The 60,948-nt window shown below is 35.8% G+C and overlaps 2 protein-coding genes across 3 annotated transcripts; one reads left to right on the top strand and one right to left on the bottom strand.

Annotated features, from left to right (window-relative positions):
• Positions 1–3,286: 3,286 nt before the first annotated feature.
• On the bottom strand, positions 3,287–10,255 carry Vps16A (vacuolar protein sorting 16). Its single transcript, XM_081740229.1, has one exon. It carries the CDS (start codon positions 10,055–10,057, stop codon positions 7,562–7,564), a length of 2,496 nt encoding a protein of 831 aa, XP_081596355.1. The 5' UTR covers positions 10,058–10,255; the 3' UTR covers positions 3,287–7,561.
• A 46-nt stretch (positions 10,256–10,301) lies between these two features.
• LOC145671280 (uncharacterized) lies at positions 10,302–58,636 on the top strand. Of its 2 annotated transcripts, none has more exons than XM_081740228.1 (7): positions 10,302–10,492; positions 21,199–21,395; positions 22,988–23,191; positions 26,506–33,587; positions 41,455–41,655; positions 44,681–44,983; positions 54,097–58,636. In XM_081740228.1, exons 1-6 carry the CDS (start codon positions 10,473–10,475, stop codon positions 44,816–44,818), a joined length of 7,842 nt encoding a protein of 2,613 aa, XP_081596354.1. In that variant the 5' UTR covers positions 10,302–10,472; the 3' UTR covers positions 44,819–44,983; positions 54,097–58,636. The 2 variants fall into 2 exon arrangements, with proteins under 2 accessions (XP_081596354.1, XP_081596353.1); XM_081740227.1 differs by having other exon boundaries at positions 10,303–10,492; positions 41,452–41,655.
• The last annotated feature ends 2,312 nt before the right edge of the window (positions 58,637–60,948 follow it).

Raw genomic sequence — 60,948 nt, 5'->3', positions numbered from 1 at the left:
GAATTTCACGGAGTCCAGGTTTTAAAAGCATCCCATATAGTCAATGTTTACAAAAATTCTATTTAGAGATACGTGTTAAGCTTCGTGGTTGTTTACAGGTTTTCTTGGACATGACTGTACAAGTAACTTTCTAACTACAAAATATGAATAAAATTATTTTAATTGCGTAATTATACCATTTTTTAAAAAAAAACAAGAAATCATAAAACTTCGTTAAGAAAAACGAAAGTTTGCGATACATTTATACAAATTATATTTTATTCTGAATAAATACCCAAAAAATCATATCCACAAAGCACTTTATTAACAAATCTTCATAGCATAAAGCAATGATTTAATTTCAGCTCTGATTATTATACATACATAAGATTTTTTCTTCAAATATTATTTACATATAAATCCCACTTGCTCTTATATAATACCATTTTTTTTTCTCTCTTTCGCACGAAAACATTTTTTTTGTACTTCGACTTTCGCATTTTTACACGTGGTGATCAATTATCAGAGATATGCATTAAGGTAGATTAAAAATAAATAAAATAATAATAATAATAAAACATTGATAATTCTATCTTTCCCAATTCAAACTTCAAATTCCTTCTTTAAGCTAACTGCCTGATGCTGATAGCGACATCTACGAACAACAAACAAAAAAATATTTTCAAAAGGTAAATTTTATATTATTTATTAGTGTTGAATTTAGCATTCTTTGCTACTAACCTCCACAGATAACGAAAAAAAAAAAAAAAAAAAAAGAGGGGGGTTGGTTACATACATTTTTGACGCAGGTGTTATTATTTGTCTTTCTTGTTTCTTGATTACGCAGTTATATTTATTGATATACCGTTGCAATTTTGGTAAAAATACTTATCACAATAGCTACCGGTACCAAATTTTTCACATCGGGCAATACAACATTAAGAACTGTTGAATGACCACAAAGCAGCGCTAAACTTTATTTCAATGCTCAAAAATAAAAAAAAATATAGATAAAATGTCAATTTTATTATAAACGTAATTTCGACAGTTATTTATCTTTTAAATATCTCATACACAGCGAAATACATAATAGTCATTGAAGCATACATATATATTGTAATCTCATTTTCAATAATTATCATAGTTTAGTGTTCATTTAATTCGCATCATATACTCATTCGAACAATATACCAGTATCACATGCAAATGTATATTAAAACATTATTTTTCTCATTTGACTACGTATAAGAGCAAATACAGTACATTAATTATTATTTACAGATTGCACAATATACACACATTCATAATTGGTCCCACACAAATATATGTGATAGTTGTACAGTTACATCGTTTTGTCATCATTCAATAATTCTTTTGACTTAACCGTAATTAAGACTTGACAAAAAAATAACATAAAATAAAATAAAGAAATATATACACCATCATACAAGCAAACTGAAAACAAGTACACAATGCGTGTGATTATTTAAAAATGGTGTATTATATTGAAATGTGACAAGTCTACACACATTTAATAGAGATCTTATACTAAGAGAAGGATAAGCAAATTTAACAAAATCTTGAAGGCTGATTCAATAGTTCTGTTTCCATATTTGTCCACCCAAATAACAGCAACAATCCCATGATCTAACATTTATTCTTTAAACTAAACAAACAATATTAAACTGATTATTCTTGTTGAAAACGTGTACGACTGTTTTAATGTGTAAAGCTCAACTCCTATTGTCGTACTGAGCAAAAAACAATGCATATTTTGAGCACACAAAAATGTTAAAGAATTCGGTATTCGAAAGAATTGGTTTCAATTTCAACCTACTATTGGAACAAACCGTGTCTGTAAAACATTTTATATTCAAGGGTTCTTTATATAAACCTGCACTGAAATATTGTATACAAACTTCCTCTATAACGAAATATTCTCCAACACAATACTTAAGTTTAGTACAAGTTGGTTATACATATTTTTCTTTCATTCTTTAAAAGCATATTAAATGGACAGCTCAGAGAATTATCAATCAGCACCACTTTAACGATTATTTGAAACCGGAATAAAAAGAAACAATGACTTGCTTTACCCAAAATATGATGATTTGCAATGGAAAACGCCTTTTTGAACTCCCTACAATAACATAATTATCATAGGAAAAGATAAAAATAAGGCAATGAAATCTTTATTTTAACATCACACGTTTTAAGTCATACGACACAAATAATAAATTCAAATAAACGATCACAAAGGCACTGAAGGAAACCGGGAAATTCACCAACACGATTTTCTTCATAACAAGATTCAATCATTACATTACAAGTGAATGCTTTACTCCTACGGCAGTGTACCTGTCGAAAGTAACACAGAAACCTATAAAATGGCCTCTGATGCTTATTTTCTCCTCTGAACAGCGTAAATATGATACAATTTAAGCATGGATCCTCCAAATCTTATAGTTTATCCTCCAAGGTCTATAGTTTATCTTATTAGAATTGTTACTACGATAATATGATAATTACATGAAAACGTTACGATTTGTTTATAACTTCATTTCAGCAAAATGTTTGCGGCACAAATTTCAACTTCTTACTGCAGTTTCTCAACAATGATAATACTAAATTGTATTAGCAATTACGGTGTAAGCCAAGAGGATATCTTCCTCTTTTAAGTTTTACATTCCACGGTTATTACACCATAAAGTTCACTTGGTGCGAGCTGGGATCGAACCAAGAACCCCATGCACTAAAGGTGAACGCTCTACCACTGAACCACCGCGGCCCCCGAACTACGAGGATAGTTGTTGGTACATCTCAAATGACATAAGAAGCATTCAGAAGCAAGGTAAATACAACTACAAAGTGCAATACTATCTAAAAGGAACGGAAGAACATATCCGAACTACAAGTTGGTAGGCCACACCAATATTAATTGAAACTGCATCTGCTTTACGACGAGCAGAGTATAGAAATCATGTAACAGACATACCTCAACATTACCAGTACCGTTCCTTTCTTAATTACTTCCATCACTACTAGCGATCTTGTTCATGAATCCGAATTTAGAAAGAAGGGGGGAAAAAGAGAAAAGAAAGAAAAAAAAGGTGAACTTTCATTCCTGTCAGTACATGATATGTGCTTCTAGATTTTTAAATATTTAAACGCGAGGAACGTGAGGAACCACACTAGATATCAGTTATGTGCATACAGCTGTCTGATATACTCCTTATGCATTTTACATATGAAAGGCAACTCTTAATTTATAGATCATAATTTTACCATTAGTATATTACTCTTTTGATTTTTACTTTAGTTGTTTCACGTACTTAGGAGCTTTAACAGGAGAAAAACTACCCTCAAGGTAACAATCTGGTAAATAAAATAAATAAGTACATTCTTCCTGTACTACACAATAAAGAATTTTACGTACTATCTAAATTTCTCTGATTTATGTATAATAATAATAATAATAATTTGATCTGGTTATTGTTTCTCTGACCTCAGGTGTTTAGAAAGCCCAATGTCAGCACGCTTATCCTCAAGTCACAACGTACAAAGATACTATATTGTATGTATTAAGTGAATTTTCAGACACAGCTCACAGCCTATTCGTAACTTACATAAAGTAAAAAGAAAGGAAAACGTTAGGGTCGCCATGAAGTCCCAAGGGCTCTGTGTAGAAGTAAAGGTTCTACATTTTCTTGACTTCGGCACTCATGGAGATTATGTAGTCAGCACCACATTCCAGACTCTATCTCCTCCCCAAATTTACTCTAAGCACTCATGAGAGTGGTTGAAACTCATAACTGCATTGGAATAAGGATAAAATGGAGTAATTGACTACCATGATTAGATTTTTTTCCTTTTCTTGCCTGTTATGCTCTTGCGGACTAATAATCATACTCTAAACTACATGTAAGAACCCTGGTTCGATTCCCGGTTATGTCTGTGTTCGAACCCCACGTTAACCGTAAATCCACATCTCATATAGAGTCTCAGTACTAAAAGGAAAACTAAACTCCAATCCACCAAATACACGTAAATAAACACTAAGTACCATAAACCATAATGGACACTGCTTTGCTTGTTTCAATATTTTTATTCCTGATAATTTCGGCGACATATTCACTGTGCCGCAGTCATCAGGGTATTTAAACTAGTATTTTGGATGGTTTCGAAATTTGAGGTAAGGTGGATATAATCGTCGACAGTTTTATTACCAAACAATATCTTTTATATTAGATCCTTAGTGCGCAACCAAAATAAAGTGTAGCAGATTTTATCTCAGATATTTTTCAACTGACTTTTACGCACCTTCTACTTTATAATTACAATATACTACGAATGCTATTCCCACTAGTCCTTCGTCCACTTATATCGTGTCCTTCGATCACTTACGTTTCTGTACGATACTTCTATGTAAGCCCAGATGGGAAGATTATACCAAGCAAGATGTTCGGAAAGTAGTGTGAATCAATCCTGACAGGACTGACTCGGCATAGAATAGGATCTAGTAGCATTCTTTTGTTTCTGCGGCACTAAACCTCGGGGTTCTTTAAACACTGAAGTTAAGAGAAATTTAAGGTTTCTAACAAGTGCAATGGTTTAATATAAATACGTGTTAAAATATTGCTATATTTATTAGCTTATATTACGCATTTTAAGTAACCTAAAATGTATTTACAGAATCGACGTGCTTACACTCGACGATTTTTTGCCTAATACAAATGTTTACTACAAAAATCTTCGTCCTCTTGTACCATATTTAACGAATTTTTACTAGTATTCTTACATTAATAGATGACCTAGAATTTGGGGAAAATTTAGAAGTGGGAATACAGGGACTCTTCGGCCTATATAATGGACTCTTTCTATAGCAGGATAAAACCTGATGTACGAGCATTCTTATTTCTTATATTCCTCCTCTTTCTACTGAATAAGAAACATTATACTTTTATTATTATTATTATTATTATTATTATTATTATTATTATTATTATTATTATTATTATTATTATTATTATACAGGTGGGCCACAAAGTTCCACTAACCCTAACTACATGATAATAACCTCTTTATATTTGCATTTTAGGTCCTATAAGTAAACAATGGCCGATCCGTCCACTTGGGAGTTGTCGGGTGCATGAGGGAAATCAAACAGAAAGACTAGCAGAAATGCGAAGTGATTTTCTGACGCGGTTTCAACGGGATCCTCCTCCGAAACAAACCATTTTGAAATGCGAACATAAACTCTTCTCCACAGGTGATATCAACAAGAAGAAGAAAAGCGGCAGACCATCCTCAAAACGAGAAACATGCAGGTTTGTGCGTAAGCAATCTGTGGAATTGGATATACCCCGGCTAACGATGGAAAAGGATATGATGCAAGATTTATACATCCGGGCATATCGCCCTCATCTATTCAAGAATTATCCAGTAACGACATGGATCGGAAGAAGAATATATGTGCGGCTTTCCCTGAGATGTTCGATACAATACAAAAGGGTGGTAAAGTGACATTTTCAGATGAATGTGTGATCTACTGAAGTTCTCGAGTTTCTTCTTTATATATATATATATATATATATATATATATATATATATATATATATATATATATATATATATATATATATATAAAGATAAATCTACAGTTTTACCAGGAGTTGAAAAATAATCCTTCGCATATGATAACATATATGGACAGTGGCACTTCCTCCTCTCACATAGTGTTGTATATCAACATCGGTATCAAGATATCTTGCGGAACTGCTTTGTTCCCTCCTTCGAAGTGCATGGAACTAAGAAAACAAGTTAGTTCATCAAGATGGAGCATTTGTCCATTATCCCATTACAATACGCATCATCATGATGTATTTTCTGGGCACTGGATTGATCGTGGTTCACTTGTACTGGCAGTGGCACTTGCTTGGCCATCATGAAACCCAGATCTCGACCTCAACACGTGTGACAATACACAGTAGTATTCATAAAGGGATCCGTGGCAAAACAATGTTACTTTATTACTGACGAATTGGAAGATGCTGCGGGACAAGCTTTTTATTCATATTACGCCAGCATTACTCCGAAAATATTGTAGAGAACCTGGCGGAGCATTGTCCTTATCACGAGGATGAGGGTGCACAGAGACGGGGATTGAATTCTTGAATCATAATGATTTATGTTACATAAGAATATCACAAATTCATTGTACATTAACAATAAAAGCTACTCCATGGAACATTTCTTAATTTTGCTTGCGTATGATAGAAATAATGTGACTTTGTTGCTGTCCTGTGGAGACAAAACCTTTAAACTTTAATGTTTCTAGTTTCCTAGGCAGAGTTCTTACAAATAAATAAAATTGAAACAATTCATTCCAAAAGTACGTCTGTATATACGCGAAGGCGTAATATATAAGCAAACAGGGTGACGCATTTGTCGCTATCAACAGATGCTGTACATATTCACTGAACAACAAAATATTTTTCTACTCACAGGTTAAGGATTAAAACAAATGTTTAATCATATTCCTCTTTAAAGTCCTACCCAGCAATTTCATGAATAATTGAACAAACTTCAGTACTTAAATATTACCTATGTTTATGAGTAAAATTCTGTTTAAGAAAACAAAGAAGAAGAAAAAAAAAAAGATTTTTGATGTACCAGTACCCTCGAAAATTCACTACACAGTGTTTCAGAAATCTTATTTAGATAGCTTTATGCACACGTACAATTTCGAAAAAAAAGACGTATATTTTCATATTTTGGAAACCTTTTACGTAAATCTTAGTATTGAAAACATACTAAAGATTCGATTGAACTGTACTTTTTCTATACAAGGGATTAGCCCATAAGTGAGAAATGCACATAGTGAAGATATATCGAACAGGAATCACTTATAGAAAAATTTCCATTGCAAAATCAACAGGAAAAATTGCATAACGAAACTAAATCTGAGTACTGCTAAAGTCACTCTGCTGCTTAGATAATGAAAATATGAAAGCCTTAAGTTTACTAGCATCGGAGATTGGTTCTTCCGCTGTAAAAAAAAATAGAACTACTGCAATTTTATCTCAGACTGCGAAGAATGCGTACTCTAAATTGGAGTTACAAGTTAGTATTACAGTACATCTAATCAGTACCAGGGTGAAGTTGAAAGGCACAAGCGCGTTAACAACGGCGGCCAAGGATATAAAGGAAAATTTGTTTGTTCCATCATTTTCCAGTAAGACGTTAAAAGTAGCACTATTTTAGTAGCGTTTTGCGTAAGAATACCAAAATTCAATGCTAATGTAAACTTGACCCATATAAAGCAGTCAAACCTTATGAACTTACTGAGAGTGACTACGTCCAAAATAACATTCTGATTTCAAGATAATTACGGTATTGAATCAAAGAAAGCAGAATAGCCGATAGTACAAACGATATTTTTTTTTTTTTTTTAAATTAGGTGGGATAGAAATATTAGCTTGAACTGGATTGAAAGTTTCAATACATTTAGGAAGAGAGATACTGAACTATTGAAGAAATAACAAATTTCTGTAACTTCTTCTCTTTCACCTAATTGAACTTGTTACTTTTTAGTGCCGAGTTCCAAAACATAGGAATTAATCTTCTCCACTAAGTTATGATCACTAGAAGCACACTTTGACTGAATATATAACAAGGCTTGAGTATCTTTTTGCTCAAACGCTGCCTGAACTGCTTCTTCATACAGAGCGGCTTTCAAGTAATATTTCACCTTAAGTTCATCTTTCACCTTCGGCATGTACTTTTGCGCTTCGAATTTATTCCCATGTTTCAAACAAACATCAACAAAAGGCTCGTAACCAATAGGAGATTTCTTACTTTTAGAAAACTTATCCAGTTCTTGCCATTCCGCTAACTCTGCCAGAGCCAATATTCTTAGCCACCAATAACGTCTATCTGGAACCTTGTATTCTTGGCGAAGCTTGTCCGCAAGTTTCACTTCCTGAAGGCTGAGAAGGAGATAAACTGTATCATGAAGAGATTTCCCGACAAAATTACGTTGAAACTTGTCCTCAAGTGTTCTTTGGTATTTTAAGAGCTTTAATTGTTCGTCACACAGCTGGTAGCTAAAATCGTTCCTCGCCTGCCTGTAGGCGTCACGTGCCGCTGCCAAAGACGCTTCGCGCGTCGACGTATGATCATAACTCTCTCGGATGAAACATGCCGCTTGAGCATTGAAATCATCCTCCTGCACGTAAATATCCCGCAGCGTTTCACGATTATTATCCCTACAATACTTCATATACAAAGCTTGTGCAACTGGATACTTGCGAATGGTTAGTTGAAAATCACCTAACGGCATGTTATCACGCAAATTAAGTAAGACGCTATGAATCAGATCAGTGTCACCGCTGTCAATTGCCTTTCTCAAAGCTGGCTCGCGCTCTCCTAAGCGCAGTAACAAAGGCACCTGACAAGAAGCTCTCGGTTCGTAATCCATCAGTTTAATTGCTAATTTGGGCCGCCCGCATTCAGCTGCCTTATTAGCAATTTCGCTGTAAGACATCCCTTGTGCATATCCCAGTTTTTCTTTAATATCTCTAGCCACTTGTTCGTTGTCTAATTGAGTTTGTTTTACTTTATAACAAGCCCAATGGGCTAATATACGTGTAGCACCTTCAGCAGGGGGTAACTTCAAATGCTTCGCGATCTCAATCGCTAGATAGTAATGTCGCCGTAGAACAAGCCTATCAAGTAACACTGGGAGACCCAATACTTGAAGCTGTATATAAGTAATAGGAATACCAATTTTATAATCTCTCACTGCGTTCAACACTCGCAAAATTCTACACATTTTTACATAGAAATCTGGATTCATGTTAAAGATAAAACCCTTCCCAAGCTGGGCAGCACGGATTAGCATTTTTTGGGTTGACGGCTCAAATTCGTAACCGGCTGCCTCGATACATTGTTGAACCGCCTGCTGTAATTTGTCTTTTACAAGTCTTATGTACTCATCTGCACGATGACTACGCTTTTGAAACTGTTTCGAAGCTTCAAGAAGATACGAACCCGGATCTGTGCTATTTATTTGGAATATCTGCTGTACAACAGGTGGGACTTTTTGAATCATATCTTGTGTAGTGTTTCCTAACACACGAACTCCGTCTATTTCAGGAACAAGAAACACAGGTGATTCATAGATATAACTAATACAGTTACCCTGTCGTCCGACAACAAGCAACGAATTGTCCCAGCTACCTACGACTGCTTCTGTGCCACACCAGACGAGTTGTGTTGGTCGGCTTGGATATTTAGTATCGACTTCACTGTACCTTTTCCTAATATCTGCAGAACCCATCCAAACATGCCCGGTATCTGTGAAAAGAGCGATGTGCCTGTTGTTTTGTGAAACTGCCATTTCCACTATTGCGTTTATTTTCCCATCGAACTCTGGTGTTAGAGGCTGAGCACGTTCTTCGGAATCTAACAACAGAAACAAGTCCTTTTCTCTTGCAACAAGTACCCTTGTTTGTCGGTCTTCAGAGATTACAGCCCAGCTCGTAGGAGGAGCATTTAAGTCAACCTCAGCAACTCTCCGAACCTTAGCGTCTTTCACATTATTAACTAGAAATATTCTATAAGCAGAGGTTAAGACCGCAATGCCAGTCCCACCGTAACTACTAAATATTTTTGCATCTATTACTTTGGTTGCTTGTGCCTCCTGTCCCATTCCAAAAGTATGTTGATATGTCCCAAATATGTCATAAATCAAGACTGATCCATCATCTCGTACGCACAATAATTCTTCCGAAGAAGACCATCCCATTTGTATAATATTTCCACTGTCCCACATAAATGACGATATCTGATTTCCAGACGCGGAAAATATTGACACAATGGGCTTTCCAGTCCCTTGTATCTTGACGAACTTTTTACGGTCTCTAATGACAGCAATTGGGCCACCATACGGTGCAGCTGCAACAATAACATTGTCTAAGTTAATATTATTTTGCCAACCCATGCAATATATTTCAAATTTTCTAAAATAAGTGTCCTTTCCCAGAAGGCACCAATCAGCTATTAACATTGCAGACATCTTAACAGCCTTGTACTTTTACAGCATACACGAAGCACTTGTACCAAAATTGTACTATTTTCCAATTTTTGTTTATTCACTACCACGAACTAACAATACTCTCATCGTAACACTACAGCTGAGAATATTAAATTGGCAATGTTTATCAAATACTACACAAAATTACAATACGCAGCACTTGCACCCATCACAGCGAGATTCGGATGTCATTTTTTTCACCTTCAAGATGGCACTGCAGCTACGTAACAGCTGACTACTGCAACTCGAAGTAAATATGGAGGAGTTTGAGAAGTGAAAAATTGTTGCTGTAATGAAGCGTTAAGCGTTATCTGTTCGTTTTGCTCTTACTTTTGTACATGTATTGCTTCGACATAAATTATTACAGCCACCTAGGTCTCAGGGACAAAGCTTTGAAATGGGTAAAAACGAGCCAAGGTAAAGTTTAATGTCGATTTTTTCATATTACCAAATTTGAAAACTATCTGTTCAAACGTAAATACAGATTTTTGCTGTCGTATTAACAATATGTGCTAAATTGTTAGTATTAGCATAGAGCAGATGTAGCTAGTGTTGAATACAAAATCACAGATGTGTGGTTCTCTAGCGTACAGTACAGACGTTTATTTTTAATGTTAGAACCTCTAGTAATCAAAACATAATTTACTTTCAGTATGTCTAATTAATACCCTACTGACGTAGTTAAATACCTGATATAATTAAAAATAAGCTAAGTATAATTGCACAATAAGGATACTTTACTCAAGTATTACCATATGCTATTGGTAGTTAATGAGCCTTGCACTTATTGCAGCTGGTAGGCATTATTGGTAGATTTTTCCAGATATTAGATTTAATATCAACTTCTATTGTTTGCGAAAAGAAAAGCTTTATTAAGTTACTTCACTTAAGTTTCTTCTGTACACATTTTACTTTATGTAAACTGTTTCCTTGCCTTTTGGATTTGCATATTTGTTCCAGTATTATTGCTACTGCGCTTATAAAAATAAGCGATAAAAATAGTGCTACTTCCACCATTTCATCAATATTTTGAGACAAAGTTCGTTAGTTGGCATCTTCTGAGGCTTAAGTTTAGAGTTGCCCCTCCAGTCTGAAGTTGCCCTTGGACTTTGTAACATACAAAAAACATGCTTAAAGTATTAAATATTGTTACATTTCACTTAACTTCAGTACTCCATATGTTTCACAAAAATGTAAAAGGTTTATTCATTATTTTTGCGCATCCATTACACCTGTTCGCCATATTCGCCATATTTTACAACTACCATGGTGCTGAAACCTTCCGCAATGCTTCCGCATCCGGCAAATAGTACTAACTTCCACATATCTTTTGTCGTATTAAACATAACTCTTCTGTCGAACTTACATTCCTAAGCATCAAATACAAACTTCAAATTATCATTTCTTACCTCATTTCTCCTGTAAATTTTCCTGATTTTTATAAAAAGCGGAGGGGTAACTCTAAATTTAACCCTCTTCTGAAGTTGGACGTCCGATAGTTTTCTACCAAAATCTTAATAAAAGCTTTTAAAATTTATAATTTTTCAATTTGTACGTTCTTAACTGACTTTAGGCTTCCTTTCGTTACATCGAGAGGTGGGGGAAAGGTTAGGTTACCGTAGGTTATGTTATGATCTAGAACAGAGATACTCCATATCGGTTAGTAGCTAGGTTCTTTTTTCTTTTTTAAGTATTATTTAAGTCACACAGTATTGCTGAGCGAGCGTTAGTGAGTGAAGGCTGGTTAGACCTCCGCAGAGCACGTTTTCAGTCTTCATTAAAGTCTAATTAATATGTTTTTTTTTTTCTTTTCTTTCCACTTACCTTGGAAATGGTCTGCAACTTGTTATTAGGTTCATTAATCCATGACTTCACAAATTTTAAAACTGTTAGTTCACATCCCATGCAACGTTTCTGTATATTAGCCGCCATGTTGATAATATAAATGCTCGTTACTTTTCCACAATACAGCTATTCGGTTACCTTGTGCGAAGTAGTTCCCTCCGCTCGCCGAATAACCCCATGTTTATAACCGCTTATATATAACAAATAAACAGATTTTTCGATAACCTTATATATTATCAAGCACACAAACGATCAAATTATTCAAATCTTCCATGTAAATTTTCAAAATTTTCCTAGAAATGGACGTCCAACTTTGGAACTTAACCCAAAATAAGATTTCAAATGGTTATATGAATAGTGGAACAGTAACTACTTTTCTGAAAGAAAATCGCCAATACATATATATACACAAACTTAGTTAATTCTAAGAAGCGCAATGCGCAAGGTTGTAACTCAGCAATGACATAACCCCTTCGTACCTTCATTTTCATCCATCTGTTTCCAAAAATACAATTCAAATACCACTATTTGAGTATCGAAAGAACCAATTTGAAGTCATGCACGTTACGAGTACAAGAAAAACATTTGAAACTGACTTACAAAATTATAACGTCGACGCTCGACAACCAGTAAAAGAATAAAATACTTATTAATCATATCCGAATACCGAGTAACTTACACAACTACAGACAACATAAACACATCGCTAAAAAACACTACGTCACCAACCCATCACAACGCTTTCAAAACCATAACTTCTCGCAGCCATTACCAACCAGGGTTATGAGAAACTTAGTTTCTTATAACCCAGCTCAATGGGTTTTACTGGGCAAAATAGGGGTTTATTAAATTTTGTACCTATATGTAATGTGACACTCCTACTTCAAATACATTTAAGCATTCATACTCTGTTCTACACATGAAACTATGGATTTCCTTGTAAGGCCACGGTGACTCAGCTTTAGCCTGGGTTCCTAGTTGATCCCAGTTCCCACCGAGGGGCCGCGGAGACTCAGTGGTAGATCGTTCACCTCTGGTGCATGGTGTCCCTGGTTCGATCCCTGTTCGCGCCAAGTGAACTTTGTGGTGGACAAACATCGTGTGCGTGGGTTTTCTCGGAGTTCTCCCGTTTCCTTCCACTTTCTTCATTCCACCATTTCATTCATTTCTCATAATCACCGTCTCCTTTAGCCTAACCAGCATAACCGTGGGACGTAAAACTTAAATATTTCATTTCATTTTTTCAAACACCGTGTGCGTGAGTTTCCTCGGGGTTCTCCCGTTTCCTCCCACTACTCATTCCACCATTGCGTTCATTTCTCATCATAACCGTTCCTTTAGCCTAGCCGGCATAACCCGTCGAACGTAAAACTTAAAGATTTCATTTCCCAGCTCCCACCAAGTGAGCTTTGTGTGAACAAACACAGTGTGCATGGATTTTCTAGGAGTTCTCCCTTTTTTTCCGGCTTTCGACGTGCAATCATTATCATCTATTCATCATTACAGTCAAGCCTCAGTTCATAACTGCTGGAACATTGAACGAAACTTAAAAATATTAATAATAAAAAAATGTTGCACAAGGGAATCCGTGAAACCCTATCCGCATTTCGTGGAACATACTTTGCAACATTGACACTCGCTTATAGTTCGATTTCCAGAAAGAAGGAAGTAGATCATTTTGTAGAGTAACAAAGAGGTGGGTAATTCTATATAAGATAGAAAAGGGATTAAAATCCTCTGTTAAATACAGGATTTAAATCCATGGGTCAGTCTTCCTAATTGAAGATTCCTTTGGTTTCCCTAAAATACATCAGGCAAATACAGGGACAGTACGTCAAGTTCGGGAGCCGGAGATAAGAAAACAATTTTCGTAAATAAATGTTGTTGGTTTTCTTTTAAATGAAAAGTCTGATCTTTTGGAAGAACTAAAATGTTGAAATGAGGAGAATTAGATTCATGGAAAATACTTGAACCTCTTCTCCGCCGTAGGATACTCATAGCAAGGAGAATGTAATAAGAAAACTTCATAAGATATTCTGTTTTTGGGCGTGAATTTTTAATCCCCTTCTCCCTTAGGATGCACCCTCTAATCAAAGTGACATAGTAAAAATAAATAAATGTAAACAAAAACAAGTCAAGATAGGTATAATGTTCCAAAATTCATTTCACACTGTTCAACCGTTTCTCCGTGATGCGATCACAAACAGCAGGCAACATCGCTTTCAATGTGAAGCAGAGTTGTTGGAATTTTCCTCAGGCCAATTCCCCCCCCCCCTTTTTTTTATAGGGGGCTAAAACCCACATAAAGAACACAATAAAGAAAACCTCCAAAAATACGCTTCATAACTTGGTTTGAAGTAAAAACCTTAATTTGATATACCTAGCTTCAGAATTGGCTTAAAATACGTTATTTACCTCCAGAACAGAATACCATTGAAAACAAAAAAGGGTTGGAAAATGAAATGAAATTTTTGAGTTTTACGTTCCACGGTTTTGCCGGTTAGGCTAAAGGAGACGGTGATGATGAGAGATGAATGAAATGGTGGGAGGAAACGGGAGAACCCCGAGAAAACCCACGCACACGGTGTTTGTCCACCACAAAGTTCACTTGGCAGGAGCAGGGTTTGAACCCGAGACTCCAAGCACCAGAGGTGAACGCAAAAAAGGGTTTGGGTATCATGCATAACGATTTGCGCTCGATTAAATTCTCTGTACTAGTGTTCAATTGTAATCTATTGTATAAAAATGAAAGAAAGATTTTGTTTGTGTTCACGTGACGGGGAAACAGTTAAACAGTTTGAATTGAATTTTTAGTTTCACTTATCATGTACCTCGAACTGGGTTTATAATCATATTACTTTTATTAAAATGCGTATTCTATGGGGGGCGAGGAGCGGAGGGTCAAAATCTATACGAAAAATGTAGTATCTCACTATCGTGTCAAGTTAGGAAGATTTAACTTTTTTTTTATATAAACTCCCCATTAAAATTAAATGGGCCCGTGCTCCGGCGTTTCTGATAATTTCAGTCTAAGTGGAGAAGAGGGGCATTTTCTATAATTTGAAAGCGAAATTGTCTGTTGTTTCTGATCGCATCACGGGGAAACGGTTAAGCAGTTTAAAATGCTTTTTTTTTTTTTTTTTTTTTAACATACAGTAGTTAATACCCTAAGCTGAGTTTTTATCATATTATTTTGATTGAAGGGCGCATCCTAGCGGAAGAGGGTAAAGAAGGTTGAAGATTCATGTAAAGAAATGTCACGAGTCCACCAAATTAGAAGATGAAACTTGGTATATAAACTCATTAAAAATAACAGCATTTGTTCCAATGTTTCTGAAAATTTTTGTTTTAAGGGAAGGGGTGACTTTCCATAATTCCTTTATTCACTTTGAAAGCGATGTTATATGTTTGTGATCGCATCACGGGAGTTTATTATTTATTTATTGTGTTACTATGATTAAAGATTGCATCGTAATGGAAGTAGAGGTGGTTTTAAATTTTACCCAAAATAACAGTATCTCGTAAGCAGATCAAGTTAGGAAATAAGGAAACACGTCACTTTATTTATTTATTTATTTATTTCAATTTTAAAGGAATGAAATTTTCTTTACATTTAAATCAACGAAGCCTGTTTGTGGTCGCGTCACGGGGAAATGGTTGAACAGTTTGAAATGAATTTTGGAACATAGTTAATACCTCCTCAACATGGGATTTTATAATGTAACTTTGATTAAAGAACGTATCCCAAGTAGGGTTCAAAATTCATGCCAGAAATAGAATATCTTATGGAGTTTTTATTACTACACTTTCATCGAAATGTGTATCCTAGGGAAAGAAGAGGCTCAAATATTTTCCATGAATCTAATTCTCCCCGTATAAAGAATATGCATTTCAGCTAGTATGGAATAAAAGGTAATGCGACTACATTCCCTTTGTTTCTGTAGTACATACCTGCATATTAATATAAATAGATAATAAAATGTCTTTCTCTATGAGTCAGTTAATTGCAAATATTAGTATGTTTCTCTCGAAGAAGAAACTTACTAAAGCTAAACCTCTATCTTCTCAATACTAACGGCAATCAGATCGTGAAACTCTTTAATTCTTCGTGCGTATCTGGTGTAAAATGAAATGAAATCTTTGAGTTTTACGTCCCACGGTTATGCCGGTTAGGCTAAAGGAGACGGTGATTATGAGAGATGAGTGAAATGGTGGAATGAAGAAAGTGGGAGGAAACGGGAGAACCCCGAGAAAACCCACGAGCACGGTGTTTGTCCACCACAAAGTTCACTTGGCGGGGGCTGGGATCGAACCCGGGACCCCAAGCACCAGAGGTGAACGCTCTACCATTGAGCCACCGCGCCCCCCCCCCCCCCCCCCCCGTATCTGGTGTAGTATATGAAGCACAGTACATATACTGTATGTCACAAAAGCCTTTCAATCGTATAATCTATCGTAAGAAAGCAAATTGGCAACTGAAAATGAGGAAGAAAATCAATTTCCAGCATTTCAGTTCTTAAAAGAGGAGTGTGTGTTTCTTTTAGCAAGACAACAATCTTTAAATAAAACCATTTTTATCTCTAGCTCCTGAACTTGAGGTACTATCTTAGTATTTGTCTGGCGTGTTTTGAGGAAAACTAAAAGAATCTTCAGTCAGGACGCCTGGCTCAAGGATTTGAATCCTGAGTATAAGAGAGAATTTTATTCCTGTTCTGTATTACATAAAATTATACACGTCTTCATTACTCTAGAAAACTGTGTACTTCTTTCTAGAAAACAAAATATAAGCAAGTGTCAATGGTGCAAAATGTGTCCACGAAATGCGGATGGGACTTCATGGATTCCCTGTGCAACACTTTTTTTCTTGCTTTTTTGTTATTTTTAAGTTTAGTTCAATGTCTTATGACAATGCACCGGGACTAAGGGAGACTGTGATGATACGGTGGAGGAAATGGTGGCATGATGAAAGTGGGAGGAAACGGGAGGACCATGAGAAAATCCATGCACACGGTGTTTGTCCACCGCAAAGCGCACTTAGCGGGAGCTTGGATCAAACTAGGAACCCGCGTCACAAATGAGTCACCACGACGCCACAAGGGAATTCCATAGTTTCATGTGTACAATAGAACATGAACTCTTAAATAGTATTTTGAGTAGTAATATGGTTTAAATATACGTACAAAATTTATTAAAACTCAACATTGCCCAATAAAACCAGTCACCAACTTAACTTTATTCAAGAAGTTGTGCAGAGACCAAAACAGATGATAATCTGATGGTGGATGGTAGCTACACGGTGGATGCATTTAAACCTCTCGGCCTGATTCTCTCAATTTCTGACGGGTCGTTAAAGATGTATGCGGTCTAGCATCTTCAGCGCTATGTACGACACCTTTTCTTTAGATCAGTTCCAGTCGTTTCTTTTGAATTGCTACATGCACTCACGCAAATGTCGGCAGTACAAGTCCGAGTCTATAGTTCTGTCCAGCGACACCAGCTCGTAATGTACGATGCCCTTCAAATACCACCAAACATACAGCATAATCTTTGTGGACGTCAGTATGGGCTTTGGCACAAACTGTTGAGCTTCTTCTGACTTCGACCACTATCTTTTTCGTATATTATTGTGTAGGTTATCCACTTTTTATCACTCGTGATCAAACGCTTTAGAAATGGCTTCAGAGAGCACTTATCTCTTGGCGTGGATTCCCTTGTTTGATCCCAGCTCCGCCAAGTAAATTTTGTAGCAGACAAACACCGCGTACGTGGGTTTTCTCGGGGTTCTTCCACTTCGTCATCCCATCATTATCATCCATCTCTTAGTCTCGGTGCATAATCGTGGGACATTAAACTATATTAAAAAAAAAAAAAAAAAAAAAAATGCCTCGAATTCCTTACATTTCAGTAGAGATTCGCAAATACGTAGGAATTCGTTCGAGTAAATGTTTTTGAGTTCGACCATGTCATACCCAAAGATCAAAATTTTTTTAAGCTGGCTTTCTTCAAACGGTCTAATACTGTTTGGTGATTATCTTAGATCATTAGGGATGTCTCGACTGCTTACATACCGGTTTTGCCCGTCTTTTCTCAGAACCAATTTTCCTGTGATAAAAGGATGTTGGACATCGAAATTTTCAGAATGAAAGTGACTAAACCGTTTTTGGGCTTTTGCTTTTTATAATGTATCTTCTCCATAAACAATACAACTGTCTTCATGGACTTGCACAGCATTTTCGCCTTTATCAAAATAAAATTATAAAATATAACGCGGTTCACTCATCTTCACAGCGGAATACTTTACGTCTGATTATAAGGGTTCCAACCAGGGTTGCCTGGTTTAAACCTCGATTTAAGCCAGCTGGTATAAAAAAAAAAAAAAAGGTTTAAACGAAAAATGTTCGTAAAAGTGTAAGTGTTTCTAAAATCTTGATGGACACACATTTGTCGGTTATCACGGATCACTCCCGTACAATATTCGTATTATATTCAGACCTAAATTCCCCATTAATTACTCAAAAAGATTATACTACAAAAGCAACTTTTGTTTTTTTATAAGTTTATGAATGTTTGTTTTGTGATTTTTTTTTATAGTTTGTTATTATTGTTATGTAATTGCAATCAAAGAAAAATTCTAAATATTGTTTCGTTATTTACTATTGATAAAACACATCGAAATGCCGTACCTTTTTTGTGTGTGGAAGGGAGGGGGATCATAAAACCCTACGAGAGACATTTAGTGAAATGAGCAGTATCTTTAGTATCTATTTATGTGTAAATGAGTTTGAGCCAAAGTGGACTCAAATAATTCGTATCTTTATTCACTTTTCTTACTGATATGCAAATTAAGTCGTTGTATTTCTTTAACTTGAACTAATAACAGTCGTTGTTAACTAACTTGGACTAAATTAGTTCTTCTGTACTCTGTAGTACTTTGAAATTGTCCATATGTAATTCTGTATAATAGTTTCACTTGTGCAACTGTTTATCTTTTTGTCCTTCTGAAATTACTATTGACAATTATATTAACAAGTATGTAAAGATCAGTACAACATATTTTTATCAGGAGTCCTTCGTGAGTGAGTCGGCGGACGTATCGCATTTGTAGCCAATTAGTCCTGGTTCCGAGTTCAAATAGAGGACAGTTTCTCTCGGATGTAAGTTGAGAAGCGGTTTGGATTCCGCTTTAAGCTTATGTGACCCTTCCAGCATAACTCGGTTGTTTCATAATAACACCAAGGCGAAACAAACTTATTTCTGACCATATATGATATGAATACACAGAGCAAATTATTTAAACCAAGAAAAAACTGGTTTAAACCCCAAAAAAAGTTTTTTTTTTTTTTTTCAATAAAATCCATGTTTTTTCCCAACCCTCGTTCCAACTAGGGTGGAAAAAAATCATAATTAAAAAAATCATTTTCGTTGATTATTTTTTATTTAAATCAAATCTTTCTCTTACAAGTCGTGAACTTTAGAAAAAACATTAGGGATTAGTATTAAGTGTTTATTACGCCATTTAAATGAAAGTATTGGGGTTGAATTATGAATTAATTCCCAATCAGTAACCTATTTCAATCCCAAACAATGTTTCTTAAGCATTAAGGAAAAAGTACTGCAACGTTTATCAACATGGTACTTTTTTTTTTAAACAAAAGTTACTGATATTTGGCACGGACGTATTTTTAAAAATCGGAACTAGTTTGCGGAACGAAATACATAAATTTCGTCTAAAGTTTAAAATTAAAAAAAAAAAAAAAAAAAAAAAAAAAAAGTTCGGAGAGGGAATCGGACTCCTTTAAATACGCTCCTATTATCTGGAAACAAACAAACAGATGCGTACACACAATAATTTTTGTCTTAAATATCTATGGTAATTTCCCCTTAGAATAGTTAAAAATCCTGTGTTACCAAGAGAAGAAAGCAGGATTCCTCAATTATGCGTTCAAAACGGAATTTTCCCTAATCATCCTCTGCATGACACTCGTTTTCATATTGTGCTATACATACATTTGGGTGTTATTGTATTGTGATTATTATCTTCCATAATCGAAATAACAGAACAGGATCGGGATTTAATTTAATTTCACTTTAAATTAATTTACTTTGGAATTTGATTTAAATCAATGATTTTTATTTAAAAAATCGAGTGATTTTAATCTTGATTCAAATCGTGATTTAAATCAATCCACCTTGATTCCAACACTTCTTGCACATCTACTAACACCCTGATTCCAACACTGCTTTAACTGTCAGTTGTTAAATGGCGTTAGGCCTGGACTACTGTGACTCGTGTACCTTGAGATTTGGGACACTTAACACTATGTCAGGCACAAAAGGTTCAGTAACTTTTAGAAATGACTTTTTGAAAATAAATTTTCGTAATAATAATAAAAACATTTGATTCCAAAATGTGTGGATACCTCTATGTACCTTGGGGTGAGAGAAAACATAGGATAAATCTTGTCGTTTTACAATTTGAAGCCCCGATGAATTTAGAGAAAATCTTTGTCAGTTGTAATAGTTGTTTCTCGTATTCGCGTTTGATGTATGCGTTGCTAGTATTTAAATAAATAAATAAATAAAAAAAAAAAAGGCTTTTACAATACTAATCATGCTCCTGGATTTTCTCGAGTTTTCCCATTTTCTCCCACATTTTCATCAATCATTCCATCAATTAATTTTATAATCATTCATTCTCATTAATCATTCGTCTCTTTTGGCCTACAAGACTTAGTCAGGGGGGGGGAGCACGGTGGCTCAGTGGTAGAGCGTTCACCTCTGGTATATGAGGTCCCTGGTTCGATCCCAGCTCGCACCAAGTGGGCTTCATGGTGGATAAACACTGTGTTTGTGGGTTTTCGCTTTTCCTCCCACTTTATTCATTCCATTCATTTCTAATCATCACCATCTCCTTTAGCCTAGTCGCCATAATCTGGGACGTAAAACTGAAATATTTCATTTCATTTTCACGTAGTCATGGGACGCAAAACTGAAAGATTTCATTTATTTCATTTTAAGCTCGATGTGTTGAATGACATCGTAGCATTGCAGTTCTTTGAACCCTTGATATTCTTTGATTTTAGTACCAATATTTCTCTTTATCATACTAATGTATGAATGTTTACTTGCTATACGCTACATAACGAATTGCCAGTAAAATAACTTTTGTATGAAGTGAAAAAATTTTTCGGTATTAATAGGAGATTTCTGTGTTGTTAACAGTAATGTTACTTTGTTTTATAAGTAAAATATAGCTAACAAATTTCATGTATTTTCAGCAAATGTAGAGAATGGGAAAAGGAAAGAAGGACAAGAATAAACAATTGTTTTAATCATTTAAATAGTTTACTTCCTGATTATGATGCCTCGGCGCCTGTCATCAAAATCGATATCCTTCAAAGGGCAGCAGAACACATACAAGAACTCCAGAAAGAAAACAAAGAGCTGCTCCTTGGAAAACTCAATAAAATATGCAGTAAGTTATTTCTGTGTCTTATTATGTGTTTTAATTACCGGTTGTTGTTTTTTTTTTTTTCTACTGTACTTAAGAGAAGTAATTATGGCGTAGATGCAAGGTATCAGTATATGACTTTTAAATCTTAGTAAAATATAGCATGTTTAAGTAATTATGCTACTTACAGGTAGCTGTAATTCCTGAAAGCTTCTTGCAATAGCGAGCTTTCGGCTCTTCTCTGGAGCCTTGATCACTCAGACAACGTAATGCAACCGTTAGCGATGTTCTGAGTATAAACACTGGATTTATCGAAGCACACCAGCTAGATTGTGGTACAAAGAGGGAGAGTATATGGCTGTTTTGGGAGCGGACTGAGTAATGTAGTGATTAACGCATCGGCACTGTACGTCGAAGGTCCCAGGTTCGAGTCCCGGCCCAGTCTTACACTTCTTCGCTCTGTGCCATACAGTCTTCCATGATTCGCTTGAAATACTATCAACGCAAATCATGTTCACACCAACATGTATTAGGTAAACGAAAGCAAAAAAAAAAAGTTAAATGGAACACAATCAGTGAAATGAAACATACTGTCCCAAGGTCTATTCGTAATAATACTGTGTTTCACTCTTCTCTGGAACCCTTGTATAGATGTACTGAGCAACGAAGTAAGGTAGAATGGTGAGAATAATTACTATGTTTCTAGGCAGGCCTGTAGCCAAAATATTAAGATAGAAGAAACTGAGAATTTTGTAAGGGTAACTTGAGTACCTTATATTCACAGTTTCTGAGTACTTAAATGCATTTTGAAATACAATTTCCTTTATGAGCTACGTAGAAACGAAAGCATTTGAAATGCAGTTAACAATTATCACAGGTTATTGTGATTTTAAGACCTGAAAATTGACAAAATTAATACATAGTTCTCTAAAGTGAATATATAATATACCGGCTAGCAGAAGACAAAACCATCTCGAACTTTACTAAAAAGAAAATAAAATACCGGAGCAGCCACGTTAGCACGATAAATGAATAGATATTTCTGACAAAACACTTAAATTTTTTAGTATAAGGAATGACTAAATCTGACCCTCCTTCTTCAAGTAGTAGTTATCAAGTCAATGAGATAATAGAGCGGTCAGATTAAAAGGAAAATGAATCTCTTGTTGCATTCTCTCGGATAAATGATGAGCTGGAAATATTAAAATTTTAAATAGGATTCTCTATTCTGCCCCAGAATCAAGTCGTAAATCTCTTTCCTTGCAACAAAATAAGCTTTAGGTGTTGGTCTGGTTCTAGGTGTACCTGAAAAAAAAAAAAAAAAAAATCGCCTATCTCGACCGCGCCTGTTGAATCTTTGGCCTAATCGCTGGCTGACATAATGTCTTAGATAAATAATAGATGATGTCATTATGTAGTGCTTTCCTGTGCAATATTATTTCTTTAACAATCTATTCTCCTCCCTCCCTTCTCCCCCTAATATTAGTGTTTAATATCCAATGTCATGAAATTTTACCAGCTATCGTGCACCAACTCTGATCGTGCGATTTTTTTACTAGATTCAGTATTTTATTTTGTTATGTGTTTAGGTGATTACTTGGAGATTTTTGTTTCAGAGAAACAACTTCGTCAAATGGAACGTCGCGTTGAGGAACTTCAAACTCGTATCCAGCAGTTGACGGAGCTGTTACTGAAGGCAGGGATCTCACTTCCACGTCCTCCGTATGTCATAGGAGTTCGCAAAAGACCTCTTCAAAGGAACAATAAATCAGTAGAAAATGCTGAGAACGCAGTTTCATTTGTAGAAGGAGCAAAGAAGAGTAAGTTGTATTATTTGAAACCTACTTTTTGTTCCTATAATATTAAAAAATTGTGTTTTTTTCTGCTATATTTCGAACTGATCTCGCACCTTAGGCCATCACTGTTGCGCTTGGGGTTAAAATCTACCAAGAATAAAAGGGTAAAGTCATTCCGTACCCCACCTCCACTCGCAATTTCAAAAATATGTTCCACAGTAATGTTCGGTAAAAACAAAAATGTTCGATTTTTGTGTTATATGTCGTACATTTTCTTTGAGTCTTCCTGATCATCCCCTCTACAGGAAGTCAAAATCAGTAAATAGTAAAGTAGAGGACACCGTAGTCTAGTGGTTACAGCGTTGGACTCACGTTCACGTGGTCCCGGGTTCAATTCCCGGCCAGGGCATCCCAATTTTCGGCGTCCACCCAGCGTCGTGAGAAACTTGGGGAGTCACGTGAATGAAAATCGTGACTAGGTCTAGAAAGCTCTCGATACGTCGGTTAGTGGCAGTGCGACGCAGCGCGCTCACCATGTGCTTGTCGTTAGGTTGGATGTAGTTCAGCCGGTCGCTGACAGATGGCGTTGGAGCACAATTGAGCTATTACGCCAAGTTTTTTTCTATATAATAAAGTAATATTCTCCTAGCACCCCCACATTTTTTTTTTTTTTTTTTTTTTTCTTGTAGAGTTCCGCGATAAATTTTCTAAAATTCAATCGGTTTTGATACAATATAATCTACATGTTTAAATTCTTTCCCGCTGTTCTCGGTGTTTGGGATGAAAAGCAGTCAGCAATAAACGGTAAAAGGAACTCCCTCATGTAGAATGTATTACTTTCCCATCACAAATAGTTCCACGATAATTTCCGTTAAAACTGTTCGAATTTGTTGTAATATTGTCGTACATTTCCTTTAAGGCTTCCCAATCATTCATTCTGTATAAAGCTGTTATCAGTAAAGATTAAAGTAGTCGTACAGCCCCTCTATTTTTTTTTTTTTTCTTTACACGATAACATATAAAACTCGTTCAGTTTTGATACAATATTATACATATATTCTTTGACTATTCCGTAATAGTCGTGCTTGGGATTAAAACCAGTTATGAATGAAGGGTAAGCTTATTCCCTTATTTGGTATAGATACTTCTCCCTCTGATTTGATATATATATATATATATATATAAAATATGATCCAATACATGTTTCGTTAAATATTAGATTTCAGTGATATGGAATATAATGTACACTGTTTGAAGCTTCGCAGTCATTCCCACTTCTTGGATTTAAAATCAATTAAAAACGAGTGAATCTCCCTCCTCTGTTCGCCCGTAGATTAAAAACATATATGTTTTATGACTTTCGTAAATATTTATAAATAAACTTTATATTATTTTACAAAATTTTATTTTTAAAAAGTCATTGTAAAATATAAAGTGTAAATATTTATAGTTAAGATATTCTAATGAATTTTCTGCTAAGCCCAAGTTATAAAAATGGCATCTGTAAACATTCTTGAACTGTTGCGACGCGCGACGTTTCTGCACTCAGGTAATGTTTCCTTCAAGAAGACCTTCCTCTTTCTCTCTGATATGCATCCCGGAGGTTACGCTCCTTTATTCATTTTCACCTTTGTTTACTCACTTATTTGATTAATTTTTCTTTTCTCTTTTTTAAATATTATTTCTGAATCTTTAACTTTTTTAATATTACTTTCTTTTTACTTCTTTTTCATGTAGTCTCATGTATCGTTTGCTGCTGATATTTTTATACCACATACTTATAATTCTCTCTCCCTCTCTCTCTCTCTTTCTCTCTCTCTCTCTATCTATCTATCTATTTGTGTAATTTCCTCAGGACTGAGGTCCGTTATGTGTTGCTGTATAAAACGTTAACTGTATTCTTTAAGTCCTATAAGTAGATTATTGTTTAGGTAATTTTTGGTCACCTGCAGCGTTTGTAAGTCTCATTTAATAAGGGAAGGATAGTTGAAGGTTCTTTGCAAGAAAAAGATAGTCTAAGGTAGAAGAGTCATTTTCCACATTGAATGAAATGTGCTGCTTCCCTGATGTTTCAAAGTCGCAGAGGTGATTGTAAATCAGTTCCAGAAGTAAAATACTTTGAAGAAACTTGAAAAAACTTAGTATTTTATTGAACATTAAATACATATAAGTTCGTCGGAACATAATACGGCAACTATGGATGCGTTAAAATATCAAATAATACTTGTGATAAAGTGGATACTTTCAAATGTCTAGGATCAATATTAACAGACGAAAACCATATTCACGAAGAAATTAAATGTCGACTAAAAGCAGGGAATTCTTGTTATTATTCAGTTCAAAATACCTTGTCGTCGCGAATTCTGTCGAGGAGTTTAAAGCTTGAAATATATAAAACGATAATCATGCCTGTTGTTCTGTGTGGTTGCGAGACATGGTCGCTTACTCTGAGGGAAGAACATAGACTGAAAGTATTTGAGAACAAGATCCTGAGATAAATATTCGGACCCAAGAAGAACAGGAATGGGAATGGCGGAAACTTCATAACCTCAGGAACTCCATAATTTATACCGTTCACCAAAGATTGTTACTGTAATTAAATTTAGAAGGCTCAGGTAGGCAGGTCATGTAGCCAGAATGGAAGAAAGTATGAACGCTTTCAAAATCTTAACTGGAAGTCCAATAGAAAAACGACCATTAGGAAGACGTAGGCGCAGATAGGAGGACAATATTAAGATGGCAGAAATAGGAATACAAAGTAGAAACTGGATCTAGCTAGCTAAGGATAGAAGTCAATGGAGAGCTTCTGTGAACGCGGCATTAAACCTCCGGGTTCTATAGACCATATGATTAGTTAGTTAGTTACATACAAAATGTCTGTTGCTTCTTGTGTTGTATTTTTCCTTGACTTTTTTCTTTTTGTTTTTCTTATGCGATATTAACTATCTGCATTTGATTTTATATATGGTTCCTATTTCTTTTTTTCTTTTTTAAGTTTCTCCTCGATATTCAATTGCATGTAAGTGACCATTTCTTAATATAACAATAAGTGAAAATTCTATGAGGAAGAAGTGGAAGACAGTGACAAGAGCGGAATAATACAGGATTAACTTGCATAACGCGGTTAATTGGTTCCAAGAATATGCGCGCCGTACAGGATTGGATTGTTCAAGGTCCATTTTACAATGAATATTTAGAATGTTTACCATTTGTCATAACTACAAGTGAGTTCAACTAAAGGCTTGGGTCAGCAGAAAATTCCACAAAAATAGAAACAAGATAGTGTGTGATATATATATAGCTTATTCATGGTTTATACCTTCCTATTTTTCTTTAAGGTCCATCCAAGAAATCGTCAGTGGAAAATGTAAAGCAGGTGCCCGAAATAAACGGCGTTATAACTACTACAACGGTCACATCAACGAGTGCTTCTGCAAATAATAACGTCAATACTATTCAAACACAAGTAACTTGTCCCAATGTTCTTACAAATGGTAGTGTCGCAGAAGGAGATGAACTATCCAAGAGCATAGTTGTTGAGAAGATTGTTGCAAAGCCTTTGCAGAAGCAGCCTACTGTAGCCCAGCTTTTGGGACTAAACAATAATGTGAATAGTGTAACCCCAGTGTTAGAAACTCCACCTTTGCCTGTTCCCGTTCTTGTTAATAGCAACATTGGTGCATCTGACGTGATTCAAACAGCCCCTCCTGCTGCTGAACTACCGCCGGGAATTATCGTCCTTCAATCATCCGTGCCTCGAAGTTTACCCAAACCAACAACGTGCCTCAATGCTTTACCTAATGGACCGTGTATTGTGTTGACAACAAGCGTACAGACTAGAAGCGTTCTTGTGACGTCATCGTCTCCAAGTTCCCTTGTGTTCTCTAGTGCTAACGGTTGTCAGGATACAGTGATTGTCACTAAATCCCTCCTTACAGCTCCCATAATGGCTACTGGATTACAGACCACAGTAGTTAATCCAAATGTGCCAATTCTTCAAACGGATGTTTCGTGTGGACCTAATCTTGGGTTGACATCGGCGATTGTCTTACCAAACGGGAATATCTTGCCAGTGTTAGCTCCACAGCCTGTGATAACCCCTAAATATATCACACCGCAATTCATAGTTAATCAGCAGCCAGTGATCATGACGCAAACAGTAAGAAGTTCCGCTCCGGTAATAAAGCCGCCAATAGCTCCAGCTCCTGCAAAATCTAAATCAAGTGATACGGTAACTACATTTGTGAATAAAGTTCCAATTCCGGCACTTCCAATTCGTCGACCACCAAAGCAAGGATCTGGTTCGAAAACTGTTTCCACGATAAAGGAAAGCTCTGTATCACCACAAGTGACAACGCAGGATAATTCAGGAGCTGTGGAAGTTAGTAAAATGCCGACAGCAACAACATCTTCAGAGCAGAGCAAAGAACAGAACCAGTTAAGTGAATCTTCAGAAGTAGTTGATAGTAATGCCATTACTACTAGTAGTGCTACTACTACTTCTGTTTCTGTTACTACTACTGCTATTAGTAGTAGTAGTAGTACGACAATTGTCACTCAGTCAAAGACATACTGTGATATTTTAGAGAGAGATAAATCTTCTGAACAGAATGCTAAAACAAAAGGAAAAGAAGTAGGAAACAGTGACTTCTTTGGAACAGAAACAAACACTGTTAAAGAGAGTAGCAGTTCGAATGGTCGTCATGATGATGATGTAGAGATGGTAGAGGACATGTGCGGAGATACCTCAAAATCGAACACCCCAGTAGAACAGAAAGAAGAGAATAAGAGAAAGCTTGAATCTACAGAAGAGCAAAGAAGTAAGAAATTTAAGCCAGATATTAGAAATTCAACAGCTGAATCCAGCCCCACAACTTGTGATGTGGCTAATATATCACTTGAGTCTACGGGTTCAGTTTCAGACACTATAAATGTTACAAGTTCTTCGGAAAGCTCCCAAGAAGTTGCAAGTAAGAATTCTGGAAATGAAAAACATGTGGTTTCTGAAAGCATTGAAAACAGAGAAACAATAGTATGCGAGTTAGAAGAAGAAGTCGAGCAAGCGACGAGTAATCAAACTGAAAAACACGCTGAAAGTGAAACTGTCGCTGAAGAAACACCAGTCCCTTCAGAAAAGATTTCTTTGTCGACAGGTATCCAACATGAAACTGAAAAGAGTACAGATAGCACATTGAACAAAGATACTGTAGAAATTTCCAGTGTAGCAAGTAAAAGTTCTGTGGACGTTAACAACCAAGATAATTCTGCTATTTCTGTTTCTTCGCTAGTGCAACCGGAAAACTCAGAGAAACAAAGTGAAAATGATAAAAATGCAGGCGAATCTACAACGGATAATATATCGTCAGCTACGAAAGCTGTAAATTCAGATGCCATACCCAGCTCCTCTTGTATTGAGGACACATATGAAGTTATAAGCCCAGAAAGTATGCATGTTGTGTTAGAAAATGATTACTCATTGGAGGTTGCAGAAAATATGGACACTGGCGAACTGCTTGGAGAAGTTAATCTCCAGACAACTTCTAAAGAGACGGAAGGTGCCTCAACGACAGAGAATGAGGGTGGGAACATGAAGAATTTGTCATTTGAAAGATGGCAATGTTCTACATCAACTACAGATATAGTTAATAGTTCGTCATTGGAAACAGTTGTTACTACCGCAGCTACTACGAATGTAAACAGTGTATCTTCAAAGAGCACTGCGGATGAACACATTGCTTCAAATAATAATAATAATAATAATAATAATAATAATAATAATGAGTCTTTGCATGTAGAACTCCAAGAGAATTCTCCAAATATAAATAATAGTATCACACAACTGTCGGTGAAAGAAGCCAACATGTGCACTGTGTTGAAAGAACAAGGAAAGTCTGATACAACGATGGCTGAGAATCACATTTCAGTGCAAAATAGTAATAATACAGTTACAACAACGAGTGATACAAATACAAATAATAATAATACTCTTTCGTCCGAACCTGAACGTAAAGTTTCACTCGAAACAAATGTAATACCTTCAGACAAATCTGATAGCTCATCGTCAAACCAAGATAAAGCACATATTTCTGTGGGGAAAACTATTACAGCTAGTAGTGACAGTACAACAGTTTTGTCCTTAAATACTAGTTACTCATCTGCACAAAATATAGAAAACTCAACATTGATTACAAGTAGTTCTTCAGACACGGTTCGTGCAAACGTTTCAATATTTGAAAGGGGAGGAAACGTTAGTGATCCTAACTTATTTCCCACATTTAACACTTCAGCAGAACTCACTCTCGGGTTGCCTCAGAGTGTTCATCCAATGGAATTTGATAAACATAATGATGTGAATGAATCTCAGGGAATAACTCTTTCTGTATCTTTGCCAAGTAGCTTTTCAAACGATTTATTTGCAAGTTTGCAAGTACCTACAGGCCAATCAGAGGCTATTTCTCCAACTGCTGCCTTTCTTTTGGCTTTCCCATTGGTTTCATCTACAGGAAAATCGGATCATACTATTGTGTCTCAGGAACAAAAAATCAGTGCTGACATAAGCACGCATCATGAGGCATCGCTGTTACAGCTCAGCACAGCAGATGTTCACAAAGATACATTTGTAAGCTGTCCTTCATTAACTTCGTTAGCCAATTCTAGTATAAATTCTCAGTTTCTGTCTCATATATTGGACGTCCCCAGAAGTATTAGTGCACAAATAACTGACACTGTGTCTGATACAAATAAGGCTGAGAGTAATATATCTACGAATCATCAATCAGGTGATGCAACTTCAATTGTTACTAAGACTGATATTAAAAGTACATTGAAATCAGAATCCACAAATAAGCAAGCAGAGAATACTGTATCGTCCGTCGATTCTTCAAGCTCAAAAACTTCTATCATTAACACTCCATCAATGATGTCCGTTTCTGTACAAACTAATGATAAAATTCAGCTTACAGCAGGAATTGGTGTTCAGACTGTTTCAACGGAGTCTGATCATGGCGAGAAATTAGAACAAAATAGCAAGTCTACAAACAAAAGCCATGCAGCTTTTAAGATGAAGAGCTCATCTTCCGCACAGACTGATTTTAATGAACCGTGTAACGAGTCCTTTAATACTTTAGAAATGTATAGTGGTCGTACTAAAATGGCAAATAATCAAAGTTCAGAAGGTAATAAAAATTATCAATCTTCAAGAAATGATTCCAGTAATTTCATTGCACAGGATGTTTCTCCATCTAAATACTATCCTCTTAGTGATGCAGTTGCGAGACATGCAGACTCTGTGAAAACCACACAAGCAGAAACCTCCAAAGTCATAAATACGTCTATCAACTATCATTATAAAAATGGAAGATCGCATATTGATGGCCATTTCAACCCAGTTCAGGGACCATTGCTGACTTCAGAACATACTCAATCAGCATATGTGCCAAATATAAATGAACATGTGATCGCACCAACACAGAACAATGGAACTAAGGATCATTGTTTATCTCAATCAAAAGAACAAGCTACGAGTATAACACATGAATCATCGAAAAATATTTACTCACAGGATTCATCAGCAAAAGCCAACTCGTTTGAATCAACCACGTCAATGCCGATGAAGACATATCCATCATTTTCGCACGTAACAAACTCAACATTTTCGTACAATTTGTTCAGTGACTTCCAAAGCAAAAGTTTCTCGGTAACACCCACTTATTATCAAATGTTGGGAACAGCTAGTGAACAGAGTAAGCTTTCGAGTTCATTTTCAGTGGCTCAAAGTGCTTCAAACACAGGAATAATGTCATGGTCAACCTTATCGCCAGTGACCGCGGTGACAAGTCACTTCACACCTACAGCAGCACAAATTTCTGCTCCCTTTCCACAGTCAGTGCAAAGTAACAGCTCAACGTCTCACAAAAAGTACATGCCTACGACCAATGTTAATGGATCTTCGCAAGAGCCAATTACAAATTCTCAAGTGAAAAATAACAGCTTGCAAACACACATTTCTAGTAAAGAACAGAAGAGCTCCACGGCATACCATGATATATTTTCAACGGGACAGAACAGTGTTAATAATTCCGCAGTACAAAATAGAGTTACCTCTGGTTCGGAGTGTAACCCTAGTTTCAGTACAGTAAACTCATGTTCCAGTGACAAACACTCCAGAGAACAAAGTTCCAAACGGCATTCTATGGTAAATTGGATGACAGCCTCGGGAGTTCCTCAGGATTCATCATCCATGTTCGTTACTAGTTCCTCGTCGTTTGTACCAAGCGTCAATACTGCTCCTCACATGCAAAATCAACTAGGGAAGAATTATGGTTCTGATGCTTTTACTTCAAATCTTCCGAATTTGGGAACCACTAATTCTCTTTATAATCAACTGCCTTTTGCGAATGACAATCAAGTGCATAGCCATGGGTTCTCAAATTCTGATCATCACAACAGGACAGGAAATGTTATACCTCATAATTCTCAGCCGCATACTAACATTACACCACAACAAAGCATTTATCACAATTCATCGTACCCGTGGCATATTTCGCAGCCAACGGAAGGCAAAATTTTGCCTCATGGTAGTTTAATGCAAACTATAAACCCCGATCAACACATAACACCTTCAACACTCCCAACGTTAGTTGGAGATTTAGCGTTAGGAACAAGTTCGTCACCATTAGGCAGAAGTTTCAATATGCATGCAAGTAATCTAAATCTGTCACAGTACGAAAATCACATAAAAGCTCCTTGTTCAAGCGAATCCGTGAGAATAGAGCATAATGAAAACGTAGGAAAAACTAGAAATAATACAGAGAAAGTAGTTGGGACAACAAATCGTGATAGAAACAGATCGCAAGAGTATGATACACAGCAAACGAGTGGAAATTTCTTGTCTGTTAGTCAGTTGGTTGATCAAGCAAAGGAATCTTCACAGAGTTCTCGGAATTCAAGTGTGCGTAGAGCACAAAGACAATCGAGCTCTAAACCCTCGTCTGGTAGCCAACAACGCCAAAGTACCAATTCAGGATCCAGCAGCCATAAGAGAAGTCCTAATGCTAGTAGCAGTAGCAGTAATAATAGTAGTAATACTAACAATGACCGAGAAAGAAAAGGACAGTTATCGCAAAATAACAACAAAACTGCACAATATTCATCATCAGAAGTCGTTAATAATTCTCATAATACTACTACATTCTCTACAACTAATAGTCATCAATGGTCTAATAATTCAAAGCATATTCCGAGAATGCCATATAAAGCCCCAAGTAATTATTCGGCTGAAGCTCTAATTGGCTTAAATAATCAGAATGTTCCTGAAGCAACTAACGTTCATCAACCGAGTAAAATGCCTTCAGTGTCAGTTTCTTCACATCGTTTCAGTCAAAAATATCCTTCAGTAACGCGTCCTCTTCTTGGACAAACTGATAATATGGGATCGAATTATACAAGTAGTCACACTTCTCAAGATCCAAGCATTCATCCTGCTGGTGGTATATGTAATCACAACTTCCAACACCACTCTCATCATCCTTATAGTAACACATTTAACTATTCGACTAGCCTTGGAAGTGCAACACAGACAACAAATTATTCTTCAACCACATTCATGCCAAATGTTGCAGCATCAAATATACATAATCCAGCAACAGTATTTACTCCTCCAGATTTCAGTACTAATTTTATGGCGGACGTTTCGAGTAATTTTGTCTTTCCTTCATCAACTGCTGGCAGTAGTGGTGTACATGGAGTTAATAATCAAAGTACAGTCTACTCTCAACCGAATTCCTCTGTTCATAATTCTATATCGAGTAATGAGAGAACGAATCAAGCTAGAAATAGCGGAAATAATTCGATGCAGCACCGTAATACGTGTGTTACTAGTGCATCATCGCAGACAGAAACCTCCAGTACAAATTATACTATGACCAAATCTAGTCACAAAAACACTAGGAAGAAGGCACAGGAGCCTATACCTAATACACTTGTTTCGGATGTTGGCCTTAATAATTATCTTACAGTACCAGGAATAGGCTCGCCTTTGGAGGACACTTCTGCTGGTTCGTATTTGAGTCACCACCATCATACTTTTCTAACACCACCGTCACAGCCAAGCTTATATCCGCATGGAAACATTCATCGACAACAGAGTAACCCGTCACAAACAGGTCATTCTTCTCGCAACCCGTTCCCAGTTACTTGTGCATCCGTATTACCTCAGACTAACTTAATTGCTACACGACCTGAAGCTACCTTGTTGTCCCCTCTACAGTGTTCACAAAATCCGCTTTTGTCAACACCTCCTCGACTACCAATGGATACAGTGACTTCTTCACCAGGTACTGGCAATAGTGCGGCAGTAAATTCAAGTGGAACCTTGACAAATTTCAACCTCAGCACTATTTTCCCAGAGATAAACGACAAGGTAAGTATAAGTTAGAATAGACACTAGTAACTAAGTTACATGATATGCTAGAGTTGTATGATATGCTAGGACATACAAAAATAAAAGTAAGAAACGAATTATGCAAACCCATATAGCGGTTATAAACTCAGACTTTTTTTAGTTTAACGTCCCACGATTGTGCATCGAGGCTACGGGAGAGGTGATGGATGAGATGGATAATTATAGTAGTAGAATGAATGAAACGGAAAACCCCCGGGAAAAGCCACGAACAGAGTGTTTGTCCACTACAAAATTCACTTGGTGAGAGCTGAGATCGAACCAGAAACCTCGTGCACCAGAAGTGAACGCTCTACCATTGAGTCGCTACAGCTCCAAACACTAGGATGGTAAAGCTAAGCAGCTATTGAGTAACATGCATCTTAATATGTTTCCTTAAGTTTCTGAGTTTTAATGGTTTATAAGTATAAAGTTATATTCAGTTGGCAATGTATTGTCAATTCTATCAATGTAGAGCTGCAATTGTAGTAAACCATATGAATATAATACATGGTGCGGCATAAGTAACACCTTTTTTAATTGCTCTAATTTATTATATTAATTAAATGTATAAAATAAAGTACAGTAGTTTCTTTGAGAAATTGAGTATTGCTTCATGAAAACAATAAAATAACGCCACTCATTGAGATTAATTAAAATTTTCAAAATGCCACCTTTTTGTTCAATACAATGTCGAACCCTACTAACAACACTCCTACAAACCTTTTGACACACTTCTACGTTAATTTTAGAAAATTTGCCGGAAATTGCTTCTCTTAACTCAGGAATTGATTTTGGTTTCAGACTGTAAACAAAATCTTCCAATACACCTTACAAGAAAAAGTCAGGTAATTTTAGGTCTGGTAACCTTGATGGCCCCCATGCTCCACGTCGTCCTATCCACATGCCCTCAAAATCAACATTTAACAATTCCCAAACATTTAACGCATAGTAGGGTGACGCACTATCCTGTTGAAAGTAAATATTCTGATTTTGAACTCGGGGCCAGAATTCAGTTTGTAGCATATGAAAGCTAAAAAGGGCCTATATTGGGTTAGTGCGATGGAAATATCTGACTGACGCAGGGTTTGAAAAAACCCGGGTTTTTTTGAAAAAGCCCAACCCACCTGGGTCCATGTGGGTTTTTTCGGGTATTTTCGGGTTTAATCGGGTTTTTTCGGGTTTAATTGGGTTTTTTCGAAATATTTCAACGTCTTTGGGGTAAAAGTGTTAAATTGTGATTTATATTTCAAGATTATCATTGTCACAACTTGCAACAACTTTCTATTCACTGCAGTTTCGAAAAACGGCCGCCATTTTGAAATTTTACGCTGGATCGCTGCCAAAGTATATACAGCTAATTTAGAGTGTCTCGTGCTTCTACTCTGAACATGTCAACTTAAAAGACCAAAAATTGCACTTTGTAGCGTGGATATCCCCTATTTTGAGAAAAGAATGGCCGCCATTTTGAAATTTTACGTTGGTATGCCGCCAAACTCTATACTGGAAATTTATGTGTCTCGTGCTTGTGCCCTGAAAATTTAAACTTAAAACATCGAAGGGCTTGTGCCCTGTAGTATGTGTGGTACAGGCAGACGAACGAACAGTAGATCGAATCATCCCAGAAGCCTCAGTGACGTTTGCCAAATATGAACACCAAATATATTAATTTAACAGCGTAAAGTAAAACTTTTTACTTGCCGGTCACTTTCGATATTTTGTGCGTTCAATTAGGTGAAATTCCCGAGCATTTGTTGCAAGACGTTTCTTTCCAGAAAATTAATTTAAAACAATTAACAAAGATATAATTCGTATTTTATAAAGTAAATGTTTCAAAATGTCTTAAATGAAATTAAATATCTTCCAGCGTAAAATAAATAGTTTTATTGTTGAAGTATTCAGTTCCGATGCTTTGTGCGTTCAATTGCGGGAATTTCCCGAGCATTTTTTTCACGATCCCCCCCCCCCCCCACGAAAATGCAGGTTTCTTTACTGTACATCGAAACTTCCACTAGTACGGAAGTTTGAATTCAGCACTTGAAGTAGTAAGTGTTACGTAGTTTTCGGAACTCTGAGCATTAAGCTTCTTAAATTTCATAAGAATTTTTACGCTGTTGTTGGTGTTGATTCTAAAGAATGCTTATTTGAAGAGTACCAACAAATAACTGAACTAAACTGTTATTGTTGGAAAACTAAATTTTACTGAAGAATACTTGTGCTATCATCAAAGGTAAGAAATAATACTAATAGATTTGCTAATGCACTACATATTTACTTGTAGTACCGGCACATATGGCTTTAAACACGTCAAACGTAGGGGAGACCGGGGCATGTTGTCACAGTAGCAATTCTGAAAAAAGCGAAAACATTAGCGCGCCGGTGCTGTTTTCTTGTTTACTTACTATATGTCACTACTAACTGTACTAGTTTGGAGATGCGCGGGAACAACGGTGCTGCGTCAGTTGAACTTTGTCTATTTTCAGTGCTGGAATGTAAATTTTCCGAGTCCTGAAATTGCTGTTTTGTGAGTTAGTGAAAGCGGTAGAAGCAAATATTTTTGTGTGTGTTATGTAGGCTACAAATAGAGCTTCATAATGTGCTACTTTGAATGCGCCTAATCTTGTCGTTTGGTATAGATATTTTGTAAAAAGAGTAATGGCGACGCGTGGGGCAAGTTGTCACAAATAAGACGGGGCATGTTGTCACTGTGACAATGTGCCCCACTGTGTGTTATGTATAATACAAACGATAGGATTATCTCGGTTTCGCAGACAGTGAGAATATATAAAAGAAAGACAGAGAGGAAAGCACCACCAGTGGAAGATCTACTGATTGCAGCAAGAGCTATGAAAAGAAATAACAACCCCATATCAATACGTAGGGCTAAAGCTGCTAAAGAATTTCATGTCCACAGCAGAACATTGGCAAGATTTTGTGCACGTGTTACAGATGGCGAACTACAGTTCGGCCAATGCTTATTTACATTAGGTTACTCTTCGTAATACTAATACTAGGAAGAATTACTAGTATCATACCAAAACAAGCTTCGCACATATAATTTGGACTCACTACAAAAGAGGTTCGCGATTTGCCTTACAACTTTGCAAAAGCGCTAGGATTGAAATGCCCAGAGTCGTGGAATGAAAAGGTCATTGCTGGCCCAGACTGGTATCCGGTATTTCTGAAAAGACATGGTGATCTTGCTATAAGAACTCCCCAAGCAAATAGTTTTGTACCTATAAACAATGTCAACGGAGGTCCAAAGATGATTACGATTCTTCCTTAGAGGACGACGATACATTGTGTTTAGTTTATGGCGATCCATACAGTGCGAGTACATGTAGCGAGAAGTGTATTCAGTGCATTCGATGTACGGAATCAGCCTATGAAAACTGAGGGAAGCAGAACTTGTTTTACGTGTGTATTAATTGTGACTCTGACGATGATCTCCAGGTATGGTACTTTGTAGAAGCAAAAGGATGAACATTTTCGAACTAGTTTGCGGTGCGTACTAATAAAACGTAACTAAACTTCGTAATAATATTTACTCCTCTTCTAGCTATCCGAGGAATTCTTTGCAATTCATAAACTACAATCAGAAACAACTTAAATGCAATTGGCTAATTTTGTGTCGGCCTATTAGAGATGTAGGCTATGATTTGATAATTTCGTCATTTTGTTATGACCTTTCAGTTTGTAGTTTTGATTCCTTAGCTATGAGTTAGTTCTGTTTTCATGACAGTTTTGGTTTTCCTACAAAGCTTGATGTAACAATAAATCTCTTAGGTTGAGAAAATATAAGCTACAGGTTCCCCTACTTTCTTTCCTATTTAACTAATATAGTTTCCCCCTTTCATTTAAATATGTTTTGATTCTCTTTCAGACGCTAAGTATTTAATGCTGGTAACATTTACAGTCTTTTTGCATTAGTAACAGTTGCATTAATAATATCTACCAATTTCTGAAAAGTGCCACAAGAATAACATGTGACAATTTGCCCCATATATTGTGACAACTTACCCCGAATATGGGGTACATTGTCACAACTGTATTGATCATAAAACATAGTACATAAGTCCAGTTCAGAGCGAGTTACATTGGACAGAGAAATATATGTTATGCATAAGATAACAAAGTATGTGTATACTAAAAATTGTAATTTTCGGCCTTACATGAGCATCACAAAAAAATAAAACGTGAAAATTGTGACAATGTGTCCCGGTCTCCCCTATGAGGGATAACGTCCCTCGGCATAGCCGAGTCGGCGAGCACACTATTTACGGAAAGTATTTTCTAAAATATAAAATTGCATTTTTTTTTTTAAATAGGCTATAAGCATAATCAATACATTAATTTGTTATATAATTATCTCAAGCTAAGGTAAGATTTTTTCATTTATTCGGTGCATTCAGAACTTTATAAAGGTCTTATATAGAATGTTGTTGTATACCTTAACGTGAAAGCATTTAATTCGCCCGAGGAAAGTCCAAAGTTTGATAAAAAATCACTTTCAATGTGATAAACTTAGTTGTAGCAATAATATATTAACAAAAAGCTCAAAAACCCAGGTGGGTTTTAAGATGGGTTTTTTCAGGTGGGTCCAACCCGAAAAAACCCGGTGGGTTTTTTCGGGCTGGGCCCACTTGGGCAAACCCTGGACTGACGTGCTTCACTTTCAAAGGCCAAGAAATAAAAACTACAATACCTACCTAGTTAGTCAAAGTACTTTCCGGTTATACCTATACACTTTTGCAATCATTCACCCGACGACTGGATTCCATGGCGGAATTGTCTGGCGTCGGCGATACAATGAAGTCCTCAGCCACATGTTGCACTGCCTGTTTATCTCTGCCAGGAAATGATCGAGATGCCAGAAAAGGCGTCAGGACAATACGATGGGTGAGGAAGGGTTTCATACTGCAACTCATGGAGAGTTTACACTGTCCTTCGAGCAACATTTGCGCGTTTATTGTCGTGCAGCGTGAGGACACTTTACCTGTTGGCCAGTGCTGGATGGTCACGGACAAGTTTCTGATGCATTTCGTGGAATTCAGCATTGTAACTATCCGTAATGATGATTTCGCATTGATGAGAAAGAAATGACTGAACGTCTCCGTCAGCTACATCTTCTGCGGGTAGCGTCGTTTTGACATTGATCACGATTCAACCACTGTCCTGACTGTTTATGGTTGTCATAACGGATAGATTTATCAGTAAAAGTGATAGGAGCCTTTCGTGATATTCCATATACTCAGAAAAATGCACATCTCCAGACGGCGATTCTTCTTGGCCTGTCAGTTCATATGGCATCCATGAGTACGACTTTTTAACCTTACTAATTATGTGGAGTTGATGAACGACATACATTTGATGGTGTTTCAGAGGAGATTATTAGAACATGCTTTTGTTGGGTGAATGCGGGGCTCATTTTTTCAATATTGCATCACTGGTTTGAAATTTTACAATATTATGTGCGTTTATTCACTACTACTGGTCCAAATGGGTTTATATTTCTCGCGGTTAGATGTGCAAAATGCCTCGGTTTGAGCTGGGAATAAAGAATCACTCAAATTATGTGTTCTCCATGATGCACTTTCACTCGATCTTATTCAGTGACACACTGGCTTCTGAACAGTGCAGCCTGTTTTCTAAACGTTCTTAGCTTCTGATATCGTACACGTGACTTAGGTCCGTCCATTTGCTGCGTTACAGACGATAGTTTTCTACCAGACGTAAAAATTGGACATTTCAATCCCACTAATTCAATACATAATAGTTGTGAGGTGAGAAGTGTTTGAACAATAGAAATTTAGCTTTCATATAATAACATTCCAGCTAAACATTAAATACAATCTCTTTCTGTTGAAAGTCAACTACGTTTAATAACATGGAATAATTTATGCAGACACAAATTACTAATGATGAATAATATACATACTTACTGAGGGACACCGTAGTCTAGTGGTTACAACGTTAGATTCATGTCCGCGTGGTCCAGGGTTCGATTTCTGGCCGGTACTTCCCCAATTTACGGCGTCCACCCAGCGTTGTGAGGTCAAACTGAAGAGTCACGTGAACAAAAGACGTGACGGCCATTAGGTCTAGAAAGCTCCCGATACACCGGTTAGCGATAGGGCACGCGTTCGTCGCTAGGTTGGACGTAGTTCCACCAGTCGCTAACAGATGGCGTGGCGCGGCTCAGGCCCACAAATCGGGCCGTTACGTCAAGTGGTTACACACTTCCGGAAGAGTCTCTCAAATGCATGTTTCTGATAATCTCCTCCCAAAAAATACCCAAGTTAGTAATAACCGCATCTTTCAATTAATTTTAGAGCAAATACGTACATCATTACTCATAAAGCAAAGAATATCATTAGATAAAATCATCATCATCATCATAGGTATTCTACCTTTATTGGCAGGTCACTTGCTGCAGCTGAGAAGCTTCCATGCTCTACGGTCCTCCGCCAACTTCTTCGTCCTCGCGTATGATCTTTCTGTTTTTATATCATCCATTATTTGTAGTCTCCTTCGCCCCCCTCCCTCTCTTTCCCGCCACCATACTCTCTAGGACGTCCCTCATGATACAATCTCGTCTTAGACAATGTCCCAACCAGTTTCTCTTCCTCTTCCTAATAATATCTAAAAGTGTTCTTTTCTCACCCACCATTACTAACACACTCATTCGTTTTCCGCTCGATCCAACTTATTCTTTCCATTCTTCTCCACACCCACATTTCGAAGGCTTCCAGTCGATTAGATAAAAGGCCCTTGGTAAATGAGAATGACCCACCTGAAACAAACTAGCATATAAATCACATTAGCACTTAATGTACATTATCAGGTTTTGAAGGCAAATCCTCGGAAACACAATTTTGATCGTATTCATCTCCAAAAAGATACAGGATGTCAATAATTTCAGAAGAATGATCACGAAAGTCTTGTCTTTTAACAATATCCGCCATCGAAACAGAAACTAAAAATATATCCACGCAGATCTCTATTCATATACTGAAACTGCTGGAACACTTAATTCATTCGTTGACACCAGAACTGCTGAAATTCTTGATTCATCCATTGTCATCACATTCACCAATTGTGTCGTATTTCGCTGCAAGAAAACACTACGCGCGCCAATTTGTTTGCGCTCCTTTGTGACTGAATTATGAACTTCCCCGGCGGGAGCTCATGTGGTTCGGATTCCACGTTCATCAGTAGGTCCACGTCTCATATAGCCTCGCTGCTGAATGGGACGTTAAACTCAAAATCAATTCAATTCAATTCAATGAATTATGAACTTCGTGTGTAACGCACTTCTGATTAGATGCGTTGGTATCGTTGATAAAATCCAAAACCAATTTCGAACCATCCTGTATCGTTTTTGCATATATATTTCGTTCTGAATAAAGCACAGCATTTAGTGCACAATTTTAAGTGCATTTGAGAACACTCCATAGATAGTCATGGATCTAGCCCAAAGTTGGTACAAAAGAACGCGATAGTAGCGAGAATCACCTTGGTAGTGATCATAATATGGGACCCATGGAAGATTCTGAACATATTATACAAAATATTTAAAAAGAATACTATATTTACCTTATCCCTAGAAGTATGTTTATTAGAATAGATCAATATTATGGCTCTTTGTTAGAATTTCATTTTAAACATGAGAAAAACAATGCTAACAACAAAGAAAAATCAATGGATCTATGTATTATTTTAATCCATATTTTTGTTGTTTTGGTGTATTCATAGTAAAGAATTTACTGTCACTAAAAATAGTATAAATTGTGGTAAGAATCAAATAACCATTCCTTTATGTATGTATGTATTTATTTATTTTCAGCAGATCGCAGTTCCACCGCCAGCGCCTCCGTTTGTCAGTAGCAAAAACCTTCCATCAAGCTCATCACTATTACCAGGAAATAACCTGCATCATACAGCTCCACTTTTGCCAGGGTCAGAGTATCGTCCATTACCCACTCCAGATATGCCAGTGCTTCACTCTAATGTTAATTTCAATAACTTGCTTACTCATAGCTCATCACAGGTAATGTATTTCAATGAGTAATTTTCGAAATTCATCGTCGCTTTTAATTTATAATTCTTATTTGTGTTCCCAAGTAGCTGGGAATTTAGGATACGTAATATCGGGTTCCATCTCCCATTGGAGATGTAATTTGGCCGGCTAGTGAATTAAAGTGAAATTTTAAGTCGTAATTTGGCCGATTAGTGAATTAAAATGAAATTTTAAGTCGTAATTTGGGTGGCTAGTGAATTAAAGTGAAATTTAAAGTTAAATTTCCACGAGCCCCCCTTTTATAGGAATGATAAATGCAAGTAAATAATGGTTGATTGGCGAAAAGAGAAAGTGAGATGAAATTAGAGAATTCTGGGGAAACCCGCAGATACAGTGTTGTTCATCACACATTCAATGCCTCTGTGACCTGGATCAAACCAAGGTCATTTCGCATCAGAAGTAACCTTTCTACCACTGACTATTGCTTTCCTGTATGGTTAGTAACTTGAGATGGTTGCTTTGTATTTTCATGATTTATTTGTCTTTTCTGCTGTTTTCACTAACCGACGATGAACTCAGTACTTTTATTTATTTCATTCAATATACAGTGACACCTGTCTATGTTAGCCACGAGCAGTTCCATTGAAAAGTGGCTAACTTACAGAAAAGAAGCGTATTTTTAAGCAAAACCTGTTGTCGATTGTAGTATACATACGCATTTCTAATGCAATAACTAATTATCTACATATGTTGTAAAATTTATTTCTCAAATTAAAAAAAAAAAAACATTGCATGTAATTATGGTTAGCAGACGTGCTTTTGGAGCGGGAGATCGGATTCGATTCCCGATGGGAGCTCATATATTTCGGATTACATATTAAGCTGTAGGTCCATCTCATATAGCTTCGGTATTGAAAACGGACGTTAAATGACAAAAAAATATTAAAAGCTCTAAAAAAGCAGACGATAATAATAATAATAAGAAGAAGAAGAAGACTTGAGAGAAAACAATTTATTATTACTGTTTTTTTAATTGTGCCAAGCCAAACATATTAGTAACTCATAAATAGGGCCCGGAAGTTGAGGAAAAATCATCTTTTTTACGTATGCCCAAAGACGAGGCTTAACATAATATATGTTCATTTTGGGTCCTTGTAGGCCAGAAAATGGTGGATTTTATGATTTTATTTGTCCTTTTTTTTTTTTTTTTACCTTTTTCGGCGTTTATTATTATTATTATTATTATTATTATTATTATTATTATTATTATTATTATTATTATTATTATTATTATTATTATTATTATTATTGGTCTTTTTTTCAGCTTTTAATAGGTCTTAATGTCTTTTTTTGCCCTTCATCTTCCGACAGTAAATTGACTGGTCTTTAACTCGAATCACCACCATCTCTTAAACATCTTTTGTTTAGTAAAGAAAATTCAAAAGATAAGACATTCTTCAACGACTGGACTGATAAGGCTAGATCTGCAACAATCACAAGTCAGAGAAGGAAGCGTAACAATTGTAACAATGCAAGGGACAGTGAAGGTGGGGAAGTTTTCTTATTTTAGTTTGTACTTCAGTTTGTGGAAGAAGAACAGACCGTTAACCTACCAGAAGCTTGTAATATGTTGAACATTATATCCGTTAAATATGTAATTTTAATTATATTGGGTCTTATTTTTACGTCCTTTTTTCCAGTTTTTAGGTAATTTTTTTTTTTTTAGGTATTTTTAGGTATTTTTATAGGTCCTTTTTAGGCAATTTTTAGGTCTTCAACTTCCGAGCTCTACTCATAAAATTACCTTCAAATTGTATGTTAGGCAGTAATTTGTTCAGCTTGACACAACTTCAAAATCTTTTTATAGATAATAGTAACAAATTGTTTTCTGCTTTTAAGCGCTATTATTATTATAGTCTGCTTGTAGTACTTTTATTACTTTTTGCCTTTTATTGCTTTTTTTTAAAGTTGTCATTTTTTTTTAAAAAAAAAAAAAGTTTTTATCTCTTAAAGTTCGAGATCATTAAATTGTTATATGTGAACACTTCTCCGAGCATAAATAAAGTTTAAAAGTTCATTCTCCTGGAGGAATATTTCAATTCCATTACTGGTACGTAGAGTGAAAGTAATTACGTCTAAAAGACTTTGAAATGTAGATAATGAGACAGGAACTGGATTTTTACGATAATTTTAAATAATCGTTAAATATTTAAGAAAAATGTAAGCAAAAGGCTGATACTGCAGAAAACAAATCACTCCTCTAGAAAGAACTTTCGGAGAACATTATTTCCATCTTCAGCCTAGTCACAATTCAAAAGGATTTAAAACATGGGGAGAAATGTGGATGGGTATTTTTTTTTAATTACCGTCCGCCATCTGGAAGGTAATAAAAAACAGTGAAACAACAGTGAACAGTGACAAGTGAGTTACCATTAATATCTGTTAACGTCTGACAAGGAAAAATAAGCTTCTCATGTTTTAATACCTTAAAAAAAAAAAAAAAATCTCTCCACGTTTTAAATCCTTTCCGAATTGTCATTAGGCTGAAGATGGAGATAATGTTCTCCGAAAGTACTTCCTAGAGGAGTGGTTTGTTTTCTGCAGTGAGTATTGGCCTTTTGCTTACATTTTTCTAAATATGACCTCTTGCAGCACAGTGATAATCGTCAAATATATGGTGTTCTGTGATTAATTAACTGCAAAAGAAATAATGTTGAACTAACAATCCTTCTGATGTTTCGAAATGCGAGAAAGAAATATCAGTTTAGTATTTTCAAGGAAGCACTGAAGATTACAAAATGGCTTAATTACTCGACTTCATATATAATGCAGCCTTTTGTAAATGGGTTATTCTATGTATCTGAAAATTTGTTGCTCATCAAGCTCAATAGTAGATCACCATCTGATGCGATGAGTACTTGGTTCGATCCTAGGGTATATAAGTTTATGGTGGACATTATCGTGTTAAAATAAATAGAGAATAGTGGAAAAAAGCGTGTTATTTTTATTTATTTCATATATATAAAATTGTAATAATAATAATAATTTTTTTCAGGTTGGAATTGGTTTGAATGGATCTGTACCTCCTTTCCATGGACCGAGTTTCAGCAATATGGTTCCTAGTCTTCCATTTTCTGTTCATGATCATTCACAAAACATCAAACAGGATGGTTGTAGACATTTCAATACTTAATATAGTGCTTGCTTCAGATAATGAAGTATATTGTGTCAGGAGAACGGAATAACAATTAGTCTCACCATTTCTTTCTCAAAAATCACAATTGCATCCAGAAGAATGGTATATTTCATCTTTGTCATCTCTAGTCGTTGATAGGTGCCGGAGAGTGGAAATAGACAGGTAAATTATTTAGTCTTTCGTTTAGTTCTGTTTTTTTCGAATTGCTTCAGATATTATACTCTAAGCAGATATTGTCCGCAGCTGAAAAGAACAAAAATATTAGCTGAGAAAGTAGATAACAAGGAATGTCTCCTCCTGTCCTCCATCGAAAATAAATTTTACGCAAAAGTATAGATATTTAACTATGCAGTGTTTAAAGAGTGCAGTTTTTTTTCTTTCTTTTTTTTTCTAATAGCAATGTGAAACAAGTTAACCTTTTGTAACAACAAATATGTTTATCTATCCTATTATGAAACACACACGGGGTACATATTAGACATCCTCTATCTGAATCAAAGCAATCCAAGTTTTGAATTCTTATTCTGTGGAGAGGTAAGTAATTAAAGTTTATCTATCCTAATTTTCGTTACAAAATTTTAGATTTTATAATCGTAATTAAAGATGTAGTTTTTGTAGAAAATGTAATTATTTTGTCTTTAATAAGCTTCACATGACAAGATTTATTCTGCATATAAAGTGGATAGGAGGTTTATTTTTAATTTATTTGTTTATTATTAGAAATGTTCAATAATAATAATAATAATAATAATAATAATAATAATAATAATAATAAGTAGATAAAAGAAATCGAAAAGAAAAATCTTCACCTAACCCATCAACCTTATTAGCATTGCCCTTTTCCATATTTCAAGATTGAATTCCTGTCAATATGAAATCTGTTAACTTCATATAATTATGTGGATATTGTGTAATCTTAAAGTTTTTTTTCTTTCTTTTTTTTTTCTCGGGGTTTGGCGAAACAATATCCCTGAATGAGGAAAACGGGGAGGGAAGAGTTGGACTTTTCCTTACCTTTCATTACATCTACGAAACCATTAAGCACAGATTTGTATATATATATACAGGGCTTGGACAAAAAAATCTAAAACGTTTACAAAAGTGTGAAAATCATACCTAGTATGATGTGGGGCCTCCTTTTGCGTCCAAAACAGCTTGGATCCGACGTGGAATGAACGTATACAGCTCCTGATTCGTAGTGTGTGGAATTCTGTACCATTGTTCCTCCAAAACATGCTCCAGTTCCTTAAGGGATGCTGGTGGAGGGTAATGGGACCGAACACGCCTTTCAAACTCAGACCACAATGGCTCAATGATGTTCAGATCTGGTGATTGTGGGGCCCAGGGGAGGTGTGGTAGCTCCTGGTCATGCTCTTCAAACCATGATTTCACCGTTTTTGCAGCGTGACATGGTGCCAAATCAGCTTTGTAGATGTCATCTCCATCAGGGAACAATATTTGGGCTATGGGTAGAACCTGGTTCCCCAAAATGTCCTCATACGCCTTAGCATTCATCATTCCATGCAGGGCTATGATGGTACCTGCAGAAAACCGTGATATCACTGCCCATACTGTAACAGAACCACCCCCATGCTTTACTGTTGGGAGCAGACAGTTTATCACAGGCCTGCGACGGTGTTCTCCATACGTAAACACGACAGGTTGTTGGAAACAAGGTCAAGGTAGATTCATCGGACCACATTACGTGTTTCCACTGCTCCTGAGTCCACGCCTTGTGGTCCTTGCACCACTGGATACGCCTCTTCGCGTTTACTGCTGTGACCAGGGGTTTGGCGAAAGCGGCCCTGCCATGAACTTTCATTTTATGAAGTTCCCGTCGCACTGTTTTCGATTAAACCGGGTTCTGTAGGCCGGAATTGGGTTCAGATGTAATTTTCATTGCAGTGGTCTTCTTTTTAGCTGGTACAATCCATTTTTATCCCTCCGGTCCCTATCTGACAGGATTGTCTTTCGACCACTGTTGTGCTTTGCAGACGTCGTTTGCCCATAAATTGTGTATGTCCTCGTGACATTGAACACAGTGCCTTTCGATACCCCCACAATGTTCGCCACTGTTGCCACTGAAGCTCCAACCAGACTGGCACCAACGATCATGCCTCTTTGGAAGTCTGTCAAGTCGCCCATTTTACTGCACCACTTTCACACCATGACACTCACAAGGTAACTGGTTACTGCTGACGGAAGAGGAAGGTCCACATGACATATTGAAAACAAGAAATGATCGGCAATCGTAACACGTGTTGTACAGTGGAGAGCCAAACTTAGTGTCCTGTAGTGTTTTCAGTGTTCAGTGTGAAGTGTTTTTAGATTTTTTTTTATCTATCCCAAGTGTTCTCTACAAGGTGTTTCAAAACAACACCGACAAAGTTTGGGAGGTGATTGCTGACACCAAAGAAGACAAAAAGTATAGACCAACCTGGATGTACAAGTGCTTCCTTTCGGAGTTATAGGTTGCCGAAAACATGAAAAAAAAATGAACTTTAAAGGTCCATAGCTCCAAAACTATGGGACCTACCGTAGTCAAATCAAGACATAACTTACGAACTAATATGTAGACTATCCAAATATCCAAGTTTCAGAATCCTGAGGTGCTTACGGAACAATTTTATAGAGGGAGTTTGGCTATGGGCATATAATTTGAAGTACTCACCAACTCCTTCTATAAAAATTGTTGCGGAAGTACCACAGGATTTTAAAACGGGTATTTGGATAGTCCACATATTAGTTCCTAAGTGAAGTCTTGACCCGAGTACGGTAGGTCCAATAGTTTTGGAGCTATGGACCTTTAAACTTCATTTTTTCGTGTTTTCGGCAGCCTATAACTCCGAAAGGAAGCATTTGTGCATCCAGGTTGGTCTATACTTTTTGTGTTACCTTGGTGTCAGGAATCATCTCCCAAACGTTGTCTGTGTTGTTTTGAAACGCCCTGTAGAAACTCCAGGATGCGAATGGTTGTTTTGTCTTTTTCTCTTTAAATTTTGCCTGTAATGAGGGAAAGAAGGTTTATTGTTCTTCCTACCGTTCATCGTATCTCTTCACTCGCGGTATAGAACATGAATTTTTGTTCAAAATTTTATATTGTGCCTTTGTGGATAAGCAAGGGTTTCGCGAAATTCTATATCTAAAATAGGAAAGGGGGAAGGACGTTTTTCTCTGTTTACATGATCTGAACTTGAGGAGATAAGGACTTGAAATTTTGTACGAATATTGTCCATAACACCTTCACTGTGGATAACATATGACTTTCTGAAACGCAATTTCTATTGAGAAAAAAGAAGTTTCAGCCTTTTTCTCCTTTCCTCAAACTTTCCAGATAACGACCAAATCGTGAAGCGTCATACACTTTACTAATCTGGGTGGGGCCGCGGTGGCTCAGTGGTAGAGCGTTTACCTCTGATGCATGGGGTTATTGGTTCGATCCCAGCTCGCGCCAAGTGAGCTTTGTGGTGGACAGACATCTTGTGCGTGGGTTTTCTCTCGCGGTTCTCCCGTTTCCTCCCACTTTCTTTATTCACCATTTCATTCATTTCTTATCATCACCGTCTCCTTTAACCTAGCCGGCATAACCCTGGGACGTAAAACTTAAAGATTTCATTTTGTAGTAATCTGACGGTTAATTTCAGCCGCTTTCATCACTTTAGCACTAAGAAAACGAACCACAGCGTATTTCAGTCGGCGAGATTTTCAATCGGTGGAGGCATTTTAAGTTTTTACAATCAGACTAAACACGATGAATGTTTCCGTAATTGCTTCTGTGGCTTACCAACATATGTAGGTACACAATACGCATAAGCGGGATGTGGACCACAGCGCCGCAGCGGCCGAATTTCGAAACGGCACTTACTTAAAAACACGCCTCATATATATATATATATATATATATATATATTAGTCAAATCTCTAGCACTTACATCAGGAAATATCTGCAAACATTTTTTCTACAAGAACAAGTTTATCAATAGACCAGTAGATCAATATTTACATTTTAGAACCACCTATAACCGCCTGAAGAGCATGAACCTAGTGTTTTTCAATCAAGGTAATCCAGATATTGTTAATTAGGTCAAGAAAGTCAGGAAAAAGTCAATAAATTAGACCTATGGTCCAGAATTTTTCTATGACAGTAGTTGATTGGCAAATCCATGAATTTTTCTGTGCATTATATTACACTTCTAAAGATTTTCCATCCAGACGTGCCGGCTATATTCAATATTCGGGTTCTTGAAAGTTTCCATTCAAGTTCTGTGCAATCAGATGGATTAAAAACTCAAGTGTTAAAAATAGCATTAGAAATTACTTTTCCCCCGAAGAAATATTTGGAAGCAGCCAAAAGCGACTAAAAACTTTGATCAAGTAAGACATGCTTTAGACAAGCATTTCCTTAGTTAAACTGGAAATTTTGGTTACAATTGAATCGGTGAGAGTAAAAGGAGAATATTCCAAAAATTAAGGAAGACCTTCTGGGAAAAAAATTTCCGTGTAACTATATATCCAATATCATTACGTTTTTCGTATTTTGAGAAATGAAAGGTTTTAACATACGCTACAAATATATCATACAAATATTTTTATATAAGCAACGAGATTTCCGATAAGTAGTTTTGTTTTCGTTTTCCAAAACTAAGGTGGTGTGGAATGTTTTTCTTTTATCATTCACCGATTAAATTGGTGTACAACTAGAATCATACCCAGTATCCTTCCAATCGAGCACCATTTATGTATAAGGAACTGAACGTTGTTTTTCGAAGCATTGCAGATCGCTTTATTCAGAAACATAATGGGCAATTTACATAATCCTTTTAAACTGTTTGCTATTGATATTTGAGATACTAAAAATTTAAATTGTCAAGGGTATTGGTGGTGAGATTTGGTTAATTTGCTCTAAAAGATCTTCAAAGACTTCAGCTTATTTATTTCAAAGTAGGGTGTAAGAAGTTTCTTGTTACTCTGTTCACGATGTTGTCACAGAAGTGTCATTTAGCACCTTGATTGCCATCATATCTGTTGATCATTATCACGTGTATGCAGGGTTCGCTGGTTTAAACCATGGTTTAAACCAGCTTTTTTTTAAGAAACCAACTGGTTTAAACCAAAAAACGAAAAATGTTCGTAAAAGTGTAAATATTCCTAAAATCTTGATGAACACACATGTGTGGGTTATCGCGTGTCACTCCCGCGTATTGTTCGTATTATATTCAGATTTAAATTCCCCATTCGTTACTCAAAGAGATTATACTACAAAAGCAACTTTTTTTATAAGTTTATGAATGTTTCTTTTGTGATTTTTTTTAGTTTGTTATGCAATTGCAATCAAAGAAAAAAATTCCAAATATTGTTTCGCTTTAATAATGTTTACTATTGATAAAATACATCGAAATACCGTATCTTTTTTTTTGGGGGGGGGGTCATACAAACCCCACGAGAGGCGTTGACTGAAATCAGAAGTATCTTTGGTATCTATTTATGTATAAACGGGTCAGAGCCAAAGTGGACTCAACTAATTCTTATCTTTATTCATTTTTCTTACTGATATGCAAATTAAGTCGTATTATTATTATTATTATTATTATTATTATTATTATTATTATTATTATTATTTAACTTGGACCAATAAAAGTCGTAGTGAACTAACTTGGACTTAATTAGTCCTTCTGTTTTCTGCAATATTTTGAAATTTTTTTCTGCAATATTTTGAAATTTTCCATATGTTATTCTGTATAATGGTTTCACTTGTGCAACTGTTTATCTTTTTATCCTTCTCAAATGACTCTTGATAATTTGACAATTATATTAAAAGTATGTAAAGATCAGTATAACGTATCAGGAGTCCTTCATGAGTGAGTCGGCAGACGTATCACATTTGTGACCAATTAGTCTCGGTTTCAAGTTCAAATGGAGGACAATTATGTGATCCCTTCCAGCATAACCCAGTTGTTGTATAATAACACCAGATTGAAACAAACTTATTTCTGTCCATATGTGATACAAATGCATAGAGCAAATTATTATTAATAATAATAATAATAATAATAATAAAACAGGTTTAAACCAAAAAAAAACTATTTTTTTGGTTTTTTAAATAAAAATCATGGTTTTTGCCAACCCTGCCTGTGCGCCATTATCAAACGTTTGCCAGGAATATTTTGTTTACGCCTTTGTTTCAGGCGCATAAATGTATGATTTTCTCTGTGTATGGTTTTGTATATACGCGGCGTGGACACTAAATTCGGATTTACATGCCATATATATGTAATTGCGTACACACAAAACAAACACGAGAAAAGTGCAATATGTTGTTTGTGTATGGACAATCGTAACACGCAGCGCTACACAGGAGAGCCGTGTGTATGAAATTTCATACACATGGCAGTGTACATATAAAAATTCAAAATTATCCGTGGTGCTTCATGCCTTTCACCAGAAGTTACTGGTAGTGAATCTTTGCTGCTGCTCCTGAGAAATTTATATGAAAAAAAGTAGGTAAACCATTATTAGCAGATTGTATCAAGAGAGACTGTTACTCTTTATGAAACAGAATTAGTAAGTCATTGAAGTTGTTCGATCATCCCGGCGATTTTATTAATAAGACAATGCATCGGATAAAAACTTAGTAATTTTTTTTTCATCTTATCCTTACAATGTTCATGGAAATGCTGCTGTTGAACGAAGATTTTCAGTAAATAGAGAATCTGTAGTAGAAAATGTGTTAGAATAATCTTTAATTACTCAAAAGTCAGTGTATGCGGACCAGCTTGTAATCTTCCAAAATTAAACATATCAAATCAAGAGCTATATTACAGGTACTTAGAAATTCATCGTCAAAACAAAAAGAAGCACTATAAAATAGAAAGAACTACAAGTTGAGGAGCAGAATAAACAAAATAAGACAGCATATGACATAAAGATCTTAGAAGAAAAAAAAAGGACACTAATAATTGAAAAAAATGATAATGAAACTATTGACTCAGAGATTGAAAGAAAAACTGAAAAACTAGGACTTGTAAATACGATTTATGTATACAAGAACTTTTGTAAAATTATCAGTAATTCTGACTATTCCCCATCCAGCATGAAGTATGAAACATTAGTTTTTATGTTTATTGATAGACGAAACAAATTTATCTATCTTCTTAAAGAATGGCGAATAGCTTTATTTTTCATCGTATACGTTCTTTTAATAGTGACTTCCATTAAAAAAATAATATTATTGTTTTTCTTAATTGCTAATTTCCGATTTTTCTTCTAAGTAAAGGTTGATTTTAAAAAAAAGTCAGGATTTTATGTTTTGATACTTCGATATACATCCTGATAAAGGAGAGGCGTTTCCATAAAATGATTTATTTTTCATGTGACTTCACGTGTAATGGAAAGTCGTCGTATAAGTGACTGAAACGTCCAGGAAAACTTATATGTACTTTGAAGGTGTAATTCCATGCAGCTGAATGGGTATCGCACTTGATTTCGGTGTGGATTCTGGACTCCCTGCAGAGGCAGACACCTTCTGATTTTAGTTTACAATCAGGAGTCAGTTGTTGATTTAGGAGAGTTTTGTTACTGAAGAAAGAAAAAATATCAGATATCTTAAGAGATATTCTCTGTTCCATAATCCATCAAAAAGCAAGACTGGTCAAGGTTTGAATGTTCATACAAGGGATTGACGCTAAATTTAAACTTAAAAGGTATATATCATCGCCTCGTAGTGTATAGAATTAATTTAATTAAACTTTGAGAGGGTGAAAGTACTGTATTAGAGTATTTGGTTTAAATAACCCTCTGTTTTAAGAAGGAACATTGTAATTAATAGCGTATGGAGAGACATAATTGAATGAGAAATGGGAAGCTCTAACTAATAAATGTACTCATGTCCAAAATGATTGTCGCATATCTATAACTGTCTTCTTGTAAAAATATAATTTGATAATGATTTTGCAGGGTACTTTTAATACTGATATTATGTGTATAATCTGGAAATGTATATTTGTGGTAGAAAGAGAATTATAAATACGAAAATTAGGATGAGTAAAACAAAATGTTGGTAAATGGACAAGAAAGTTTTATTTTTGTTTTATTGTTCTCATTTACTGTTCTTTTGACATGAAATTTGCCACATACATGTCTTTGCCGATTATACGCATACTTTGTAAAAACTACCGGGCGAATTCGTTATCGAATTATATTCCTACAACAATATATTTATAGACATGTGACAACAATTTTAGACTTGAGTGTACATGATAACATATATGAAAACATTTATAGCGTAAGAAATGCAAATTTTTACATTAAAAAAATCTCCGGCCAAATAAGTTTGTGGTGGACAACGTCATGTCTGTGGGTTTTCTGGGGACATTCCCATTTCCTCCCGCTTTTTCATTTCACCAATTTGTCCGTAATCATTCACTTGCCTTAATCATAATCTCCCTTAGCCTAAAAAGGTATAATCGCGGGACGTTAAACTGAAATATTTCATTTTCATTTTACATTAAAAAAAAATATATATCATGTTGAACGTGGTCACTTCTGCCAGCGCCTGCGCCTTTACCATAGCAATCCTATAAGCAATTTTGATCATTTATTTGATGTGAAGCAAATAACCGACTTTTCCTCGCACCGTGTCCCCTATTGTGCAAATTTGATTAAATTAAGAGTAATTGGATTAAGGATCGAACCTAGGTCTTTTGACGTATTGTACTGGCGCGCTTATTACTACTCTACCTAATCCTCATCCTAATCAGTCACAGTTCCATATTTTTGTCCGGTACTTTCCGTTGAGATCACATGGCCGTAGCCGTTGAGATCACATAGACTGTACTACAGTTCTTATGTTTGGGCAACTCAAATCCATATTTAAAGCACCTTAGATTCAAATTACAGGATGAGAGATTCGAAGAATTTTAGCAAGTTAATGTAAGTTCTACGGAAATATTTATTGTATTATACGTGCAGATCGTATTTTTTAGGAGAATGAGTTGAATGTGTAATTTCTTTTAACATGCAGCATTATCTTCTAAAATTTCTTTCACAAACTTTTTTTTTTCCTCGTATGTTTTGTGATGTTATTCTTCCCTCTTCCTGTGGGTTAGTTTTATTTAATTGCCAGTAGAAATATGGTAGGTATTTTAGTACTAATATTTCCATATCAACAAGAACAGTAGAACATTACATTCAGAATCCTTAGCTGTTCATTTAACAATGTGAACGATTCCGGATTAATCTAGCAAAAGTCATATTCATATGCTTCTTTGTTTCTTTAGGTTGTCTGAAGACTGTACCAGGGCATTATATCATGGAGAAAAGGAAAGTGAGTTGAAGACACGTGAATAAACAGCAATCTGGATCAGAGTCACTCTACATTTAAGGAAGAAAATGCTGCGTTATATTTTTCCTGCCATGCATCAATTTAAACTAAGGTATTATTATAATAAGTTTAAGTAACCAAAATCACATTGTTAAACGCAGAGTCTCGCCAGTGTTGTGTACGAGCATTTCTTTTTTATTTATTTTTGTCGAAGTTACTAGCTACGTAAGTTGAAAATAGAACATAACATTAGTAAGTTAATACGTATAAGATAATATCATGTTCGAAAAGAGACAAATATTTCTATACAAGGATGGCAAAACATAATATGTACATTTGTACAGACAAGCAAATTTCAGCCCTATGAATCAAATCAACCGTTTGAGGATAGCAATTGCCATTTTCTGCTTTTCGCTCTGGTAGCTGGTTGTTGGAAAAAGTTGATAATTGCTAATTAAAATTCCTTATTTAGCATTCTCCACAAATGTGCATATCTAGTTTTCCCATCCTCGTATAGATTCGTTTTTCTGATGCAGGGCTGGTACAGATTTGAAAATCAGAAAGAATACAATTATCATTTTCATATTTATCATATAAATATATAAAGCTTTAATTGTATTGATAAAAGGCTTCAGAAGGAAACAGCTTATTCTGTGTAGTGGAATTGTTTCCTCCTACTTTCTTCATCCCACTATTTCCTTCATTTCTCACCATCACCGTCTCCTTTAGCCTATCTACCATAAGCATGGAACGTAAAACTTAAAGATTTCATTTTTAGTTCTGAAGGTTTTCTGGTGGACAGGAAAGAAATTTTGAAAGTATTATGTCATGGGCAATTTGACTTATATAACGAGTTGTAGGAGCCCTGTAGTATTAACCAGTCATGTCACAGCAACGTAAAAAATTAAAAATGAAGGGAGAGAGCAAATAACGAATGTTTAGCATTGAGTTACAATTTGTGATGACAACAGTTTTCTAGGATTTACTTTGTAAACTGAAAATTTCTTTAATAATAATTTCTTGGTAACAATAAGAATTTTTAAAAATCTGAAGAAATTACATCTCCCAAGTATGTAGATTTCCCTTGTAGCTATAGGATCAGCGTTAAGCTCCTTTGACATGGGAGACCGGGTTTGATTCCCGGTGGGAGCTCATGTGGCTCGGATTCCACGTTAAGCTATAGATCTACGTTTCATATTAGCGTAGGTGCTAAAAAAAAAATCTAAATTCCAGTTCAAAGTATGTACAATAATTTCAGTGAAATTAGTATCCGTACCATTTATTGTTCAAAATTTATCATTTCATGGTTGTAACTTCGGCATCCCTAACCATAAACAGAACATTCATTACCTGTAAATTATTGTTTTGTGCTCATAACTTGAACGGACTTCGTAAAACAAGAATTTTTGATTCATAGTTATTGGTTTCCATTCAAACTGCTACAGTCGACCATAACCTGAGTGTTAACTCGTTCATTTCATATTAATTCCATAACAACTCTTGACGTTGGAATTCAAATTTCGATCATGTTATTTTCATAACTGGTCCACTTACTGTGGTTACAGTTTGAATTTTTCCTGTACATAATGAACCCTTTGTCATAAAATTCAACCATGTTGGAATATTGTAGATAAAAAAAAAAAAAAAAAATTAAATGCAATCTTGTCAACCTAAATCCTATCATCCATCATTGTTTTAAATGTCTTCTTCTCTCGCTGTTACGAGATTAGTTCTTTGATAATAGACATCCAATTTATTTATTTATTTTAAAGGAAAAGAAACGTACAGATGCATTTAGAAAACTTCGTCGTCCCTTTGCAGACTTCCGTGTAAGCATGTAACTTCAAAATGTAATAGCACTGTATGAGTTGAGTGCCTTTTAAAAGCTAAATAGATGCCCGAGGCACTGTCTCATTATCTTGCCCTGTGTGAAGTTTTCAAATAAACTTTACATTTCTCTAAGCGATTTCTAAAGCAAAACTCATAATTACGTTTGCCAGTAGCGGATAATCGAAATTCTAACATCGTTGCTGGCACATTACACAAACAAACTGCTGTTTCTGAGATCAAAGAATAAACAAAAAAAAAAAAAACAAAAAAAAATGACGTGAGTCGAGGTGAAGTAATTATTTCCCTTGTCAAGTTCCTATTGCCTCGAAGGGTAAATAGCCATACGGGAAAATTTTTGAAGATATCTCGTATCTGACGTGAGAGCAGAGGACTTTTAAAAGGTGGATGGCCACAGATTTTACAACAAAACTATAGATTGGAAATAACAAACAAGTGGTATTATTTAACATTTAATGTTCAAATATTTATTTTGCTTTAAAGTTTAGTTTAACAATTGCTTATATTTTTATCTTTGTTGTAATTTTAAAAGCAGGGCTAGTTGTACAGTATTTATATATACCTCTGAACTAAAAGTGAAGGGAAAATTTATATTTACAGAGAGTTAAAGTAGAAAATAATTAGTAGCTTTAAGCGTAGAATTTAACTATTTTTGTTGAAAACAGTGAATTACAAACATATTTAATATATACAAAGGTATTGACAAAGTTTGTAAGAACACTACACTGTAACGTTTTCAATAATTTATTATTATATACACACATAAGTATCCCGGAGAGGCGATAACAGTGAATGCTGGATTGCACTTTTCAAGTATATTCTATAAAGTTTTCCTTTTTGTATATTTTTATTGGAAAATTAATAACGTGAAAACAATATAAAATAGTAAAAACAACTTTCAAGCCTATAGGGAAACTTTTTGTACAATTACGTATTTCCTTTAGCATAGGAATTCACACTTCTTACAAACAGCTGCTACAAAAAAAAAAAAAAAAAAAAAAAAAGTGCTTCATAAGAGCAACTAATACAAGTTTCACAGAGATTTTTAGTTTTCTAGTTTCCACAAAAATAATTCTCATGCCTAAATTATTTTACGGTTGTATATAGTTTATAAAGAAAATTAATAGCAATTTCATCTAACAAGAAAAAGAAAGTTTGTCTTTTAGACTCGCTTCAATGCATGGCATACACTGCCGAGAAAATACATCGTGTTTTACTTATCTTCTTCCTTCCCATAAACAAAACATGAATACTTACAGCCAGAATCATCAAGAAAATGTATGGCACTTATGATATGAATAATATCTGCCATAATTACATTTTTACTTTAGTTTCACACTTGAAAGTAGGAAGAGAGAACCTCTCGTCGATATTCACCACTATGCAATGAATTAACTACCAGTACATTTGTATAACGATGATTTTAGTTCAGTCACTCGCCAATAGAGGCAGCACTCCACATCCTTAGATGAGGACTGTAGGTCCTGATTAGTACTGAGCACAGAATAAGTCACCCCTACATGTGGTTTCGCGTCGATTACGTTACAACACAATAAACTTTTGAGTGGCACTTAGCTGAGCAAGGGTTTAGTCGAAGTCTAATATAACCTAACTTAGCAAAGTATCAAAAAAAAAACACTCAGTTTTATTACTGATTATTATTATTATTATTATTTTTTTTTTTGTTTGTTTGTTTGTTTTAGTAACGATTTGTTTTAAATTAGGAGAGACAGTGGCTCAGTGGTAGTCCGCTTACCTGTGGTGCGTGAGGGTCCCTGGTTCGATCCCAGCCAAGTAAGTTTGTGGTGGACAACTTTGTGTCCGTAGGCCTCCCACTTTCTCATTCCACCAATTCTTTAATCATCATTCACTTGCTTTAATCATCGTCTTCCTTATCCTAAAAAGCATAATCGTGAGACGTTAAACTGCAAGATTTCATTTTGTTTTAAAACCAATGTTTTGTTTATCCTCACTATGATCTTGATGTTCTAGAGATCTGATATTTCGCCAATTGATTATTCACATATTCACCACATATATGTATACTCATTTCACAATCATTGCATCATTCATGTAATACCAGCTTTGTAGAAACCCGGGGCAGCTGGCCTGGTCCGGTAGTTCACTGCTTTTGAAGGCGAGAAAGTATGATGGGGAACGGCATATACTGTGAGGGTGATCTTACATAATTTTCTATACATCCGCCAACTGCACCGGATTCAGCCCCCAATCGTGGTTTGAACCCCACATTAATAGTAGGTCCTGTCCTTCAAAAGGACGCAAAACTTAGTTTCGTAAACTTGTGGGTTTGGTGGTAAACTAGTTCTCCATTTTAATAATTACCTCATCGTCATTACGGAAATGTTTCCTTAATGATTAGAAACCGAGAGGCATCAGCTGGGATGAATATTGTGGATGGGGACAAAGATTCACAGCTGCAAGACCAATAAAAGTCACTTTCTTTTTGTGAGTAACCAGTCCATATTACATCTTTGTGGTCCCAAAACAGACAGCTTCTTGGGTGACTTTCACTTTAGCCTTTTGGAGTTTGGGTTATGAGGGTATTTCCGAGTTTTGCTTGTTTTTTGATTCAGGACCAGGTATACCCAAGTTTTACCCGTGATTACTTATCTGTTCAGGAAGCCCTTCTCCTCCACATCTTCTAGTATACTAGCTGCGCTCGTATATCTCATAACTTAAATATTATTCTAATCTCTTTGTGACAGGACAATGTGTAGTTACGAGGGGAAGTCAAAAAGTAAAGGGACTTTCGAGAAAAGATACATTTATTCTATTGATAGAAATCTAAAACGTACACTACTTCTCTACATAATCTCCCTATACTTCAACACAATTTTCTCACCGTTTCACAAGTTTTTATTTTATTTTATTCCGTCGGGGAAAAAAAAAAGTTTTTCGGTTACAACTGTAACGAATTATGCACTGCATCAGTGACTTCGGGACCCAACTTGCACACACTTTCCGAAAATTTAGCCTGTCGTGTAAGATAAAATACGGTGAATCATGACTGATAAGTAGAGTATTGGCGATTTCGTCCACTGTGATTCGTCTGTTTTCCATCACCATACCCTCAACGATTTTCAAATTGTCCTCAGTCGTTGACGTCGATGGCCTGCCCGATCTTTTCTTGTCACATAAAGAAGTTATTCCGTGTTTTAAACACAGATGTAACACCTTCCGCGAATAATGCCCGCAGGTGTAACACCTTCCATAAACAAAAAGCCAATCACTACCCTCATTTCCTCCTTGGTGCAGATCGACAATGGAGCTGCCATGTTTAACGGTCTGCTACACTCCAACGACTAACTCGGGAATAAGAGTGACACTTTGTATAGAAGTGTTGCAGACGACACTAATCCAGCGCTGGATGTTAGCAGTGTTACCAAACCTTAGTGCGAGAAACTGCAAGTCCCGTTACTTTTTGATTTTTCCTCGTATTTTAAGTCATACTGGAGAAATTCAAAGTTATTGATTTTGCTTAATATGTAGTTATTTTCATCTGATGCGAACCAAAACATCGGAAGTGTCCTACTTTGAAACTATCCGCTTTTCCGAAGCTAAAAATCAAGTGTCAAGTTGATGAGGTTCCACGTCTAACTTTTCTAATGTTTCTTTTTCTTCTAAGTTTCAATAAAAATCCACATTCTTAAAATCGATTACATAGGACAGATGCTTCAAAATGTTACTGATTGAAGTACAGTAGTAACATGCGAAAAGACATTTGTTATTGGAACTACCAGTAGAGAACTCTTCCTCTAACACAGAACATTAAACGCGGACTGGACATACACAGATAGCTAAGGCAGACATTTGAATTAAAATGCTTATTAGACATATAGCTTTGGCACTTTTCCGGCGGCTTTAAACACAAAGAAATTGAATACATTATATATTATGACTGAATAATGGTTACAATAAGTCCATTGTGGCAGAAGCAGGCCTTTAACATCGTTAAATAGCTTGGATAAGAGAAAGAAAGAAAAAGGGAAAACTAAAAGGACAAATTGATTTCCTTTTCGTTATTCCCCAACATATCGATTGAAAGTCAGCTTAAAATCACATAAGAATCTCTCAGCCAGTGTAAAAGCTATTTTACAGACAAAAATTCTTTAGGCTGCAGATACGAAATATCTTGTTCCTGCCTGGACACTTGGATAGATATGAAAAAATGGATATAAACACTAAATTAAAATAACAGGTAATTTGGGTTATTCAAGCATTTGCAGGAACTTAAAGATATAGAACAGGATTTCAAGGTTTTACTACAGACCAAATCTGTTACTAGAAGAAATGTTTTAAAAATGTATTTCATTAGGATGAAAAATTCAAAATTAAGCACTAAACAAGGGAATTTGGATGGAGAATGGGATACCATTATCTCATATTATACCAACAAATATTAAATAGTATAATTTTGTCTCACATATCTTTATTGCTTGGAGTTTGTGACAAATATGAATCAATAATCTACTACATTACTAATTTCTTGATTACACGAAATTTCTGTACACAAGTTTGCAAATTAATATTACACACGGATACAGGATACCACAACTAAAGAGTAGGGTGAAAGTTGGAGATATTATAGAGCTGTTTTGTACAGGAGGATGTAATTCTCCGACTTGAACCAGACCCCGTTGGTTTGAGGTCCGGAGATTTGACTCAAAAGAGCGTGTACTAAGAACGGACGACGTATTCCCTTGATACCTTCGTGCTGCGAGCAGCGGGATATGGTAGGCAGTATTCTTGGAGAAAGAGAGATGGGTTGTTGGTTAGGGAAAGGGAAAGATCTCAAGTTCTGTAGGAAATTACTTTGGCCATGTCTGCTTCGGCTTGACTGACTTCTCGACGTATCTAAGTCTCCATGATTTCTTTGACCAGCTAATAAGTGTAGCGGCCAAAATGACTTCCAAGTGGCTTTTGAAAGACTACCCAAAGA

The sequence above is a fragment of the Thermobia domestica genome, chromosome 15 (genome assembly GCF_964235325.1).
Source record: "Thermobia domestica chromosome 15, izTheDome1.hap1.1, whole genome shotgun sequence".
NCBI lineage: Eukaryota > Metazoa > Arthropoda > Insecta > Zygentoma > Lepismatidae > Thermobia > Thermobia domestica.
This window is presented reverse-complemented; position numbering and strand designations above follow the sequence as displayed.

Coding starts and splice junctions, on each gene's coding strand:
- Vps16A (XM_081740229.1), bottom strand. CDS start 10,057: ATGTCTGCAATGTTAATAGCTGATTGGTGCCTTCTGGGAAAGGACACT.
- LOC145671280 (XM_081740227.1), top strand. CDS start 10,473: ATGGGTAAAAACGAGCCAAG. Junction 21,396..22,987: donor AAAACTCAATAAAATATGCA/GTAAGTTATTTC, acceptor TTTTTGTTTCAG/AGAAACAACTTCGTCAAATG. Junction 23,192..26,505: donor TGTAGAAGGAGCAAAGAAGA/GTAAGTTGTATT, acceptor TTTTTCTTTAAG/GTCCATCCAAGAAATCGTCA.